The sequence below is a fragment of the Melanostigma gelatinosum genome, assembly GCF_949748355.1.
Source record: "Melanostigma gelatinosum genome assembly, chromosome: 8".
Classification (NCBI taxonomy): Eukaryota; Metazoa; Chordata; class Actinopteri; order Perciformes; family Zoarcidae; genus Melanostigma; species Melanostigma gelatinosum.
This window is the reverse complement of record NC_136641.1, coordinates 26,819,309-26,891,397: the sequence shown is the minus strand read 5'-3', so window position 1 is coordinate 26,891,397 and position 72,089 is coordinate 26,819,309. Positions and strand designations below refer to the sequence as shown.

The 72,089-nt window shown below is 45.1% G+C and overlaps 2 protein-coding genes across 3 annotated transcripts; one reads left to right on the top strand and one right to left on the bottom strand.

Annotated features, from left to right (window-relative positions):
* Positions 1-13,866: 13,866 nt before the first annotated feature.
* LOC306780507 (PDZ domain-containing protein 4-like) lies at positions 13,867-50,479 on the top strand (the record flags this gene model as incomplete). Its single annotated transcript, XM_079272908.1, has 17 exons — positions 13,867-13,926; positions 28,614-28,667; positions 29,186-29,288; positions 30,080-30,329; positions 30,409-30,493; positions 32,979-33,077; positions 33,447-33,509; positions 38,256-38,357; positions 41,094-41,569; positions 41,747-41,918; positions 43,228-43,603; positions 44,462-44,888; positions 44,997-45,067; positions 45,957-46,291; positions 46,548-46,688; positions 47,607-47,719; positions 50,251-50,479. The coding sequence occupies 17 exons, from the start codon at positions 13,867-13,869 to the stop codon at positions 50,477-50,479; spliced, it is 3,156 nt and encodes a 1,051-aa protein (XP_079129034.1).
* A 3,750-nt stretch (positions 50,480-54,229) lies between these two features.
* LOC306781602 (polymeric immunoglobulin receptor-like) lies at positions 54,230-61,214 on the bottom strand. 2 transcript variants are annotated; one of them, XM_079274530.1, is made up of 6 exons: positions 61,133-61,214; positions 58,955-59,302; positions 57,404-57,724; positions 56,415-56,450; positions 55,530-55,698; positions 54,230-54,841 (listed from the first exon to the last, which is right to left on the bottom strand). In XM_079274530.1, the coding sequence occupies exons 1-6, from the start codon at positions 61,170-61,172 to the stop codon at positions 54,829-54,831; spliced, it is 927 nt and encodes a 308-aa protein (XP_079130656.1). In that variant the 5' UTR covers positions 61,173-61,214; the 3' UTR covers positions 54,230-54,828. The 2 variants fall into 2 exon arrangements, with proteins under 2 accessions (XP_079130656.1, XP_079130657.1); XM_079274531.1 differs by having other exon boundaries at positions 55,565-55,698.
* Positions 61,215-72,089: the final 10,875 nt, after the last annotated feature.

Sequence of the window (72,089 nt, the reverse complement as noted above, 5' to 3'; positions counted from 1 at the left end):
AGACCAAGGCAGGGCGAGACCGGGACAAGACCAAAACCAAGACCAAGGCAGGGCGAGACCGGGACAAGACCAAGGCAGGGCGAGACCGGGACAAGACCAAAACCAAGACCAAGGCAGGGCGAGACCGGGACAAGACCAAGGCAGGGCGAGACCGGGACAAGACCAAAACCAAGACCAAGGCAGGGCGAGACCGGGACAAGACCAAGGCAGGCCAAGACCGAGTCAAGACCAAGGCAGGGCGAGACCGGGACAAGACCAAGTCCAAGACCAAGGCAGGGCGAGGCCGAGTCAAGACCAAGACCAAGGCAGGAGGAGACCGAGTCAAGTCCAAGACCAAGGCAGGGTGAAACCGGGACAAGACCAAGTCCAAGACCAAGGCAGGGCGAGACCGGGACAAGACCAAGGCAGGGCGAGACCAAGACCAAGGCAGGCCAAGACCGAGTCAAGACCAAGACCAAGGCAGGGCGAGACCGAGTCAAGACCAAGACAGTGAGAGACCAACTAAAGACCAATCACAGTAGTGATGTTGACAAATAAATAACACGGTTTGGGTAGCGGGGCTACACAGTGATTGACAGGTCTCTACAGGAGACGTATACTGTGTCTCTACGTCACTCCTCAGTCCAAATATGGTCACTTCCTGTTGACTTGTTGAAAAGAAAATATATATAAAAAGAAGTGGACGTCGTCATGGTGACATCACTCATTGGTTTGTGGACTGATGTTTTGAAGCACTAAGTTCGGCGATTTGGCTGTCGCCATCTTGGATTACGGCCGTCACCATGTTGTTTTTGCAACCAGTGAACAGGAAGTGACCATATCTGGAGGAGGAGCGACGTAGAGACGCCGTATAAGTCTCTGGTAGAGACCTGTCAATCACAGTAAGCCCGCCCTAAAGCATCCCCTGCTTTATGGTCTGTGTGACTCTAAATGGACCATAATGTACTAAATGAACATCATGCTGTATTGAAGAAGACTTGAAACTAGAGATTGAGACATAAACTCATGTTTACAATGTTTACTGAGGTAATAAATCAAGAGAGAAGTAGAGTCTTTTTCTATAGACTTCTATACAACCAGAGCATCTGTGATCTTTCTCATATGCTGATATGAGAAGACAGCGTTCACTAAAGCTTAATATTCAACAGGCTGACTCATTAATTAAAGCGCACAATTTAAATACATCATCCAGCGGGAATAACACGAGGCCTCCACACATCAAAGCTATACAGCAATATAGAAGATCGATACACCACCCAATGAGATCAACACATCATCCCGCTGCGCGTCATCATCGGTGACGCGTTCAAAGAGCGTCTGCAGGAACATCATACATGAGAGCATTCATGGCTTTCATTCCTGCTCTCATTCTGCTCGCGGTGTTCCGGCATTATGTGACGGGAAAACCAATGAACCGTCAGCGCTCGTTAACTAGGCGAGCGTGAGCACGAGCGCACGGGAATGAAGTCACTAGCGTGGAAAACGGGAAGAGTTTCAATCATGTTTGATTATCAATAAAAAAAATACATAAATAAAGAATATCACCAGGGCTGAAGTTGATCTTTTTTTGTTCTGCGGACATTCACCCGGAGCGGAACACACACGCATAAACACACACACCCTCACATGCACGTGGGCTCTGCCTTAACACACCGAGCTGTCGTCACGCGGGAAAAGAAGGTGAAAGCTTTGATAAAAATGAAATCACCTGTGTTGTGAATCCGTCCGCTGTCCTCCGCTGCAGAGTAACGATAATCCCCATCTCACACACGCACACACACACACACACACACACCAGTCTCTGTCATCAGGACGCTGCGCAGACGGCTTCAAAGATCCTCTAAACCAATCAGGAGCGATCACTCTGTCGGTGCTTCTCGTTTTTAACTGCTGCCAGGATTCTAGTCTGAGGATTATTAATAAAAAGATATCAATGAAAGATTTCAATCAACTCTTTTTTTACAGAATGAACCAGAACACTGGATGAGGATGGATATGAAAGAACATCATACCCTCCAAACTAAAAATACATCAGATCTGAATTTAAATAACACACTATTATTTGTAGCCAATCAGAACAGCTCGTATAACCTCCAGTAACAGTTTCTGAATGTGTTGAATATAATCGATCAGTTCATTCATTCATTCAATGAAACATAAAGAAGAGGCGCGCTGTGAGAGGCTGAACACAGCAGCAGAGTGAGCGCTCACTGCTTTCCTCTCCTCTCTGATGGTTCTGTTCATCAGCATCCTGCAGCCCACTGCTCCTCCTCCTCCTCCTCCTCCTCCTCCTCCTCCTCCTCCTCCTCCTCCTCATATTCTTCCTCCTTTCCCTTCTCTTCCTCTACCTCCTTCTCCCTGTAGCACCCCCTCCAGCTTCCTCTCCTCACTTTTTTTCCACTTGCTGTTCCTCCTCCCACCTCTACTTCCTCCCTTTCCTCCCTCCTAAGCTTCTCCTTCCCCTCCCTCTGATCCTCATCTTCCTCCATCTGCTGCTTCTCCTCCTCCCCTTAAGTGTCTCCTTTTGTTTCCACCTCCTCTCCTCCTTCTCGTCCCTGTGTTGAGTATCCTCCTCTTTCTTCCTTCAGGTGTTACTTCTCCTCCTTGACACTTTGTCATTTCTGCTTCCTTCCTTTCTCATGAATTCAGTTTACCCACAACTACAGGAAGAGCATATAAGGAGGAGCGGAAGATGAGGATGGAAAAAAGAGGACAGAAGAAGAGCAGAAAGGAGGCGAGAAGAGAGGAGAAGAAAGAGGATGAAAAGGAGGAGAGGAGAGGAGAAAAGGAGGAGAGGAGAGGAGAAAAGGAAGGGAGCATCAGAAGGCCACTTGCTGCTCCAGTTTCTTCTCTGACGTCGGCCTCGGGCTCGACGCATAAAGATGACATCACAAGCAGGAAACCAGAATCCCGCGGACCGCCATTTTGGTGCAGATTAGAGGAGGAGGCAGAAGAGGAGGAGGAGGAAGAGGAAGAGGAGGACTCGTTCGATCTTTTCACAATCCTCCTCTTTGTTCTGTTCTATTACTCACTCCTACTGTTTCTCTCTCTCTCTCTCTCTCTCTCTCTCTCTCTCTCTCTCTCTCTCTCTCTCTCTCTCTCTCTCTCTCTCTCTCTCTCTCTCTCTCTCTCTCTCTGTAGAAACTGATAAGAAAAATAATATTTAACAGAAACTGAGTAAAATGAACCTGAAGTATCGCAGTGGCCGCCTCGATAAGAGCTGTTTGAATTCTCTAAATGTTAAGGAAAGGTGCTTCAATGCTTCCTTTCCTAGCTCCTTCAGCATAAGGGTTAGGGTCCCCCTTGTGCCAGTGCCCCTCGTGGCCCTCTTAAGAGGGCCACGCTCTTAACTAACCCTAACCCATATTGCCGTCCCACAGTTCCTTGCGAGAGCATCATTTAAAATGCATCATTCGGCCATGAAAAGAGAAGTCAGACCGACTTGCAGAACCGAAAATACAAATATGAACCTGAAAATGAGCACGAGTGGTTTCTTCTGTTCACTCCATCAACACACACACACACACACACTTTACCGTGACAGTCGCCCACATGAACATGGATCTCACTGTAGAGACATCAATCTGCACACACACACACACACACACACACAGACACTCACACACACTCACACACACACACACACACACACACACACACTCACACTCACACACACACACACACTCACACACACACACTTTACCGTGACAGTCGCCCACATGAACATGGATCTCACTGTACAGAGACATCAATCTGCACACACACACACACACACACACACAGACACTCACATACACTCACACACACACACACACACACACACACACACAGACACTCACACACACTCACACACACACACACACACACACACACAGACACTCAAACACACACACACACACACACGCACACACAGACACTCACTCACACACACTCACTCACACTCACACACAGACACTCACACACACTCACACACACACACACAGACACAGACACTCACACACACTCACACACACACACACACACACACACACACACACACACACACAGACACTCAAACACACACACACACACACACGCACACACAGACACTCACTCACACACACTCACTCACACTCACACACAGACACTCACACACACTCACACACACACACACACACACACACAGACACTCACATGCACACATGCACACACACACACACACACACACACACAGACACACACACACACACAGACACTCACACACACTCACACACACAGACACACACACACACACAGACACTCACACACACTCACACACACACACACACACAGACACTCACATGCACACATGCACACACACACACAGACACTCACATGCACACATGCACACACACACACACACACACACACACATTAGTGGGAGGTTTAATAGCTGCTGCGATGCTACTTTTCTGCGTCTGAATGTCCCTGAAGACAAACACACACACACACTAAATGATACACACACCTACACATGCAACAATACATATGCATCACACACACACACACACACACACACACACATACACACACACACACACACACACACACACACACACACACACACACACACACACACACACACACACACACACACACCTCTAATCGCTCCGACTAATTATACTCTCCTGAACTCTGCTGTTATGAATAAGTGCAGAGGAGGACGGAGAGCAGCTCCGTGTCTCTGCAGCTGATATAATAATAACACTGAAGCTTCTGAGCGCTCAGTGATCTGAGCGAACATTCACAATCCGTCGGGAACAACTTCTAAAACCTCATTCACAGCATCACCAAACAGCCTGACTTTGTTTTTAAAGGTGCAATCAATGATGTTTTAATATCTTTTTACTCATCCTGTTACCTTTGAATTGTTGAAGAGGACTTTGTTTTTCTCTCATGCCTCCATGGTGAACTAGGACTCAATCTCTTAAAGCTGCATTCTCTCTAGTGTCCACCAGGGGGCGACTCCTCTGGTTGTATAGAAGTCTATAGAAAATGACTCTACTTCTCTCTTGATTTATTCCCTCAGTAAACATTGTAAACATGAGTTTATGTCTCAATCTCTAGTTTCAAGTCTTCTTCAATACAGCATGATGTTCATTTAGTACATTATGGTCCATTTAGAGTCACACAGACCATAAAGCAGGGGATGCTTTAGGGCGGGGCTACAGTGATTGACAGGTCGACACCAGAGACGTGTACGGCGTCTCTACGTCACTCCTCAGTCCAGATATGATCACTTCCTGTTCACTGGTTGCAACAAAACAAGATGGCGACGGGGAACTCAAGGCTTTGGTCACAAGTTTACTCGGCCGAACAGGAGGTTGCTGCCCGACTATGGTCCATAAAGTCTGAAGCATACAGTTTATTAAAGAGTGGAGGAGTGTGTGTGTGTGTGTGTGTGTGTGTGTGTGTGTGTGTGTGTGTGTGCCCTCCCGTTAGCAGATACTTCACAGCAGCGTTGGCTCTTCACTTCTGTGCTGTTTGCTGATGCAGATCCAGCTTCTGATCTGAGGTCAGTGTGGGCGGTGATCTAAACGTACAGGAGACGTGCCGAGCATTCACAGATGACTTCTTCACATTCTCTGATTTACCACAAAAAGGTCAGGTCAGAGTTCAACGAGTGTTTTTCGACTCTTTCTTAAAATCATATATTTTTGTGTCATATAGTTCTGTGTAATGAGGGATGAAGTGAAATGAACTGATTCTATTGTGAAAGCGTGGAAACGTTTCTGAAACATTTAAAAGATCAAAAGCTGCTTATTTGTGAAAAACAAAAAAGACAGTTCAGTACAGATTGTGTAGGAGAGGAGGTAAATAAACTAGGAACCAAGAGAGGAAATGAGGAAATGAGGAGGGTAGTCAGGAAAAGGAGACACAAGAAGGAGGCAGGAAGAGGAAAAGACAAAGAAATCAAAAGAGGATGAGATGAGGATGACAAAGAGAAGTAAGGACACAAGGAGGCAGGAAGAAGGAAAGAGAACTCAGATAAACGGTCTCAGTGAGGAGGAAAGTAATGAAATGTTCATCTGTAATGAAGTGAATTGGGTGCAGATTGATCATCTTACTCGGATTCATCAGATTAGCTCCCATCTCCCAACCAATCACCTCCGTCCTCTGCTTCACACGCCTCCGTGTGAGGAACGTAACCGTCAGTGGACGATGAACACAACATCCTGGTCCTTCAGTCAGCGTTGGTCCGCGCTGCTCTCTGCTGGAGATGCTGTTAAACTACACCTTACATGAAAGTTTGGTTTCACGTTACTGAGAAACAAACAAACGATTGATGACGTGAACACTGAACACCATACTTGACTTTCACACTTCACGTTAAAGTATTGGTTCTTTATATCTGAATCAGCATCACAACAGGAACAAAAGGCCGAACCTCGATATTGAATTTCACGTTTTCAGAAAGTACCATTAAATAAGAGCATTTCATTGGTTGCTTTTCACTTCTTGATGCTTTGATACACACCTGATCTACAATTAGACCGACAGGAGTTCTGTTTAAATATCTCTGTGAAGAAGAAGAATGACAAAAAGGAAAAGGTAAATCAACAGTCTGTTGGGATTAAAGCTGCTGGTCCCGTGAACTCAGCCGGTTTGCTAGTTGACCTGTTAAAGTATACGGTTGCTGCAGTAATCCCTCTCAGACACGAGGAGGCAGCATCACTGTTCAAACCCAGCCAGCAGAGACACCACAGTTCTCTACACGCTGCCTTCCCACAATGCATTGCACAGTAAGAGTAGAAGACCAACATTTAAAATGAAAAGTTGACGGAGTTCACAGCTCGCAAAACTCCCATGAACTCCTTATTTGATCTGCCACGTGTGAAGTTTTCAGATATGATGAGTAACAGTGATTCATGTTAATATGATGTCGCTGTAATATGTTACAGGTTTATGGGTGTTGTGTTTTATGTTGATACATCACTTTCTGCAGTCTATTCATGTTTTTGGTGATTTTCAGTACACATCGAGTCCGTTATAGGACCTTGATCCTTCACACGGTGTTCTGATCTTTACCTGCAGCACCGAAGGGAAACAAAGAGAGCAGCTGCTGAGACTGTTGAACGTTGTGGACGTTTATCTGGAGAGGAGCTGCATGAGGAACCGGTCCCGGCTCAGTGATGGACCGGCTCCAGAAGGTGGCAGCTCAGTGATGGACCGGCTCCAGAAGGTGGCAGCTCAGTGATGGACCGGCTCCAGAAGGTGGCAGCTCAGTGATGGACCGGCTCCAGAGGGTGGCAGCTCAGTGATGGACCGGCTCCAGAAGATGGCAGCTCAGTGATGGACCGGCTCCAGAAGGTGGCAGCTCAGTGATGGACCGGCTCCAGAAGATGGCAGCTCAGTGATGGACCGGCTCCAGAAGATGGCAGCTCAGTGATGGACCGGCTCCAGAAGGTGGCAGCGATGCAACATAAGAGATTCCGGCTGTCATGAGACAGAGAATAAGGAGGAAGAAGAAGAAGGTGCAATGTATGGAAGACAATAACCGTCACAACTCCTGCTTTGTTATCTGAGGCCGATCCCAGTCCCCGCTGAGACCGTAGACCCTGAACCCTCAGGGGCTCAGCTGATGTCGTTAGCGGTTGAGTGTGTACTTGTTTTGGTGTAACAAGACGAGCCTGTGCACACGAGCAACACAAGCAAGGGGAGACATTTACTCAAACAATGAAGTTTACAAAACTGCAAGAGTCTCCACTTCACCTCTCTGCATGTCAACACCCACAGCTTGTGTGTGTGTCTATATGTGTGTATGTATCTGTGTGTCTATGTATGTCTATATGTGTGTGTGTGGGTGTGTGGGTGTGTGTTTTAAAGACAGATGCTACAATCTGGTGCTGCTGAACTGTCACCCTGTCACATCCAACCCCCCCTTACGTGTCTCTGAGTGAGTGTGTGTGTGTGTGTGTGTGTGTGTGTGTGAGACCTCTAACCCGAGTGGTAGACTGTTGAAGCTCTCAGACTGTCAGCATGTGAAGATTACAGCCTGTTTGTTCTGCAGAACCATTAACGTGTCCCCTGATGCACACACACACACACACACACACACACACACACACACACACACACACACACACACACACACACACACACACACACACTGAAGTGGCAGAGAAAAATAGATGTTTGGGCTGCAGATTCGCTTCAACACACATCAACAGAGGTTCAGTCAACAGAGTGTGTGTGTGTGTGTGTGTGTTACACACCTAGCAGAAACACAACAGCCACGACAATGTGTGTGTGTGACAGAGTGTTGACATTGCAGAGGCATCTCACCCGAGCCTCTCTCTCTACGTCTGTCTCTCTAGCTATCCCTCCCTCTCTCTCTCTCTCTCTCTCTCTATCCCTCCCTCTCTCTCTCTCTCTCTCTCTCTCTCTATCCCTCCCTCTCTCTCTCTCTGTCTCTCTCTCTCTCTCTATCCCTCCCTCTCTCCCTCTCTCTCTCTCTCTCTCCCCCTCTCTCTATCTATCCCTCCCTCTCTCTCCCCCCCCCCCTCTCTCTCTCTCTCTCTATCCCTCCCTCTCTCTCTCTCTCTCTCTCTGTCGATGTAATTACTGAGTCGAGCTGATAAAGTGCTCTCTCAGGACTCAGCATCAGCAGGGAGGAGGAGGAGGAGCAGCAGAGGAAGATGGGAGGAGGAGGAGGAGGAGAGGTGGATGGATAGAGGACGGAGAAGATGAAGAGATAGAAGGAAAAAGGAGGAAATAAAAGAGCAAGGGAACACATGAGCAGAGGAGGACAAGGAGGAAAAGGAAAGGATGAAGAGGAGAAGAAAAGGGTGAGGGAGGAAGAGAAGGAGAAGGGTTTGAATAAGGAGGTAAATATAGAGAGGGAGGTGATGAGGAGAGGGGAGGTGTATTGATTCAGTATGACAGCAGGGATGTATTTCATTATGCTGCAGTCACACACACACACACACACACACACACACACACACACACACACACACACACACACACACACACACACACACACACACACACACACACACACACAGTTCACTGTTATTCGCCAGCAGCTTTGAGCTAAACGCTGTTTTCTGTTTCTATTTTAGTTCCCAGGCTCTGTTAGTATCACTTCTATTGGCGTATCATTTTATTGTTATTGTGTTCTATTTTGCAATGTTGTCAGTGTTATTATGTTGCACTTTCTATTGTCATTCTATTGTTGATCGGTCTGTCTTTGTGTTCTGTTCTTCTGTTGTAATCTTAATGCAGAGTTTCCTTCATGAATGAGTTCCGTCTCCTCTTTTATTCAGGCTTCATGAAGGACGCCTCTGAGCTCCTTCGCCTCGTTCAGCGCTCATCGTTGCTCTTCTCTCGTTCTCTGCCTCCAGCTGCTCGCTGACGGACAGCAGCTGTCTTTAGTTGCCTAGAAACAGCAGAGGGACACTGACAGTGATCAGCTGCAGCCGGTAATCGCTCCAATGAACAATCAATATGTGCTGCTGCTCACGGTCACACACACCACGTGCTCCATGTTTCACGTCTTCAACTGGATTGTTGGGCGTTCATGAACAGGCATTAAAACATGTATATTAATAATGTATGTTGATGTGAGGGTACTTCATGAATATGTGTGTGAGAGAGAGTTATACAGGGAGGATTCAATTCAATTAGATTCATATAAATGTCAGCAAAGGTCATTTACTAAGAGACAAATGTGGTTTTAGAACACGCACACACACTTTATTACCTTTTGTAAATGAACTGTAACATGGTCTCTACTTTAAAATGACTAGTTATTATCACATACTGTAATCCAATATACGATAATATACTGTTAAAATAATCACAGATGCACCGTAAATCAACATTAAAGTACTTACAGTAACTTTCCGTAAGATGTCACATGAGCCGTTAACACGACGTCGTCACGACGCCGCCCTGACCCGACCCGGCCCGACCCGACCCGACCCGAGGAGCAGCAGCTTCCACACATCACCACCGATGGAACGAAGGAGTAAACACACGCATGGTGTCTCCTCTCCAGCTCTGCAGGTGGAGTTCACGTTCACCAGAGAAACTCAAAGCTCTTAAAGTTGACATTTAGAAGATGAGAGGATTCCTCCTGACAGACGATAAGACACAAGAACACGTTTACACGAGTGAAAGCAGAGGAACACGTGAGCGTCACAGATGAATGAACAGGTAAGGAACAATAAGAAGAGAGAGAGAGAGAGAGAGGGAGAGGGAGAGAGAGGGAGAGAGAGAGGGAGGGAGGAGACGAGCAGGGATTCAGAGGAGGTGGGAGGGAGAAGCCGAGGAGGAGGAGGAGGAGGAGGAGGAAGAGGAGGGGGAGGTGTCGCGGGGAGGAAAATGAATTGCAGGTTATTGGCTGGCTGTTGGAGGCTGCTGTTGTTCCAGCGCTGGCAGGATGCTGCAGAAGAAGAAGAGAGAGCAGCGAGCAGAGAGCTGCAGCGCTGCAGCCTCATGATTCTGGATCCTTCCACCGGCCCGTCGTACATCTGTGAGGAGCGAGGAAGAGGAGACGCTGCATCTGTCTGTATTCTGAAGGAGGGAAGGAAAGCAGAGGAGGAAGGAGGAAGGAGGCCGATGAGGAAGCTTTGCCCAGACGAAGATCACCTTCTGTGGGCTGACTCCTCCGGGGACATCGAGCAGTGGATGGCTCTGAAAACATCTGGAAGGTGCAACTTGGATCTTTAAACGAGATTTAAAATCAAATCACTGCTTATTGTCACCAGCAGCAACAGGAAGGATGAAGTCCAGATGTGTACTTTTCTCATTTGTTTGTTGAAGTGTTTAAAATGTGGAGCTGCAGTGAGAACATAAGAATTTGTTCCTGAAATCAGTTTGTTTTCTAACACGTGATAGTTTTGCAGCATTCGATCATTTCTAGATCAACGTTGGGCTGCAATGAACTTTCTTCTCTCGTTATTAATTCATATAAAAGCTATTTTCTTTCGTCCAAAATCCACCAATGTTTCACATGTGGTTGGAGAGAAGAGACTTTCCGAAGCGTTCCTCTTCTCTCTGCATCGCCGGCCCACCTCGGCGTACACAGAGCTGCTGATGACAGACAGCAGCTGCAGAGAGACAGCGGTCGACTCGCAGAAGCAGATAGGTCACGCTCAGTGACAGCAGCAGGAACACAGGCTGAACCGCTTCACCGCGAGGAGGCAGCAGCAGCAGGAACACAGGCTGAACCGCTTCACCGCGAGGAGGCAGCAGCAGCTCCTGCTGCTACACGGTCACGTCTCTGAGGACGGACAGTGAACGCACCACAGCCGGCCAGAAAAGATGGAAATGTGGAATGAACGTTTTATCTTCAAAGCAACAGCAAAGTGAGTTCAAAGGTCAAAGTAGGACTTGAGGAATAAGCAGAGCGGCTGATCCTCCTTCACCTGAACCACCGGACTGATGATGCAACGAGCATCCAGCACACACCTGAGAGGCCTGAGCAGTGTTTGTGGAAGAAGGGAAAGTAGTGCCGACGAGTGCAAACCGTCAGAAACTAGATCACTCAACATAAAAGAGCAGCAACACGGTGACTGAGTTTCACTTGAACCTCGTTGAGAAACTTGAACTCGTTTTTAGGATTGTGAGGATTCAAAGACGTCATCGATGTTCGTATGAAGTCTGAACCTCAGCGACTGAAAGCACAAACAGACGACACACTTCTACTGCGTCCTCTTCTTACAGCAACACAAACAGGAATATTAATTTGACTTTACTTTTTCAACACTTCAGTCACAGGAGTTCACAGATGAGCAGGTCGACTCTAAAACGCCGTTTGAGCACAAATTAGGATAAATATTCACGAGCAGGAAGTAAAGTTCTGCTTTTGAGTTCAGATCAGTTTCACCTGAAGATTCAGCTGAAAGTCTCTTCATTTGATTGTTAAAGAGCTTTTTGTACGATGAACAGCACAAACATTCAGTGTTTACTCTTTGAGAAGAGATCTGAATCTTTGAGGAAGAATTCCCAAGAAGTCGACAAAACAAATGTTTTTCTTTGAGCTGGTTCTGATGCGTCAGCGCTCAGTTCTGATGAATTATTGTCAGCAATGCTTCAGTGTTTCTGCTCAGCCTGATCCAGAAACATGAATCTCACTGTTCTCCGTTAGCAATATTTAATGCCATCCTCTCCCGTCAGCTTGGGGAGAAAGGAAGTTGTTTTAATCGCGCGCTGATGTTCAGATGAATTATTGAAGTGAAGAAGAAGCTGCTGGAGTTCTTCTTCTTCTTCATGTCTTATTAATCGCCTCTGGCCTCGTTTCCACTGCGGCTTAAAACGAACCTCAGGGGACAGAAAACCAAACATTTGGCTGAAGATTTTGAACATTGAAGTGTTTTGTAAAGATGAGTGAGACATTACAGCCGTTCTTTATGAAGCAGCTTTATGAGAGTCTGGGAAATTAAAGAATACTTCGTTTGACATTTTATTTGCAGGAAGACGCTAACAACTCAAATGAAGAGAATACACACAGAATCCCTAAAAAGCAGCACTTGTGTTGGATCTGTGACGTTTGGTCATTTGAGCGGCACACAGCAGGAAGATATTCACCTTTTTGTCAAATGTGTTTAAAACCGGAGAAACAGAAATATCAAATATTTCATATTTTTGTACATTTTGAGCTGATAAAACATTTTCCATTTGACCTGCAAACCTCCAACAAACCAGCTGAAAACAACTCAACACGTTAAATATCTCAAACACTGAAAACACTTCAAGGCATCAAGATTTAGATCAAGAACATTTTGACACCAAACTATTTGACTTTTTGCTGGAAAGCTGCAGCTGAAAATGTGTTTATGAAACACGAACGACAAACTGAAACCAAACACTCTCGCAGGTGAAGAGTGTGTAGCATCTTCATCCTCATCACCATCAGGAGCAATTCTGCAGGAGTTTATTTCTACAATTCTACGTTTGAAGCACAAACTGAGGAGCTTTTGCCTCTTCCTCCTCCTCCCTCCCTCCATCTTCCTCCCTTCCTCTCTCCCTCCCTTCCTCTTCCTCCCCTGCGGTGGTGAAACAATCTGCCGCGCATGAATACAAATGAATTTGTTTCCACGGTGATGAAGACACAGCGCCTCGCCTGCAGCAGAGAGAAGCTGTTTCCTGAGAGGAGCCGACAGAACTTCATGGAAACAACAAGAGAAGAAAACAAAGCTGAACGACGTCGCGCTCCTTCTGTTTCATCAACGTCTGTAAGTGTGAGGGAGAAACATGAGAAGCACAGCGGCGGGCATCGAGCGTCTGTCTTCAGAGTGACGGAGACGAGAAGAAAAGACAGGAAGTGAACTTTGATGTCTTTGATGAAAGCTTTCAGTCAACTGAAAGAAGCACATGTTGAGATGAAGCGGCTTCATTTTTCTGTGGAAAGTTGAACGACAGTCTCTCACCTTTGAGCATATTTTCCATGAAACAGTGAAAACTAAGCAGCAATTCACTTTGGTGAGGCTGCTTCTGTTTGCAGAAGCACTGAAGCTCCACAGATCATCCTGAAGAGGAGACGGCGTTTGAGGAGCTTCTTTGTGAACCGGTTGAACTGATTCCTCTGAGGTTTCATGGCCGACGTTTAGAAAGGACCAGCGTGGCTCTTCCTGCATAAAGGACCTTTGTCAGCACGGATTACACGTTCAGCCACATTTCAAGTTGTCTGAACTCTGGAGAGTTTATCTCAGCTTCGAGAAGAAAGGAGCGAACAAAGAGGGAAGCAAAGAGAGTGAAGACACACCCGAGGGCCGCAGATTTGGAGGTGAAAGGTCATACTGAGCTGGATTATCGATACGCAGCAACAGGGACCTGCAGAGGACAGAGGACAGAGGACGTAAGACGAGGAGACGAGGAGACAGCCACACAGACGGCATCATGGGCTGCAACATGTGTGTGGTCAAACGGCCGGAGGAGCAGTACAGGATCATGTTCCAGGTAAGACGTCGGACCAATCACATCTCTGATATTAAAGGAATATAAAGATCCTCAAACCATTTCCTAAATCTCTCCTTTCAGCCAGCAAAGTTATCTTCAGACCGGAAACTAGAATATTTATCACGGTGAACATGGAGTTACCAACATGATGTCATATGTTGGGAGTTTCCAGAGAATACTTCAGAGCTCTGAGACGGTGTGTTCAAGGAAGCTCGGATATCGGAGAACTGGCAGATTTAAAGCTTCGCTATGATAAATGCCAGTATGTCAGTATTGATCTTTAATAATTATTAAATTGAAGTCAAATTTGATATAATTTCCCGCAGCAAAAGATGTTTTTGTTGTTTTGTTGCTGGCACATTGACGTAGTTTTTTATGTGAAGGTTCTTTGGGTTACAGGAAAAGCACTGAAAATGGAATTTATCATCATTATCATTATTACAACATAATCTGGATTAATAAAGGTCTTCAGAGTGGACATTAGCTCAGGCCACCATACAGAGCAGGCTGGAGATGAGGTAATAACGCAGGTGTTGCCTCGGGCCCGTCGTCCTCCAGAGGTGCTTCATGAAGTCTGAAATGCACTCTGGAGCCGGGGGCCCCGGGGCCTCGGGGCCTCGGGGCCTGAAGGCTCCGTCTGGCTGCAGCTAAAACAAGCTGCAGAAACAATCATGTGTTTGATCGTTTGAAAGACTTTTCACAACAACTTCTGCTTCCATCTGCACACAATAATAGTTATTGTAGTTTTAAGTTACAGCAAGGGAGTAAAATGTGTCACTGAGGTCGCGTCCTCGCTCACATTTCTGAGTTTATTGTGCAATTACTTATTGCAAAAGCTGTCGGTATTTCATAGCTGACATTTGTTTTTACACTAAATATTATGTTGGGTGGATGGGGGGGGGGGGGGTCTAAATGCTGGCTACAGCAAAAAGAAAGGATTTAAGATTCAGAAAACATGGTGGTGTGTTTAAGAGACGTTCACACGAGAGAAGAGGCAGTGAAACGTGAATTCACCGTCTTTTGTTTTCGAGAGAGGAATGAAGGTGTGTGTGTGTGTGTGTGTGTGTGTGTGTGTGTGTGTGTGTTATGTTAAAGAGGAAACAGAGCCATTCATCACTGCAGGTTGGTCTCGTTACTCTGTGTAAAGGTCAGCGTGTTACTCTGCTGAGACTTTTTCTTTTTTGGTCCAGTGGAGGATGAAAGTCACAGAGGACAGAAACCTCACAGTTCATCTGCACGCTGCACAAATACGTTTTATGATGATTCATTCTGAGCATATATATATATATATACATATATATATATATATATATATATATATATATATATATATATAGACATATATATATATATAGACATATATATATACATAAATACATATATATATGTACATATATGTATGTCTATATATATATATATATATATATATATATATATACACATACATAAATATATATATATATATATATATATACATAAATATATATATATACATATATATATATAGACATATATATATACATACATACATATATATACATATATATATGTACATATATGTATGTATATATGTACATATACATATATATATACACACATATATATATATATACACATATATATATATATACACATAATATACTATACATAATCTGCCAGCTCTGATCTGATCAGCACTGTTCAGTATGTTTTGTTGTACAGTAATTCAGAACTCATATCACACTTTCGAATATCAGCGTCCGTCTTAAATAAACTCACAAATGCAAAGTGATTGATCACATTATTACCAATAATATTAATTAAAACTGTTCATTAAATCCTTCCATGGATCCCTCAAACCCTCCAAACCGAGTCCCTATACCCCAAACCCACAACCAATGCTGCTGGTTGTCATGATAGGGAGCCCAGTGGAGCTGGCCATGGTGCTGAACTCTGGTTTGAGACTGTAGTCTGATTACACTGTTCTTTACTGTGATTACTGGTGCTGTCCATGGTGCTGAACTCTGGTTTCAGACCGTAGTCTGATTACACTGTTCTTTATTGTGATTACTGGTGCTGTCCATGGTGCTGAACTCTGGTTTGAGACTGTAGTCTGATTACACTGTTCTTTATTGTGATTACTGGTGCTGTCCATGGTGCTGAACCCTGGTTTGAGACTATAGTCTGATTACACTGTTCTTTATTGTGATTACTGGTGCTGTCCATGGTGCTGAACTCTGGTTTCAGACCGTAGTCTGATTACACTGTTCTTTATTGTGATTACTGGTGCTGTCCATGGTGCTGAACTCTGGTTTGAGACTGTAGTCTGATTACACTGTTCTTTATTGTGATTACTGGAGCTGTCCATGGTGCTGAACTCTGGTTTCAGACCGTATTCTGATTACACTGTTCTTTATTGTGATTACTGGAGCTGTCCATGGTGCTGAACCCTGGTTTGAGACTGTAGTCTGATTACACTGTTCTTTACTGTGATTACTGGAGCTGTCCATGGTGCTGAACTCTGGTTTCAGACCGTAGTCTGATTACACTGTTCTTTATTGTGATTACTGGTGCTGTCCATGGTGCTGAACTCTGGTTTGAGACTGTAGTCTGATTACACTGTTCTTTATTGTGATTACTGGTGCTGTCCATGGTGCTGAACCCTGGTTTCAGACTGTAGTCTCATTACACTGTTCTTTACTGTGATTACTGGAGCTGTCCATGGTGCTGAACTCTGGTTTCAGACCGTAGTCTGATTACACTGTTCTTTATTGTGATTACTGGTGCTGTCCATGGTGCTGAACCCTGGTTTCAGACTGTAGTCTCATTACACTGTTCTTTACTGTGATTACTGGAGCTGTCCATGGTGCTGAACAACTCTAAACTTTCTTCCTCACAAGAAAACATTTTACACAAACAACCACATTTAGGCAAATCAATCCTCCGAGTCCTCTCCTGCCGAGGAACACACGCCTCTTTGTGTTCTCCGGTGTGTGTTTCACCAGAGGCCGAGAGGCTGAGAGAACAGTGGGAGTTGTGCTCTTCACTCAAACACTCTCATGTATATTTATACAAGTCAGATTCACAGTTACACTTCAATACATCCTTCAAATCTCTTCCTCCCATACATAGACACTCCTTTCCCTCTTTTACAAATATATGAACCCAGCACAGTTTAATTAGCGTAGTTTCTTCAATCAAATTTCAAATGACCTAATTCACTCCCTCACAGTAATAGCATCATCACCTCCATCTCATTTGTGTCTCTGTTCCCGTGAGCTTTGCTGGAGTGGTTTTAAGACCCGGACCCATCGGGATTCTGTTGTTCCAGCATGTTGTGTCGCTACTCAGAACTGTGGCTGTGTTATACTGAACTGACCAAGGTGCAGAGCTGCTACACTCTCTCCTTCATTGTTAAACATCATTAGCATCTTCACTAGGTCACCGCATGCACGCACAAAGGATTCACATTCATTATAAAGCTGTTGTGTTCTGATAGATTGGCGCTCCAAAGGGAGTAACATTAACCCCCAACACACACACATTACATATCTCTCCTCTCTCTCACACACAAACATCATCCGTTTCATATTCTTCAGTTTGGAATCTGAACGTTCTCATTAAAATGTGAATATAAACCAAACTACGACTCAACTATCAGGTCATAATGAGACTGAAGTGAAGACCTGCAGACGCGAAGATGACAAAACATTTTTGACCAACAGATGCCTGCAGTTAACTATGGCTGGGACTTATGAGCTGGAAAACACAATGGTACCACAGCATGAAGTCATAGCACCGAGTACACATTCAAGTCTGACAATAATACCACAGAAAATTAATATTTTACACATGGTTTACTAAGAGTACGTCTGCGTAAAAGCGCTTTTGTAGACCCGTAGTAACCTCGGAAAAACGCCCAAGCTACGATAAACTACGTGTTCGTTGTTTGAATGGAAGCTTATTTATGTCGATATATTATTAACCATAACATATTTAACCATTGTCGACTTTCACAGATTCTTGAAAGTTCTCAGTAACCAGACTTTGGTGTTCAAGATCGGTAATAAGTACCTCACTGACGGTGCTAGATCTGAGTTCCCAAACCCTTTCCCAGCATGCTTTGCGTGAATCTGCATAGCATTCTCTTCTCATTTCATTGGCTGTACGAAGCGTGAGTCTCAGAAAGATCTTTTGCAATTGGCTCGAGCATTACCCAAAGCAAGAGAGGCGGGCATTGTCTTTCAAAGCGGACTCTCGTTGGCTGTTCCAGAATGTGACCGCGCTACAGAAGCTCCCATTGGGTCACATGAGGCTACAGAAGCTCCCATTGGGTCACATGAGGCTACAGAAGCTCCCATTGGGTCACATGAGGCTACAGAAGCTCCCATTGGATCAAATGAGGCTACAGAAGCTCCCATTGGGTCACATGAGGCTACAGAAGCTCCCATTGGGTCACATGAGGCTACAGAAGCTCCCATTGGGTCACATGAGGCTACAGAAGCTCCCATTGGGTCAAATGAGGCTACAGAAGCTCCCATTGGGTCACATGAGGCTACAGAAGCTTCCATTGGATCAAATGAGGCTACAGAAGCTCCCATTGGGTCACATGAGGCTACAGAAGCTCCCATTGGGTCACATGAGGCTACAGAAGCTCCCATTGGGTCACATGAGGCCACAGAAGCTCCCATTGGGTCACATGAGGCTACAGAAGCTCCCATTGGGTCACATGAGGCTACAGAATCTCCCATTGGGTCACATGAGGCTACAGAAGCTCCCATTGGGTCACATGAGGCTACAGAAGCTCCCATTGGGTCACATGAGGCTACAGAAGCTCCCATTGGGTCACATGAGGCTACAGAAGCTCCCATTGGGTCACATGAGGCTACAGAAGCTCCCATTGGGTCACATGATCGAAAATAGATCACTCGTTATCATATCTGCCGGATAATTTGAAATGATGCAACAGCCCCCCGTGGGTGTTTATGGACGTACTAATGTGTTTTGGACTAAATCTTTTACTGGACTGGATCGTGTGGACACTTAGCGATCCAACAAGACCGTTTTTGCCGGACTTTTATGGATGGGGGGGGGGAGCAGTCGTGTACATGACACAAATGTACACTAAACACTGACGGACCGTCAGAGTGGCAACAGGAACAGTGTCACATTTAGAGGCTGCGACTGCAGAAATGGAATATAATATTAAAGAGCCGCTGGATTATTTGCACAATATGAGCATGTGTGTGTTATCAACACGATATCTACATTTAATTCAAATATCACGGATCATCAACAATCTGTTGTTAACGATAGAATTACTTTCTTTCTCTTGTTCAGTCGCAGATACTCAGTTGTTTTCAATCATGGACAGAAAACATCAGACACTACGTGGACTTCATGGAGATAGAGAAGCCCTCATACGCAGCCACGGTGACAGGGGCAGTGTGTGTGTGTGTGTGTGTGTGTGTGTGTGTGTGTGTGATTAATGAGGTCTGTAATGGATTCTGATGACCTCATGAGATTTGAAGAGGAGATGATAAGCAATCACACACACACACACACACACACACAGGTTGATTCAGTCTCACCGATGAGCTCATTTTAGACGTGGTATTAAACAGCGCTCACAACATCAATGGGAAGATGTGATTGGATGCAAACGAGGGTAAAAAGAGAAATAAAGTTGACCGTTAGACTACGGAGCCTGCGTGCAGTTTCACACTGTAGTGCACATTTTGTTCCACACGATGCGTTTGGTTGGTGCTTTTGTTCAAGGTGCAAGGTTTTTGAGTTTCATTTTTGTGAATAGAATCTACGTCCTCACTAAACGATGAGATGTTGTTTTGTTTAATCCGGTGGCTCCGTCTGTCTGAGTGAAACGAAACGCTGGAGAGCAAAGAAGACCTGAAAACAGCTGAAGGAAGAAATCAAGTGTGTGTGTGTGTGTGTGTGTGTGTGTGTGTGTGTGTGTGTGTGTGTGTGTGTGTGTGTGTGTGTGTGTGTGTGTGTGTGTGTGAAGGTGTAGAGGCTTATTTCATTCCATTTACCTCACTGCCTGGACATCAACACCCCCCCCCACACACACACACTTCTTGTCCTTCATTTATTTCTCTCTCTCTTTCCTCCGTCTCTAGATTCTTGTTTTTTCTGTGCATCGATATCTTGTCTCCATTTCTGATTCTCTCATCTCTTCCTCTCACTCTCTTGTCCCTCCCTCTCCATCTCGTTTAGTTTTTGTCTTTCTTCCTCTTCCTCTTCCTCTCTGAGTCTTCTTATGAATGTCATCCTTCACTCCCTCATCTCTGTTTTCAATCTTCTATTGTTCCCCCCCCTCATCTCTCTCTCTCTCTCTCGTCATGTTATTTGTAATTTTGCATCGACAGATTTCATCACACTTGTCATTCTGCTGGTATAATAAAACTATTTATAATAACTATTTTGCTGCAGACAAAACTATTTACCGGATTCAATATTTTGAGCGCAATATTTTTTACTTATTTTGTGCAACTTCCTCATTTGTATTTGTGGTTATTTGCATCAATGTTTAGCAGGATGCATCTACAGTGTGCTCTCTGTATCCATCTCATTCATTTAATGAGATGTATACATATATATATATAATATAATATAATATTATATTCAGCTGTTTCCACAGGCTGCTCTTCACAGTAAAAGTGAAACGTCTTTTACTGACACGGACTTCAGACAGTTTGAGTTGACGGTCGTCCAACCAGGCGAACAACTTTCATACACAACAGTAAATATGATTCTACAAGACCAACACTGAACCTATTTTATGCACGCTTCATGATTGTGGTTATTTGTGGTTATTTGTGTTTCTCTCTCTCTCTCTCTCTCTCTCTCTCTCTCTCTCTCTCTCTCTCTCTCTCTCTCTCTCTCTCTCTCTCTCACCTCTTGTTTGCCCCTCCCCTCCCTCTCAGTCATCTCTTCTCTTCACTGTCAGATTTGTCTCAATGGGATGCTGTTGCCACGGTAACCAGGACCATTAGGGAAGCTGTATTTATGCTTTCTCATACTGGAGCTGGCAGATCTGCTGTAATGAGCTCTCACACACACACACACACACACACACACACACACACACACACACACACACACACACACACACACACACACACACACACACACACAAAGAGAGAGAAAAAAACCCACCCGCTGCTTTTCTAAACGACTTTAGAGACAGAGAGAGAGAGAGAGACTGAGACAGAGACAGACAGAGACATGATCACAGACTGTAGATAAGAAGTGGACGTAGTGACGTCTCATCGGTTTATGGGCTGATGTTTTGAAGCTGAACAGGAAGTGATCATATCTAGACTGAGGAGTGACGTAGAGACGCCGTATACGTCTCTGGTAGAGACCTGTCAATCAGCGTGTAGTCCCGCCCTAAAGCATCCCCTGCTTTATGGTCTGTGTGACTCTAAATGGACCATAATGTACTAAATGAACATCATGCTGTATTGAAGAAGACTTGAAACTAGAGATTGAGACATAAACTCATGTTTACAATGTTTACTGAGGTAATAAATCAAGAGAGAAGTAGAGTCATTTTCTCATAGACTTCTATACAACCAGAGGAGTCGCCCCCTGGTGGACACTAGAGAGAATGCAGCTTTAACACGTGAAGCTTTGACTTCACTTTTCAGAACCGGAGGTTGCCGCCTGGTAATGTTGCTCAGTCCTGTCAGTTTATTTTAACCTGTCTCCCAAAGCTCAGAGGCACGTGGAGTAAAAGCCTTTGAAGCAACAAGAGAAGAAGAAGGAACCCATCCCCTCACATCATTTGCATGTTTGTCTTTAAGGACTCCTGCTCTCTCAGAGCTGTCAAAAAGACATTAGTCTTAATGAGCTGTCGGCTCATTAGGCCATCAGCAGCAGAGAGAAGAAACACTCTGGAGACAGAATGGCATCGTTTGTATTCAGCTGCGGCTCTGAGCTGAAACACCAGGTGCTAACATGTTCATACAACTCCCATGATGCACTGCTGCTGCTTCTACGAGAGGACATACTGAAGTCATAGTGCAACGTAGGAAGGAAATATGTCACGGACATTTCAGCCAGTTTTGAGGATGAAAGATATGCTGAAGCTTTACTCGATCGATTAAAAGTCATTCATCAAACAGAAACATCATGTTTGTCCGATGTTCTGTGTCAAAGCGAGCTGAAGGCTTTGGGGTTTTGAGCAGTTTGTCAGAAATGATGACGAGCATTAAGAATAACTACAAACAGACCATCTCGTTGACTGATGGAGGTCATACATCAGTCAACTGGTTCACAGCCGACAGAAGTTCCTCACAGTCACTTTAATTCTATCTGAAATCCTTCACTGCACAACGGAACTGAGGAACATTTGCATTGACGTGTGTTTGGCAGCACACAACCGTTTATCCACTGATGACCATCAATTATTTGTTGAAAGATTTTACTTTAATTGTAATCAGGAACGCCAGCCCCAACATCACCCATTCACCCCCATACAGTCAGTGTGTTCACGCTCACACTTTAGTTCTGTTGTGTTCAACATGAGCCATGTTGTTAACAGCATTCAGCTTTAAGAAAGAAATGGTCTCATGTGTTTTAATCAACCTTTATCTTCTTTGTCTTTCCATCCACTAACGGATCACATGATGCAGTCACGTTCTTTATACTACAGGGATGAGGACTTGTGTCCACGACCTCCCGATAAACATTTGCATGAGAATGAGACGCTGTCAGGCTCCATCATCTGTAAGAAGAGCTCAGATCATCAGGAGGAGGAACGCCGGCACGGATCAGCGCCGTGTGTTTAAGATGCACGACTCCACAGGCAACACGAGAGGCAACACGAGAGGCAACACGAGAGGCAACACGAGAGGCAACACGAGAGGCAACAATGAGAGGCAACAACGAGAGGCAACAACTTGAGGCAACAACGAGAGGCAACAACGAGAGGCAACACGAGAGGCAACACGAGAGGCAACACGAGAGGCAACAACGAGAGGCAACAACGAGAGGCAACAACTTGAGGCAACAACGAGAGGCAACAACGAGAGGCAACACGAGAGGCAACACGAGAGGCAACACGAGAGGCAACACGAGAGGCAACAATGAGAGGCAACAACGAGAGGCAACACGAGAGGCAACAACGAGAGGCAACAACGAGAGGGAACACCGAGAGGGAACACCGAGAGGCAACACCGAGAGGCAACAACGAGAGGCAACAACGAGAGGCAACAACGAGAGGCAACAACGAGAGGGAACACCGAGAGGCAACACCGAGAGGCAACACGAGAGGCAACACGAGAGGCAACACGAGAGGCAACAACGAGAGGGAACACCGAGAGGCAACACCGAGAGGCAACACGAGAGGCAACACGAGAGGCAACAACGAGAGGGAACACCGAGAGGCAACACCGAGAGGCAACACGAGAGGCAACACGAGAGGCAACAACGAGAGGGAACACCGAGAGGCAACAACGAGAGGCAACAACGAGAGGGAACAACGAGAGGCAACAACGAGAGGCAACAACGAGAGGCAACAACGAGAGGCAACAACGAGAGGGAACACCGAGAGGCAACACCGAGAGGCAACACGAGAGGCAACACGAGAGGCAACAACGAGAGGGAACACCGAGAGGCAACACCGAGAGGCAACACGAGAGGCAACACGAGAGGCAACAACGAGAGGGAACACCGAGAGGCAACACCGAGAGGCAACACGAGAGGCAACACGAGAGGCAACAACGAGAGGGAACACCGAGAGGCAACACGAGGGGCAACACGAGAGGCAACAACGAGAGGCAACAACGAGAGGGAACACCGAGAGGCAACACCGAGAGGCAACACGAGAGGCAACACGAGAGGCAACAACGAGAGGGAACACCGAGAGGCAACACGAGGGGCAACACGAGAGGCAACAATGAGAGGCAACAGGAGGGGCAACACGAGAGGCAACAGGAGAGGCAACAGGAGGGGCAACACGAGAGGCAACAATGAGAGGCAACAGGAGGGGCAACAGGAGGGGCAACAGGAGAGGCAACAATGAGAGGCAACAGGAGGGGCAACAGGAGGGGCAACACGAGAGGCAACAATGAGAGGCAACAGGAGGGGCAACACGAGAGGCAACAATGAGAGGCAACAGGAGGGGCAACAGGAGGGGCAACACGAGAGGCAACAATGAGAGGCAACAGGAGGGGCAACACGAGAGGCAACAATGAGAGGCAACAGGAGGGGCAACAGGAGGGGCAACACGAGAGGCAACAATGAGAGGCAACAGGAGGGGCAACACGAGAGGCAACAGGAGAGGGAACACCGAGAGGCAACAACGAGAGGCAACAGGAGGGGCAACACGAGAGGCAACAATGAGAGGCAACAGGAGGGGCAACACGAGAGGCAACAGGAGAGGGAACACCGAGAGGCAACACGAGAGGCAACAGGAGGGGCAACACGAGAGGCAACAGGAGAGGCGTCGCGTGTCGCTCTGCCGTCTGTACGCGGAGACGCATCCGGCTCAGCTCACGGAGCACAGACGTGTTCATGGACGCTGCTGGGATCCATCACCGTGATGGGAACATTCTGACATTATTACTTTATCTTTACCCATGAGCAAGGCACTGAACTGCTCAGTGTGACTGTATGGAGTTAATAAAAGTAATATTTTTATGAAAAGAACAACCAATACGTCAGTGATTGACATTCATGCTCTGTGGATTTACATAATGGCCACATGACTAAAATAATGTCACACATGTCATGCAGCTGAAAGCTGATATCACGCTATTTAAATGATTTATGTTTTCATATTTACATGCTTTGTAGGCTTTTTGCAGAAATGAAAGGTAATCACTGATGTGATGGCCGTGAGGGCAGAAAATGTTTCCGAATGACGAGCTGCAGAGCGAAATCTGAATAATGTCAATGTTTGATGCACAGATTGTATGAATAATTTGCATCTATCTATCTATCCATGTCAGTATAAACATATATATACATATATATATACATATATATACATATTTATATATAGATATGTATATATATATATACACGTTTATATATAGATATGTATATATATATATACACGTATATATATATATATACATATATATATATACGTATATATATACATATATATATATACATATACATATATATATACATACATATATATATATATATATATATATATATATATGTATACACATATATATATATATATATGTATACACACGTATATATATATATATATACACACGTATATATATATATATATACGTGTGTATATATATATATATATACACACGTATATATATATATATATACGTGTGTATATATATATATATATACGTGTGTATATATATATATATACACACGTATATATATATATATATACACACGTATATATATATATATATATATATCGAGATATATATATATATATATATAAACACGATATATATGTGACAGTAGAGATGAGGCTGAAAGGAACACTACATCGAGAGATGCTCGCAAACATAATTCCATCCAAAGTCAGAATAAAACTGAAACTTAATAAGTCAATGAAGTGTCAATAAAAGGCATTTTTCTTTGTGCCTGTCAATGCACTTTGTTGTGGATTATTGTTGCTTTGACGGAAGCGTCGGTGAAATATGTGGAAGGTGAAATGTAAAAGTGTTTAGATTATGAATCATAAATCAGTGTTTTTAATAAGGAGGAGCTTTGTTCAGCTGTGTTTCTCCTCAGAGTGAATGTGTGTGAGGTGAGTGTTCTCCTGTGGAGGCTTCATGTAGTCAATGAAAACCTTTCATCTTCACAATGAAAGCCTGTTTATTGAGATGCTGTTATTATCCAGAGGATTTGATTATAGTTATCATAACTTCAGCGTAGTGACTGATTGGACCATGTTGGCAGAAATAACTGCGTGTTGTTTCATCTGCATCCTCTGTCTCCGTATGTTCTCTGCTGCTCTCTGACTCACACGGAACAGAAGTCACTGCTCCACAGATGCGTTCTGGTCTTTGTAGTCATCTTCTCTGCTGCTCTCTGACTCACACGGAACAGAAGTCACTGCTCCACAGATGCGGTCTGGTCTTTGTAGTCATCTTCTCTGCTGCTCTCTGACTCACACGGAACAGAAGTCACTGCTCCACAGAGGCGTTCTGGTCTTTGTAGTCATCTTCTCTGCTGCTCTCTGACTCACACGGAACAGAAGTCACTGCTCCACAGAGGCGTTCTGGTCTTTGTAGTCATCTTCTCTGCTGCTCTCTGACTCACACTGAACAGAAGTCACTGCTCCACAGAGGCGTTCTGGTCTTTGTAGTCATCTTCTCTGCTGCTCTCTGACTCACACGGAACAGAAGTCACTGCTCCACAGATGCGGTCTGGTCTTTGTAGTCATCTTCTCTGCTGCTCTCTGACTCACACTGAACAGAAGTCACTGCTCCACAGAGGCGTTCTGGTCTTTGTAGTCATCTTCTCTGCTGCTCTCTGACTCACACTGAACAGAAGTCACTGCTCCACAGAGGCGTTCTGGTCTTTGTAGTCATCTTCTCTGCTGCTCTCTGACTCGATCCGCCTCTTGACTTCCATTCGACTTAAAGTCCAGAGGATTGATGGAGGTGAGGGGTGACTGGAGAGAGAGACTGAAAGTAGAAATCTCTCTCCTCCTCTCTCCCACTTTCATCTTCCCTTTCTGGTGTTTTGCATTCCCTCCCCTCCTCCCCCCTTTATTTTCTCCCTTTTGTTCCATTTATTCACAGTTTCGTACAATTTCATCTGTCTGGATTCAACCTTCATCTCTTTCTCTCTGACCGCTCTCTTCCTTTAGCTCCCCCTCTCTCGGGTATGATTATAGTATCTCTGCTTTCCCCTCGGCATGCTGGGAATGAAAAATGGATCCTCCGTCCCATCTCTTTCTCCACAGTGTGTGTGTGTGTGTGTGTGTGTGTGTGTGTGATCATGCACTGTAGGGAGTGCGTGGGTGAAAGAGATAAATGCCACAGGAAAGTGTGTTGATGTGGAACTATTTCTGTGTGTGTGTGTGTGTTGATAGATGTGGAGGAAGTGTGTGTTGATGGAACCAGTAAATAGTTAATGAGCAGGGAGGAGGAGTGCGTTGAAGCCCCAGGAGGTGATATTGATGGAGACTTTGACGTGCATGGCGACAACAATGCAGGACAGTGAAAGTAATGACCATCAGCTCCATATGTTGCTGATGAGTTTACAGCTGCTGCTTGTGAGTCAGATTTACAAACCCAGCGGGACAGTAAGCCGAAGGCACGCCTTTCATTCGGTCGTCAATACTTTCATTTTAAATCGGTTCTGCTGTCTGTTTACACGCCAGGCCTCATTTTATCTTTTGTTGCAACTCGTTAGTCCAAAGATAAATGACACAACATCTTCTACAAGTGCCATGAAACACAATGCATTCATGTTCCCAAGAGGATGAACTGTAATGAGACAAATATAGATTTTCATTGAATAACCTCTGCGTTCGGTCAGCAGATTTACATTTGCACAAAATAAACACAGAGTACAGCTGAAGCTGATGGTCGACATTTGGTCATAAAACAATCAAAGTTCTGACCTCATGATGGCGCTGAAGGAACATTGAAGGATCACCAGAGTCAGTGAGATCCATTGAGTGACGGACGTCTGTAGGAAACAACACAGCGATCAGCCCCTAACCCCAACCCCCAACGCTAACCCGAAACCCCAACCCCAACGCTAACCCCAACCCCCAACGCTAACCCCAATGCTAACCCCAATGCTAACCCCAACCCCAATGCTAACCCCAACCCCCAACCCCAACGCTAACCCGAAACCCCAACCCCAACGCTAACCCCAACCCCCAACCCCAACGCTAACCCCAACACTAACCCCAACCCCAACGCTAACCCCAACACTAACCCCAACCCCAACGCTAACCCCAACCCCCACCGCTAACCCCAACCCCCAACCCCAATGCTAACCCCAACCCCCAACGCTAACCCCAACCCCCAACCCCAATGCTAACCCCAACGCCAACGCTAACCCCAACCCCCAACCCCAATGCTAACCCCAACGCTAACCCCAACGCTAACCCCAACCCCAACGCTAACCCCCAACCCCAACGCTAACCCCAACCCCAACGTTAACCCCAACCCCAACGCTAACCCCAACCCCCAACGCTAACCCCAACCCCCAACGTTAACCCCAACCCCCAACGCTAACCCCAACCCCCAACCCCAACGCTAACCCCAACCCCAACGTTAAACCCAACCCCCAACACTAACCCCAACCCCAACGTTAACCCCAACCCCAACGCTAACCCCAACCCCCAACGCTAACCCCAACCCCCAACGTTAACCCCAACCCCAACGCTAACCCCAACCCCCAACGTTAACCCCAACCCCAACGCTAACCCCAACCCCCAACCCCAACGCTAACCCCAACCCCAACGTTAAACCCAACCCCAACGCTAACCCCAACCCCCAACCCCAACGCTAATCCCAACCCCAACGTTAAACCCAACCCCAACGCTAACCCCAACCCCAACCCCAAACCCAACGCTAACCCCAACCCCAACGCTAACCCCAACCCCAACCCCAAACCCAACGCTAACCCCAACCCCAACCCCAATATTCCATTATTTTATGCTTTTCTCCTTGATGTCCCTCTCCTCCCTCTCCTCCCTAACATCTCTCTGTCTCCCTCTCTCTCATCAGCAGAAAGGCTGGAGTGACTCCCTGCGGCCGATGGACAGACACGGAAACGTAAAGGTAGAACACACTCGGATGTTGCATCCATCAGCTGCCATCGATCCTCCTCACCGACTCGTGTCCCACATCCCTCCATCCGCCTCCTATCAGTCATCTTTAATGAGGTTCCTCTCCCATAACGCTGAGGATAGCTGGAGAGCATTTCCTCCCACACTGTCACCTCTACAGCCTTTAAGCGCTGATTCATGTGAGGACGCTTTGATGAAGTGTGCAAAGTCTTTTCCAGCAACATCTTGCTTCTCTTTCATACATTCACGTCGACATTCGAAGCGTGTTGTGCTGCTTGCTGTCTGCTGTTCATTCAGCCATAAGTGTATCAGTTATTAACCAGCAACATACACACAATATTTACACAATTGAACGCATCTCACAAGTGTTACCTGTATTACACCATCAAAATGATTAAAATAGACCTTGTAGTTGGAGTTCTGGACTCTCTTGAGTATGGGTATGCAATTTTCGAGCAGAGGCCTAAAAATAGGGCCCAAGACCAACTGTGACTCTGATCCTCTCTCCAGGTCAGAGGTCGGAGGCCATCTCAGCTCCCACTGGACAAGCCACAAAACTCCCAGGAGCCTTTGCACCAACCCGGGTCGGTCCGTAAGAGTCACAGGAGGAAAGGTAAACGCGTCCCGCTCACAACATGAGCTCGTGTTTCGGTGGTTCTTTGTTTTCTGCTGTTTGAAGTGTTGAGCTGCTGTCAGACGGGAATCCTCTTTTTTATCTCATCTTTTAATGTCGTCTCTTCATTACTTCAAACCCAAACCTCTCGCTTTATCCTCTTCCTGGTCTTTCCCACGTTCTTGCCTCATTACATCCACTATTTTCATCCCATGTCCGTTGGTCAGCTGATGATCCTCTTCCTCGTTTTCTCATCTCTCGTCTTTTCCCCTCGTATCTCCTGACATTTCTCTCCTCGTTTTCCTCTCACCTTCTTAACTTCGTGTTATCATCTGACTTTCATCATCTTTTATGATGTAAATGCAGCGTTTTATCGTTTTATGCTCATCTGTTTCATATACATCAGTCAAAGGTCCTCTGTATCCTCTTTAGTTTCTTCTCCTTCACTAAGTCAAGCAAACAGCTGCCAAGACAACAAATAAATAAATAAACAAACATATGTACAAACAGCATGGCAGTAAATAACGTCATATAATACATTTTACACAATCAACTGATCTCATCTGGCTGTCGATGTCCTCACAATGAATCAACTACATTTCAAAGTGGGGAATGTTCTCCTGAAGTGAAGACTGAAGCTCAGCAGCAGCTCCTCCTCTAGTGTTCACCAACTCAGAGGATTAAGATTTAAAGAAGAAGTTAAATCTAATCCCTCAGATTCTATTGGATCACTGCAAATTAAGTGTGATTTAACAAAACAGAGAGTTTTGTTAACCCCCCCCCCCCCCCAGGTACGTTGGTGTGCGGCGGTAACGGGGCCGGCAGCGGCTCCATCTACTCCGTTGCCATGGTGGCGATCCCCGACTGCGTCGACAACGGCACGCAGACGGACATCAGCTTCCAGAACATCGTGCCGCTGGGGAGGAGCAGACATCACCACCAGCAACACCACCACCACCACCGCGGCTCTTCCTCCCCTCCACCACCCCCGCCCTCCCCCCCACTCCCTCACCTCGTGGAACCATATGGGATCAATGAGTAGTGAGTCTCCACAAGTCTCCACGTATAACAAATCAATGGTTAGATGTGATGGGGATTGATGTGTCACTCCTCCCTCCAGCTGTGTGTTTGAGTACAACGACCCTGAGGACTACTTTGACGTCTCCAACCATGAGGTGGACCGACAGGATGACCTGGAGTATGAGGTGAGAACTGATAGACTCAATAACGCGCTGGTGATTCACCTTCTCACAGCTCTTTGTAATCAACTCAAATCAGGCGGCGACCTCCAGGTCTGAAAGGTGAAGTCAGAGCTTCATGTGTTAAAGCTGCATTCTCTCTAGTGTCCACCAGGGGGCGACTCCTCTGGTTGTATAGAAGTCTATAGAAAATGACTCTACTTCTCTCTTGATTTATTCCCTCAGTAAACATTGTAAACATGAGTTTATGGTTCAATCTCTAGTTTCAAGTCTTCTTCAATACAGCATGATGTTCATTTAGTACATTATGGTCCATTTAGAGTCACACAGACCATAAAGCAGGGGATGCTTTAGGGCGGGGCTACACGCTGATTGACAGGTCTCTACGACGGCGTTGTCCGGTCTTGGAAGTCACCTAAACGTGTCGTATTCAGTGTTCCGTGGTACCGAGCTCCGCCCTCTATGTGTCACTTCTGGTTGCAAAAGAAACCCAGTTTGCAATGAACTTCATGAGGTAAACTATGGTCCATTTAGAGTAAACCGGGTGTAATTCACATTTATGGTCTGATTAACAGTATCGCTGTTTTCCATATTTGTCAACGCTTTCTTCGTACAGAAGTGTACGTAGAGCATCCGTCAACACCTCGCCCACTTTCTTTTGCATTTTTCAAAATCATGCTCTGGGTGACTCAGACCTGGAGGTGATGTTACTCTTTACTGATGTTGAATTCATGGCCACACCTCACTAAGTGACATCACAGTGAAAACAGCCATTTCATTTAATTTCAGTGTGTTTTTAAAGTTCTATTGAGGTTTTTTCTGGAAGGAAATCAGATTTTGTTTTCCTCTTCAACTGCACAGAAATGTTTCAGAAATGTTTCATGATGCATGAAGCTTTTCATTCATGGTTCAGGGCCTTACTTAAGGTCAGATTATCGCTATTACAAGACAAGATTTAGAGTCAGGAAAGAAGGAAGAGAGGAGGAAGTGTTGGAAGAGGGGAGGAGAGTGAAGAAGAAAGTAAAATACGAAGGTTAGAGGTAAGATGTTGGAGGAGGAAGGAAAGCAAAGGAGGAAGAAAAGTACGAGGAGATAAATAAGTGTGAACATGAATCAAGAGGTATAAAAGAAAACGAGAACAAAGGGAAAGAGAGTTTTGGCCGAAAGAGATGAAGGGAGGAAAGAAAGAAAGGAGGAAAAGAAAAAACACAAATAACTGAGCGGAGAATCGATGAAATGAAACCTGGAGGACGGAAAACGGAAATACAGATGTTTCTGCTTGTACAGCAAAAACAATCCACAGCCTTCACAGATGTCACTGGAACAAATTGACTTCTACTCGCCGTCGTGTTTGGTGGATGAAATCGAGATGAGTGATGGTGGGACTGGTCTTAGCCTTCAGAAAGAGGCTGTAGTTCAGTTCCCTCGGGCCTGATGGACCGCCGTGTTCGGCTGAATGGCACGTTTCTCTGTTTCTGCTCCACTGGTTCAGTGCTGTTTGAGCCCAACGCCAGTTTGGTCATTAAAGAGGTCAGCAAAGTGGAAACATCCTTGTTCGTTCTGGCCCGTATACCAAAGAGATGTCCTGTTCTCCTCCTCCACTGACCTTTCCGAATTCATGCTTATTCTTTCCTTTGGTCTCTCTCATTCGTTCACCACTATCACCATCTTTATAGCCCCTGAATTACCTCCTAATGTCCTGCTCTCTTTCACTCCTTGGATTACATCCTTCATTTGCTTCCTTAATCACCTACTTTCCTCCGTCGACGCCCTGCAGCTGAATCCAGATAGGCTTGTTGCTACGGTGATGGTTGGACATGTCTGTCCTTGTCCCAGCTGAGCACTGATGGTGGAAGGTGTCTTCGATGGTCTCTGATTTCTTAAGACTGACTTTGTTCTTAAGTTTGTGACTAACCTGATGATTGAACCACAGGGTGAAGCCACGCCCTCATGTCTTAAAGCTGCGTTCTCTCTACTGCATACGCCGTCTGTACATCACTCCTCAGTCCAAATATGGTCACTTCCTGTTCACTGGTTACGGGAAAATGAGATGGCGACGGCAAAAATGCGAACTCAACGCTTCAGAAGTGTAGTGGACAGTGAGTGATGTCACGACGACTGAAAGGTCGCTACGGCGGCATTATCCGGTCTTTCACGGTTTGTTTTCACTTCATGGAAGCTAATTGTAACATTTTGGCCTAAAAACATCTTATTCAGCGTTTGGTTGTAAGCTCCACCCTCCTGTCAACAAAAAAACAAGATGGCGACTTGCGACTTCAAAACGTGAGTCCATAAACCAATGGGCGACGTCTTGGTGACCAAGTCCACTTCTTACATACAGTCTATGAGAGAAACCTCCAAAGACAAACCACACATCCACATTGTTTTCACCAACTCACCATCACGTGAGCGGTCACTACGTCACCGGGAACTTCGGTCTGTCACTTCTTGAGTTTTCTGTATCTCAGTCCTTCTCCTCCTCTTCCTGCAGGAGGTGGAGCTGTACAAATCCAGTCAGCAGGAGAAGCTGGGTCTGACCGTCTGCTACCGGACCGACGACGAGGAGGACCTCGGGATTTATGTCGGAGAGGTGAACCCTCATCTGCTCTTCATCCTCCCCGGAGTTTCTCTCATTTATCTTTTCACACATTTATATGGAAATAAATGGTTTTAAAAGATCAGCACGACGCAGATAAACAGCTCACAGAAGGTTTTACTCATTGATTCATCACTCATCCTCTTCATTCAGCCTCATTTATTATTTACATCCATCCATTAATCACTTCCTTCATCATCTTATCATTTGAATCATTCATCCGACCATCTCTCTCTCTTTCCATTCATTCAGCCAGTTTAAACCGCCTTCATCCTTTCATCAATCATTGATCTGTTTCCTAACTCGTGAGGTCATTCATTCATTCATCTATTCCTGAAGTGCTTTGTGTGTCTTTATCTTCAGGTCAATCCAAACAGCATCGCAGCCAAGAACGGCCGCATCAGAGAGGGCGACCGCATCCTACAGGTACGATGAACAAGAGGCCGTTGACTCATTCAGCCTGTTTTCATGACATACACCGACAGAAACTCTCTCCATGTACACCACTTCACCAATCTGCATCTACGTTATCTCGAACAAGGAGGTCTGCAGGTAAACGTCACGTGGGGAGGAGGCTCAGGGTGGACAAGACCACCGTTCATGCCACAGCGTCGATTTAACCAAACCAAGCGCTTCAAATGTAGTTGTCTTCAAAGGAGCAACATCAAACAACAGAACAATAGTAGAGCAGCAAACAACTCATCTTTATTTTAGTTCATTTTGAGAACACAGTGCGTGTGTCGCCAGCAGAAATTGAAACTTGCTTTTGGACAAACGTAGGAAAACGCACGAAAAATGAGGAATAACTTAACCAAAAGCAACGATCTGCTGCAGCGGCTGGCGTTGGCTCAGTTCTGCTCACATGACTTTACTAATGGAGCTCAGGTCACATGATCTTTCTGCTGAGGAAGACGTGAGACGCAACAGAGAAATCCCCCGAACGCAGCTTGTACGTTCACGTTAAAAAACAAACAGTTGTTTTTTATAGTGTGGCCATTAAAGTGACAGGAATGACTTCACCTGTAGCTTCACCCTCAGGACAAACTGCTGACTGTTTATAAATGACTGCAATTCATTCAAGCCACGAGTGATGCAATTACAGTATGAAAAACCTCCGTTCATAAATATTGAATGTTGATCTTCAGGCCAGAACGTGTCCTCTGCTCAATGACCTGGCTCAATGACCTGGCCCAATGACCTGGACCAATGACCTGGCCCAATGACCTGGCCCAATGACCTGGCTCAATGACCTGGCCCAATGACCTGGCCCAATGACCTGGCCCAATGACCTGGCCCAATGACCTGGCCCAATGACCTGGCTCAATGACCTGGCCCAATGACCTGGCCCAATGACCTGGCTCAATGACCTGGCCCAATGACCTGGCTCAATGACCTGGCCCAATGACCTGGCCCAATGACCTGGCCCAATGACCTGGCCCAATGACCTGGCTCAATGACCTGGCCCAATGACCTGGCTCAATGACCTGGCCCAATGACCTGGCTCAATGACCTGGCCCAATGACCTGGCTCAATGACCTGGCCCAATGACCTGGCTCAATGACCTGGCCCAATGACCTGGCTCAATGACCTGGCCCAATGACCTGGCCCAATGACCTGGCTCAATGACCTGGCCCAATGACCTGGCTCAATGACCTGGCCCAATGACCTGGCCCAATGACCTGGCCCAATGACCTGGCTCAATGACCTGGCCCAATGACCTGGCCCAATGACCTGGCCCAATGACCTGGCTCAATGACCTGGCTCAATGACCTGGCCCAATGACCTGGCTCAATGACCTGGCCCAATGACCTGGCCCAATGACCTGGCCCAATGACCTGGCCCAATGACCTGGCTCAATGACCTGGCCCAATGACCTGGCCCAATGACCTGGCTCAATGACCTGGCTCAATGACCTGGCTCAATGACCTGGCTCAATGACCTGGCTCAATGACCTGGCCCAATGACCTGGCTCAATGACCTGGCCCAATGACCTGGACCAATGACCTGGCCCAATGACCTGGCCCAATGACCTGGCTCAATGACCTGGCTCAATGACCTGGCCCAATGACCTGGCTCAATGACCTGGCCCAATGACCTGGCTCAATGACCTGGCTCAATGACCTGGCCCAATGACCTGGCTCAATGACCTGGCCCAATGACCTGGCTCAATGACCTGGCCCAATGACCTGGCTCAATGACCTGGCCCAATGACCTGGCCCAATGACCTGGCCCAATGACCTGGCCCAATGACCTGGCTCAATGACCTGGCCCAATGACCTGGCCCAATGACCTGGCTCAATGACCTGGCTCAATGACCTGGCCCAATGACCTGGCTCAATGACCTGGCCCAATGACCTGGACCAATGACCTGGCCCAATGACCTGGCCCAATGACCTGGCTCAATGACCTGGCCCAATGACCTGGCTCAATGACCTGGCTCAATGACCTGGCCCAATGACCTGGCTCAATGACCTGGCTCAATGACCTGGCTCAATGACCTGGCTCAATGACCTGGCCCAATGACCTGGCTCAATGACCTGGCCCAATGACCTGGCTCAATGACCTGGCCCAATGACCTGGCCCAATGACCTGGCTCAATGACCTGGCTCAATGACCTGGCCCAATGACCTGGCTCAATGACCTGGCCCAATGACCTAGCTCAATGACCTGGCCCAATGACCTGGCCCAATGACCTGGACCAATGACCTGGACCAATGACCTGGCCCAATGACCTGGACCAATGACCTGGCCCAATGACCTGGCTCAATGACCTGGCCCAATGACCTGGCCCAATGACCTGGACCAATGACCTGGCCCAATGACCTGGCCCAATGACCTGGCTCAATGACCTGGCCCAATGACCTGGCCCAATGACCTGGCCCAATGACCTGGCTCAATGACCTGGCCCAATGACCTGGCCCAATGACCTGGCTCAATGACCTGGCCCAATGACCTGGCTCAATGACCTGGCCCAATGACCTGGCTCAATGACCTGGCCCAATGACCTGGCTCAATGACCTGGCCCAATGACCTGGCCCAATGACCTGGCCCAATGACCTGGCTCAATGACCTGGCCCAATGACCTGGCTCAATGACCTGGCCCAATGACCTGGCTCAATGACCTGGCCCAATGACCTGGCTCAATGACCTGGCCCAATGACCTGGCTCAATGACCTGGCCCAATGACCTGGCTCAATGACCTGGCTCAATGACCTGGCCCAATGACCTGGCTCAATGACCTGGCCCAATGACCTGGCCCAATGACCTGGCCCAATGACCTGGCTCAATGACCTGGCTCAATGACCTGGCCCAATGACCTGGCTCAATGACCTGGCTCAATGACCTGGCCCAATGACCTGGCTCAATGACCTGGCTCAATGACCTGGCCCAATGACCTGGCTCAATGACCTGGCCCAATGACCTGGCCCAATGACCTGGCCCAATGACCTGGCTCAATGACCTGGCTCAATGACCTGGCCCAATGACCTGGCTCAATGACCTGGCTCAATGACCTGGCCCAATGACCTGGCTCAATGACCTGGCTCAATGACCTGGCTCAATGACCTGGCTCAATGACCTGGCCCAATGACCTGGCTCAATGACCTGGCCCAATGACCTGGACCAATGACCTGGCCCAATGACCTGGCTCAATGACCTGGCCCAATGACCTGGCTCAATGACCTGGCTCAATGACCTGGCTCAATGACCTGGCTCAATGACCTGGCCCAATGACCTGGCTCAATGACCTGGCCCAATGACCTGGACCAATGACCTGGCCCAATGACCTGGCCCAATGACCTGGCTCAATGACCTGGCTCAATGACCTGGCCCAATGACCTGGCTCAATGACCTGGCCCAATGACCTGGCTCAATGACCTGGCTCAATGACCTGGCCCAATGACCTGGCTCAATGACCTGGCCCAATGACCTGGCTCAATGACCTGGCCCAATGACCTGGCCCCGGGGACAGCCGGTCCAATCAGAGAGCGCCGGCAGCAGCCCGGTTACTGCCGTCCTATAAATAGACTGAGGGGGAGACGGCGGGGTCACCCTGTGTGACCAGAACACCGCTCAGCTGGTCAGAAAACAGGAAACCACGAGCAGATCGTTCAGCTTGTTATCAGAATGAGCTCCTCTCATGCAGCAGAGATCCAGCGCACACCAACAGCCAACACTGCGCAGGAATATCGCCTCGTTGGACCTGATGCAGGTAACCAATCACAGGACAGCAGAGAGAGGACAATGCTGCACAGAGACGCATCTCCCAGCTTCCAAAGAGGACTTGGGACGATGAAATGAAAACAGCAAATACAACTAGAAACAGAAATCAGGAAAGCAGCACCGAAACAAAAACAAGGAGAAGTGAACATATTGTCAGTTTTAGACGGGTCGGTTTCTGCTTGTTATGCATCGTGTCTTTTCAAAATAAACCTTTTTGTTTACGGCATTATTAAAGTACGCAGGTAACGTAACACAGCTAGAGTAAAATAAGTCAACGTCTTCACGTCTTTGTGGAGATACTGACTCACCTTCAGACTTCACTCAGAGTTACACAATGGAATTCCCAAAGCAAACGTTAATAATTCATTTTATAATGAGCCATGTAGAACTGGCATTTTACAACAATGTGAGAACACGAGTCTGTACAAACATTTATGTTCACACATTTATTCATTCAACCGATCTACGTGCTGGTGATCTTAAGTGTTCTATTCCAACACATGAATCAGAGCTGAAGATGAATTAACTGTTAAACTTCATTGTTTGATGGATGACAGCGCTTGAATAAGATTGAACTCTTCAGTACAAAGTCCTCTGTAAGAGGAGCCGTCGTGGGAGTTTAATGAGGAGTTTGACCTTTTCTCCGGTGAAATCGATGTTTTTGTTCTGCTGCTCGTTGACGAGGATGAAAAACGAGTGAATAAATTGATCTGCGTTGACTTTTCCACGCTTGTCCGTCTGGAAACGTCCCGGTCGTTACCGGAATAACATATCTACCTGTGACGTGTTCCACGTGTGCTTTAGAACTACGAGGCCGGTGAATGACAGGAAGGTAATAACAGGGAGAAACAGAAGGAGATAGAAACAGCCTCTCACATTTCACGCATGTACGATCAGACTTTCACTGAACACAAAGTGACCGGTCTCCTGACCGGTCTCGGTCTCTTCTAGATCAACGGAGTGGATATCCAGAACAGAGAGGAGGCGGTGGCCATCTTGACCCGAGAGGACAGCATCAACTTCTCGCTGCTGCTGGCCAGGCCCGATCTCGAGGTGAGGTCACACGACACCGTTAACACAATGAATCAACGCTCAGGGTAGACGGACTGCAGGTAACCATAGCAACAACACATTCTCCCTCACAGCTGGCCCTTCGCTTCACAACTATTCCGCTCGAGCGTCTCGTTTGGACACACGTGCCCGTTTCTGGTCGTTGACATGCATGAAGTGTTATTTCAAAATAAACTCATGTGTTCACGCCTGCTGCTGTTGCTTCTCGCTCTACGGTTTTCTAATAGTTTATAGATGCGCTTAAATATATTCGTCAATGTCACAGTTGACCCAGGCAGCCAATCAAATCGAGCAAAGGGCGGGCTTTACTACTTAATCGAAGGCAGACATGAACAGCTGTCTCCTGGGTGAAAGTTTGAAGAAGTGGACTTTTTGCTCTTTGTACCACGTCAGTTGCTCGGAGCGTCGAATACTGACGTGGATGCGTTTGCATCGGAGGGAGTTGAAAGCCCAGAGTCCCTTTAGAACGCCTCTCATGTTCCTGCAGCAGGCCGGCAGTCTGCCGTCTCCTCCTCCGACTGCAGGGAAGCCGGCTGTGGGTCTTAAGAAGAACGATAGAAACAGACCATCTTCTCTCTGACGGTCTCGTTTACAGATGGAGGTCATGTAGAGGACCAGGACTACACTGAGACTGGTTCAGAGCCAGATACAAGTTCCTCACAGTCACTTTAATGAGACAAGCTTCATCAAACGGTCACTTCAGCATCGGATCCTTTGTTGTGAGAATGGATTTCTTCATTTTTAGCTCCAGAAATAGTCTCCACATCCATAAGGTCGGGATTAACAGCGTCTCTCCGCTTCCATCACTCGGCTGGCCTGCAGCCGGCTTCACTGGTCTACTTCCTACTTCCTGCTCGCGTCACGCTGCTGCAGGTCGACGGGAGAGAAACGACTCAGTTTGGTTCAACAGCTGCTTTGGCAGGAAGTGTGTTTCGCTGCTTCTAACACCGAGTGATTTTGGAACCAGGTGACCTTTAATGCCATCAGATGTATTGCTAATCGGCCCTCCAGCCGGTATAATGTTGATTGTGAACTGGGGAGAATATGCAGAAGTGTCAGACTGGTCTCATCCAGCATTCGGAGAGATTCCTACAAAAAACAAGCGCCGGTGCAACAAACGGCGATCAGGAGAACGCGGTTCGTTCTCCGTGTCAAACGAGAAGTCAACGTTGATTCATTAGTCACGTAACTTCTGGACTCATTTTAAACCAAAGTACAATCTCTTTCTAAAGCCAAGTATTTCACGATGCAACCGAGTTTCCTGTGAAGACGGAGCTTTATTTTGAAAGACGGATGTCGCCAGCAGAAATGAAGACGTTGTGCAGGCTTTGGCGGGTAAACCGTCAGGAGGACGTGATACTAACCGTCGTGAGGATACGTTAGAAAGGTAGAAGTGGTGCAGATGCATCGCCTCTGAACAGTTTGTCATTTTGGCCACTTTTGTGATCTGAGGTGCAACGTAAAGTTTACAATTATGAACATGTGTCTGAAAAAGATCACAGACACTCAGTCAGCCTTTTTTCTTCACAACGTTAATTGGTTGTGTGTGAACTCTGTGTTATCACACACACACACACACACACACACACACACACACACACACACACACACACACACACACACACACACCATGATTAATGTTTCCAGTATGACAGCAGGTCCCCGTGTGTGTGTGTGTGTGTGTGTCCACATCTGCTGACAGAGGAGGAACAGCAAGACGGCATTTTCATACACGTCAGTTAAAAAGCACACGCGTGTGCACATTCACTGATGAATGTGTACACGCAGTCACATGACAACCAGATAGATGAACGGTTCAGTGTTCAGACAGCTGACACTTCAGCCAGGCAGGTCATGTGATGGATGTTTTATCGACTCAGCAAATATCAAAGTGGACAGTGAGTGAGTGAGTGAGTCTCGTGGGCTTTAGATGTCTTCTCTTCATCGGTGCGTGTCTTAGTAAACTATGGTGACGTATGTCCACACATCTGTCTAACTCCAGATTGTCACGAATATGAAAAATATGAATTTTTCATATCTTTGTTCCCGGTTTGTGGTGCTCTCCCTCAAAGGATTTGTGCTTAAACTGAACGCTTGCACTCAGAATTATTGTTGCTTGCACAGATCTCTGCGTTCCAGCTTCCAGATATTTCTCCCGTTCTTTAGATTTGCTTTTGTGCAACAAATTCCCCAACCAGGCAAACAGTTTGAGCACAAATCCAAGAGCAAGCCGGGCTCCGAGTGAGAGGACATAGTTCTGAGAGCGCGTCACAACCTTTGAGCTGAAAGCGGCTTCCATCGCTTATTATACCAAATAACTTTCATAACGGCCGCTTTCTCTGGTCCAATGCACGAATGTTGACATTCAACTCATCTGTGGTTTGTGGAAACGTACAATGCAAAACAACTTTCCTGGCAAATACGCTGGAAATATACTGAACTTTGAAGCCGATATGAAGCGGTGAGAAGTCTTCAGGCGTAGGTCTTGTGGTTCCGGTCGTGCTACTGGTGCTGCTTGGTATTTGAAAGTGCAATCACATGACTGGCATACAAACTGCAGCTGGATGACAATGAACAAACAAACTAACCTCCCACCAGCCTCTATGAGGGAAATACAAACGCTCATTGACATCATCCATTTACACACAACTCAGTTGGAAAGTGGGCTGTAAAATGTCACTTTATTTAAATGTTCACATTTTCTGTGCGTCCTTCCAGAATGACGACCCTGCTGGTCCAGAGGAGGACTTGCAGCTGACTCTGGCAGGAGGAGGCTTCCTCACAAACCCTCGAGTCTCCTCCTGCTCCCTCACTCCCGCTCACCCCACCGGCGTCTATCGCCTCTGTCGGGGAGGAGGAGGAGGAGGAGGAGGAGGAGGCCTGGCCTACCCGGAGGAAGCAGGAGGTAGAGACGGCGCAGGGGGTGATGTGGATGTGGAGGAGGATGATGACGGGGAGGAAGGAGAGAAGGAGGACAGACCCCCACCGGTGCCCCTCCCTCCTCTGCTCGGCCTGGCTCCTCCGCTGTCCAACAGCCAGGAGCTGGACAGCGGAGTGGGCCGGACCGACGACAGCACCCGCTACGAGGAGTCGTCAGAGCACGACCTGCTGGGCGATCAGACCAGCGCCCCCAACACCAACACCACCAACACACCGGGCAGCACCAGGAAGTTCAGACCAGGACCCAGCCCCAGGTAGGACCGGGGTCTAGTGTCGGTACTAAAGACAGTGTTTGGAGAGCAGTTTGCCATTTATTCATCATGAAACCAGCGAGATATCCATCTTTTCACGGAGTTCAGCCATTAGAACAGCACCGAGTACAAATAATGGGAAGAACTTTCAGAATGATATCTAATAATACTCTGTTTCAGTATTCCACAAACCCCTCTGTGTCCTGTACCCAGGCTGAGTCCTAGACCCAGCCCCGGCCGAGGAGACACCACCCCTCCTTTCCTCCACCTGCGAGAGCTTCAGCTCAGCTCCGACTCCCTCCCCGGCCTGGACTGGGCAGCCGGCCCCCCCCACCACCACCACCACCACAAGGTACAATAAAATAGGTTTATTTTGACTCAACTCCACATTCAAAACACTCACTGGAGCACTAAATGTGGATTCATCCGCCGCTGAAAATAGTCCCTCAACAAACGCTCTGTTTCCTCCTGTTTGTTTGAATAAAAGAAGATTATGGAGCCTGTTAATGAAAGCCATATGTTTGAAGAGTAGATCCCATTTTAACACATTGTTGGTTCGGCTTTTTGTCACAGGGTTTGTTGACAAAAATAAAATAACGCTTGACTTACTCTTCGTACTGATGTGACCCTTAATGACTCAGGGGGATGTGCTGTGTGCACTCATGTGCTGCAGCACTGAGAAAACCATTTGCACCATTATCTCGAGTGGTGCACTTCAGCCGGGCTGTCAGTCGTCTCATAGCAACAAGAGCTGTGCTTCCACTGTGACACCCGCTTCTCATGACACCAGCTGATAGCAGCGGCCCGCTTCAGCTACCCGTCCAGGAGACCGGCATCTATCCCCACGGCTGATCACCAACACGATCACAAGAAGACGCCGCTGTGCTCTCGTGGTAGAGCGACGTACTGTGTTGGGCGATACAAATAAATTGAACAAATTGAATGAAATAGTTATGACAAGAGCCGGGTGAACTATGAAGAGCGACGCATTCCGAGAGCATTAGTGTGTCATGAGACTATGTGACGATATCTCTTCCACAGCGTTGTATACACGAGAATGTGCAACGCGTCAAACCACAGACTGTAAGGAGTGGACGTAGTCGTCGTGACTTCTTTCATTGGTTTGTGCACTGATGTTATGAAGCCTCGAGTTTGGTATTTTGTCCGTCGCATCTTGTTTTTTTTTTGCAACCGATGAACAGGAAGTGATCATATCTGGACTGAGGAGTGACGTAGAGACGCCGTGTACGTCTCTGGTAGAGACCTGTCAATCAGCGTGTAGCCCCGCCCTAAAGCATCCCCTGCTTTATGGTCTGTGTGACTCTAAATGGACCACAATGTACTAAATGAACCTGAAATGGAAAAAATATTGTTTTAACGTATATTGCGGCATGGAACAACATATTAGTAGTTTGGTTAATGTGATACAGCCGAGTGTTTAAATATTACAGAGTGATGCACAGACCTTATTCGATTGTTTCAGCTGATTAGCAACGATCCATTCTTATTCTGTTTTCACTGAAATATCCTCTGAAAACACAAATAATAAAAATAAAAAAAGAATAAACTCTGGATTTTAAACATTGAGATTACTGGAGGCTCTGAAGGACTTCCGTGGCCAGATGTTGATTTCTTGCTAACACATGACCTCTGACCTTCAGCACCACAACCATCACTACCAGCCCCCTCTGACGATGATGATGCCGGGCCTGACGGAGGAGGAGTGCCAGCGATACCAGCAGCTGCTGGAGATCAAGTGCCAGTTCGAGAAACGCAACGAAAAACGACAGCGAGAAGCAGAGGTGAGGGACCAGGAGGAGAGAACGGAGGGGGGAGAGGATTCTTCTTCGTTGGTGGACGTGAACGGCAACGCGACCCTGAGCGAGCACGAGATGGCGCTGATCGAGGAGGAGTTACGCCACCTGGAGTTCAAGTGCCGCAACATCCTGCGAGCGCAGAAGATGCAGCAGCTCAGAGAGAGATGTCTGAATGCCTGGATGATGGAGGAGGAGACGGCGGCGGCCCCCCCTGAAGCAGGTAACCGTGGTAACAACCGACAACAAGAAGGTGTGAAAGCAACGATTGCTTCTTTTTCTCCAATGGAGAAAGGCTGAGACGTCAAACAAGCGCTCTTACTGTTGCCATGACTCCAAAAGCTTGTCCTCCTTTTTCCAAAGGCTCCAGAGACAAATGTTCTAGCGCCGAGTCGGCATTATGTCGGGTTCCGTTTCTGTGGTACTGAGAAGTTGCCAGGCAACCAGTGGAGGCTCCAGGAAGTCACGGCGGCAGGTAGAACACAAGACTGGCAGGTTGAAATGAACAAAAACAAGCTTTAATAAAGAAAGCTGATGCTGAAATAACAGAGGGAGCAGGCGGAAAGAAGTCAAGAGTACAAAACTCTGAACTAGAAACAGAACAAGGAACACAAAGAAACAATCCAACGAGGAACACACGTAGGAACGTCGACAGCAGCGGCACAGGTGTTGAAGAAGAACAGGCGGGAAAAAGACAAAGACAGGAAATCAAACCAGACACAAGAATTGTAACCAATTAGATGTAGAGATACACTGGAGACTGGCTCCGCCCACTTACTGTCAAAAGCGAGCCGGAAAAAGAGTCGCGAGCGGGTTAAAGTTTCGCGAGTGACTTTTGCTCACGCGAGAGTGAATTCTGCTCGCGGAGTGACGTAAAAGCGCTCGTTAAAGTAAAATACGCGTGGATCTCATTTGCGCTCTCGGATTTTGACAGTGATTTGCCGTCATCGATTTTGCTGTAATCCAAATATAAAAATTATTTTTTAATCTCTGAATTACCTCCAAATGTTAAGTAAATAAAATGTGGGGATATCAGTTCAATTTCTTTGAACTGTGGAAATGAACATTTCTTTCCTTGTAGGTTTGGACGACGACATCGACGACGTCGACGATAACGACCCTCATCGTTACGAGTTGTCGGCCATCAACGAGCTGCCGGAGCGAGAGCGATCGGACGACAAGGACAGCACCAGCGCCTACAACACCGGCGGGGAGAGCTGCCGGAGCACGCCGCTGGTCAGCACCGAGCAGATCCCGCCTCTCCAGGAAGAGGAGGACGAAGGTGGGCGGCGACTGATGTCTCCGCCTCCTCTTCTCCCCCTCAGTCGCCTCCCCCCTCTGAACTCCCCCCTCATCCCGCGGCGTCGCGGGACGGACCGAGACAGAGAGAGGCGCCACTCGAACCTCAGCTGCTCTTTCTCCCCCGGCACTTACAGGAAGTACGAAACAGCCAATGGAAACATGGCGCAAGGCTCAAGCTCCACCCCCTGCACGCCCTCCAAGTTCAGGTCCGCTTCATGGTTTTGCTTTAAACACATCTCGTTCGTTTAAACTTTGTGAAAACTGCATGTTTTAGACAATATTGGATGATATGTTGGGTTTGCTTCCATCTTCAGGTCTCTGACCAGAGAGGCGGGGTCATCTTCAAGAAGAGGTGTGGCTGATGGGGGGCGGGGCTCCAGAGCAGGTACACAACGCAACACCTCTTGGTTCATTGCGTTTTGCCGGTGACACAGTCGATGGGCGTATCTGTGTGACACTCGTCGTCTGTTTGATTCTTCACAGTTCAGTTCGTTTGGACGCCCTCTGGTGCTCGTAGCTCGCGCACCAGCTGCGTATTCTCACACTATCGTGTCACGTGCGTGTCTAAACAAAGCGTTCTGCATCGTCACTCCGGTTCAGTGATCAGTACCTTCACTTCGAGTGTCTCAAATACAGAGCTGGCAGTCTGAGACCAGAGACAGGGCTGCTGTAAAACTAGAACACCAAGCAGCGATAGAGTTGCTCTCAGTCAAACAGCAAAAGTTAAAGCAACAATGTGTTGGACAACTATGTAGCAGTGATACGAAGCAACGTTTTGACCAGCGGGTCAGATTCCTGTTGACAGCACAAAGAGATGATAAAAACAAAAGCATGCAAGTTATAAAACGTGGAAAAGTATTAAACATGTTCCCTTGGAATCTGACGCTCATGTGATGAAACTGTAATTAACCTGAAAAAAAGTACTTTATTTGTCCTGAAAGGAGCTTTTATCACGTCCCTTTCCACGAATCAACAGCTGGTGGCGTTAACGAGCCAAGAAACATGCAACACGCCATCGAAAGCAGGATAAAAAAACCCACTGCTGTCCGATGTAAACATGGATGTTATTTTGAATATACTGTATGCATGTATGTAATGGACGGAAAGTGACACGTGTTGCTGGACTGTCGTTGGAAAACGCACCAAAAATCACCTGAACCGATGAGGATACGATGGACCATAAAGATGAATGCGTTTGATTTCAACTAATAAATGTGATTTTTATGGTATTTTTTGAGTTCTGATTTCTCCATTAACTACCGTCATCATTGCAGGTGGCGCCACCGACAGGCCCGGAGGTGGAAGTGCAGAGTCCAGTCCCTATTTCAGCAGAAGACGCCAGAGCCACAACAAACCACTAGAGCGCTACCAGAGCTGCATGACCCTGCCCTCCGAGGGCCCGGTGGACCCGCTGGACCGAGTCAGAGCGCGGGGCGAGGAGAGGGGGATGGGCACGGGCAGCAGCGGCCCCGCCAGCCCCAGGAGTGTGAACAGCGCCCCCTGTGGTCTGGAGAGCCACTACGCAGGCGCCTCGCGGTTAGGACTGGCTTTACCGCTCGGGCTGACACACTCGTCACCGACTGCCTCACCGCAACGCATGGAGTGGAAGGTAAAAGCTCTCCCATTAGCCCTCTGAACCCAAAGACCCGCCGGCGGGATGGAAAAGTGTGTTTTCTTCCAACAATGTAGTTAATGGGCTTTGAGTTGTCAAATAAAAAACATTTCCTGATTCCAGCGCCAAGACTTGAGGGAGCTAGAAAACCGAAGGCTAGAAGACACTCAAATACAACTTTTTAACTTTTGAGAGTTTAAAGGACACATAGTGCTGTGCCGCTAAGTCATCACTTTCATGTGTCCTCTCTAAGGTAAAGGTCCGGAGCGACGGCACTCGCTACGTGGCCAAGCGGCCGGTCAGGGATCGTCTCCTGAAGGCCAGAGCCATGAAGATCAGAGAGGAACGCAGCGGCATGACGACCGACGACGACGCGGCCAGTGAGATGAAACAGGTAGAGAGTACGCAGTGACCGCAGCAGAACAAGGGCTGGAACTGCCCACACTCACGTGCTAATCAGGCTGTACAGTAATGTACAGTACAGACTAGAGGGAGGACTTCAGACGAGAATGATGAGCTTTAGGTTCTTTACTCACGAAGGTTCACCTGACTAAAGTGGCATGATTATTAAAGAGCCAGTGTGTAGCATTTCTGAGGATCTAGTCACAGAAATGGAAGATAATATTCAAACGTATCCTCAAACAACAGTTCGTATTTATTTTTATTGTACTATATTCATCCCAGAAGGGGAAATGTGTCTGCATTTGACCCATCCCTGTATATAGGGAGTGTGCTGCCCATGACAGGCGCCCGGGGAGCGGTTAGGGGTTCAGAGTCTCGCTCAGGGACACGGTGCAGCCGAGGATCGAACAGCCGACCTCGCGGTTACCGGCGACCCTCTCTAACCAGGGATCTTTCAGCCAGAAGATCGATGTTCCTTCCCTGCGTGAAACAAGAAGTCAACGTTGATGTTTTTCTCACGTAACTTGCGTACTTCAACGACACTTAGGTGGTTACTCGAAACAACGATATGTCCTAAACCTAGCAGTGTCCTAAAACAAAACCAAAAAGTTGATGTGAAAAAGACCACATTCATGAAACCAGCGGAAATGAACACGTGCTCCTCGATTTAGTGAGGAAATGCACAAACAATGTGTAACTTTATAGAAGATATCATAGAACCAGGCATCAATGCACGAATAAAAGATTGTAATTTACAGAATGTTTTCCCAAAATGTTTAAAATTATGCCCAAAAACAAAATGCCACATATATACATATTTATTTTTTACAGATATTTAAAATACACTCCTTTAAAAGACGTAACAATAACCCATGTATTTTGTCTTATTTACATCTGAATAACTCAACAGGGCCGATACTGGAGCAAAGAGGAGCGGAAGCAGCAGCTGCTGAGAGCCAGAGAATACCGACGAAGAAGAGAGTTCATGGTGCAGAGCCGCCTGCACCACCTCAGAGGAGACAGGTAGAGAGCAGGACCAGTGCCCCCCAGAGGACCGAAGGAAACATTCAGATACGACCTGATTACAGAGCTACAGCACAGTGAGAACATAAAACAAATACATTAGTTGGGCTCTTATCGAACTTTCAGAGCAACTTTTAATATTACTTTTGACTGAATATTTAAATGTATTTCCAGGTAATCTTCATTTACACAAAGGGGTTATTAGGACATGTAGTTTGCTTTTAAATGGTTTAATTACAAATTAATTCAATACAAAAAACATCCCAAATCATAACTTTCCCAAAGCTGCGTGAAAGCCATCACATGCTCAACAGAGAACACATCAACAGCTTCACGTCTGCATCAGGTAACCAAAGACAGAAAAGAGCAGTCCGACAACAAAACACACGAATTCTCATGTCAATGTCAATGATGACGTCACGGTGACACGATGGAATACATCTCACGTCAATCAAGTATTTCTCAAATCAAACGAGTCTATAATCAGCGTTTCTGACCACGGCAGCTCGTTTCATTTTCACAATGTTTTCAAAAGCATCGAACAGCCAAACTTCATCAAACTTCATCAAACTTCACCAAACTTCACCAAACTTCACCAAACGTCACCAAACGTCACCAAACGTCACCAAACGTCACCAAACGTCACCAAACTTCATCAAACGTCACCAAACTTCACCAAACTTCATCAAACTTCACCAAACTTCACCAAACTTCACCAAACGTCACCAAACTTCACCAAACTTCATCAAACTTCACCAAACTTCACCAAACGTCACCAAACTTCACCAAACTTCATCAAACTTCACCAAACTTCACCAAACTTCACCAAACTTCACCAAACTTCATCAAACTTCACCAAACTTCACCAAACTTCATCAAACTTCATCAAACTTCATCAAACTTCACCAAACTTCACCAAACTTCATCAAACTTCATCAAACTGGGGGAAACCAGTCCGATCTGGCAACACTGCACTCAAGAGCTCAGAACTCACCGCCACATCATGAGATCAAATCCTCTTCCCTTCCTGCGCTGATAAGAGGCCGTTCAGCGTGAACATGCATGAAACATGCCGACGACAAACTCCTCGTTGGTCCAAACCAATGATCGCCAGTCAGCGTTGATTTATGGAAATCAGATGGTGAACCAGTGGATCCTCTTTAGTCTGTTGGTGGTTGACAAACAAATATTCACCCTGAACACAGACTTCAATCAGCACCATTAATATCTTCTTCTTCTTTAAATTTGATTGGCGGGTCGCAACCAACTTGTATAGGTGCATAGCGCCCCCTACTGTACCGGAGTGTGCAGTTTCAGAGTAACCTTTTCTTCACTGTTTCCACCGAAATCCTGCGGTCTGATCCCGTTTCTTTAAGAAATCGCAACAGTGCTCTGCAGCACTCTCGCCATTCTCCACTTCCGTCCCAACTGACATATTTTTTTGCTTCAAGATGTTCCTGTCTGTTGTATCTTTGACATTTCAGGACAACATGCTCCACGTCTTCAGTAACATTACAAATAGTGCACTTACCATGTGAGTCCATTTGTGCCATTAAATACAGCGTTGAGTTAAGTCCTGTGTGTCCGAACCTTAACCTTGATATTATGACCTCCTCTCTTCTGTACTTCCCTTTGTATGTCTTCACATTTATGGATTTCTGAATGTTATAATAATGTCTTCCTTTGTTGTCGTTGTCCCACTTCTTCTGCCATAACTCCCGTCCTGCCTCTCTTATTAATGCTTCAGCTTCCCCCTTTCCAAAAGGAATATTCAATATCTCCTCTTCTTTTAGTGTTGGTGCTCTCTTTGCAGTCATATCTGCTCTCTCATTGCCCTCCACCCCGACATGAGCAGGAACCAGCTAAATGGAACATTCATTCCCAGTCTTTGAAGTCTCAACATGATCAGAGATATTTCCATCACTAAATCCTCTCCAATTGTTTGTTTTGTCTTCAGGCTGTTTAAAGCTGCAGCAGAATCTGAACAGATGACCTCAGCCTGACCTCTTCTACCCATTGCACTCCCAAGATTATTGCAATCATTTCAGCTGTAAAGACAGACAATCTGTCATTCATTCGTTTGCATATTCTCACACTAAATTCTGGTGTGCACCATTAATATCAGCTGTGCGTGCTGGTCTTAAAGGGCCGGCGCTCCAAATGAGGCCTAACGCAGCGCTTTAATAGAGACATGCTTCATATTCTCCTTTTATCTGAGGCTGCAAGATACAAACCTGAAGCATGCATAGAACAGTTCACTGAGTCCTGAAAGATGTTTTACTGTCAGAAAATCCCAAAACGTTGAGGCTTTTGCACAGAAAGGTTGCAGGTCACTGGTTGTCAAACTTGGGCTGCGGTCCAACAGTCTTCTCTGCTGAGGGACGGGTCTCGATAAGAGCTGGTGAAAAAGGAATAATGTTATTATCTTGACTTTAGATGTGTGCACAAGATCAAAAACACAAACTAAATGTGTAAACTACCAGAGTAAAACACAGACATTGGTCTAAATCACTTTTTGGTTTTGTATGCAGGGACACTTCATCAGCAGGAGGCGCTGAAGACCCCCGCTCGGCCCAGACCGCCCAGCTTCCCCCCCGACAGGACAACATCCTGCTCCTGAGCCAGAAGAAGATCATGAAGAAGAGGAACCGTCGCATCCTCGACAACTGGATCACCATCCAGGAGCTGCTGGCCCACGGCTTCAGGTCGCCGGACGGAAAGAAGATATACAACCCTCTGCTCTCTGTGACCACGGTGTGACCCGAGGAAAAGAGGGGAGGAAGAGGAGGACGAGGAGGACGAGACAAATAAAAGATCTCAGTTTGAGCTGGGTGTAAAACAGAAACGTGTAGAAAAGAGAGAGAAGACTTAAGACTGGACAGCGATGGATGCAAAGAGGAGATGTGACAAAGATCTGCTTCAAACTGTCTTTGATCGATGACGGAGGAGAAAGAGGAAGATACAAGTAAAGCAGACGAGAGGATGAAGGCTGAGGATGAGGCTGCAATGTCACCGAATCGGCCTGAAAATATGTAGAGATGACTCTGAAAGGTTGGACTTATGATCGGACCGATAGTCTAAGTTCTGAAGGCTGATTCTGGAAACAAAAGTCTCTTTTAGAGATTGTATGTTGAGTATTCTTTCTTAACTCTACATTCAGCACTAGACTGCATCCTGATCAGAACCAGGTGATGCTGTCCACTCACACCGAGTGAAGTCAGGGTGTGGACGCGGCGATGCTCAGCAGAATATGTAGATCGGATGAAGACTTTAAGAGAAGAACTTTCACAGATGAAGAAACATTTCACAGGATTCAGAGACACTCCGTTGATCTTTCTTTTGCAGATGTTTCGCTTCCCGTCTCAGAATCTCAGCATCTTTATTCTCAGAGGACAATGGATGTACAGACATGTATTCCTGCTTTTGCAGGAATATATTAACAAAATAGTGATAAAGTATTATCCATTTTACTATCGACCAGGGCTGCGCGACATATCGTTCGTTTGTCTTCGGCATCGACATCCGCTCATGCAAACGCAAACGGTTCAACGTTCTTTGCTGCTTGAAACTAAAGAGAAGCGAATCCAGAGATTCCCACGAGCTGCAGTCGAGGTAGACCCACAGAATGTCAGACACTTCTCTCGGCTTCTGGAGCTTTGACCTCCTCCCAGGACTGTGATCTCAGCGCTTCGTGGTCGTGCACCTCGGAATTTTGGTAACTTGGCGCGATCACGTCACTGTCACAAATAGCTCAGTGATAAAAACACTGTTCATTTGTCTCGGGATTAATACAAAGAACAGGAGGTCTTAAAAATCTACATTTGAGTAAATATGTATCAGCCAAATCAAAGAGTTTATCAACCTCTGTTTCTTTACAATACATTTAATACTTGTTAAAGAACCAACAGACGATGTTCATATCTACGAGTTACACTCGTCGTCTTTTTGATTCTTCACGCTTCATTTTGTTCCTTGGTCCTTGGTGTTTTGCCGATAATGCAACACACAGTGTGTTGACGATGAAGGCCTCCGTTCGTTCTCGGAGCTCGCGTGACGTCTGCTGACGCTGCGGCGACTCCCTGGACGATGAACAAAGCCGACCCTTTCTCGCTGGGCGGGTGAGACTTTATTGCCGTCACCGCCTCATATCTTTACAACCAATGTTTCGATATCGTGCCGCCCTACCGTCGACCAACATTCAGTGCTCAACACCATGTGAAGGAAAATATCTCCACTTTTATATCTGATCTGTCAGATCTCATTGATCGGTGACGTTTAATTTACAGGTGCATCTTTTGTAAATCACTTTCCCAGAATGCCTTTTGAGACTCCTCAGGGGGAAACAACTTACATTTTTTACTGTTTCCTGCTCCTGTGAGAGGAGACATTGTCCGTCTCTTCTCTGAGGATTTATGGCAGCATTTTTTTAAAGATTGTTTTTTTTATATACCGGTAATATAATTGTTGATGTTAATTGCCATATCATCATTAACATATCATTGTCTATTAAACTGTGTTGCTCGTGGGGGTTTAGGCAGCAGGATGTTCAGTGTGGTTGGGGCTTGAGAGAAGCCTGTTGTGTCCATCATTGTGTCTGACCTGTAAAATGAGATATTAATACTGAGTAACCACATGCATGAAATAAGTATTACACGTTATGGATTATTGGACGTCATTCTTGAATCTAAAGTGATGTAGTGTACAAAGCCGTGTGCAGACATTTTTAGTAGTGAAAGTGAAAACATGCAGAGCAAATAAAAACGAATTAAGAAGCGTGACTTGTTGCCTGGTCTTTCTTTGATTACACATGAATCAGCACATCTGCTTGTCTGGGAGCGGGTTCAGAGCAGCAGAATATACTAAACGTAATCATCAAATACAGTCATTAATGATATGCAGATGATGGTACATTGCCTGTAGAAAAAGACTAAAATATTACCACTTCCAGCAAACAAACCTTTTCTCGTGAGACTTTCAAGTTGAGCAAGTACTGGATCTGTATGCGTCTGTCAGGCTTCCAGGAAATAGCCACAGCCTCACACTCGGACTGACAAAAGCTGTGACCTTCCCCTGCTGCTTGTCTTGCAGGTTATTCCCAAACTAACTGCTGCTGAGTTCAGCTGTCAGTAGTGCTGGTGGTGTTTGACATGTTTGCCCCTCGGGGCTTGCCGTAGCTCGCTACAGAGACCGTCTACTTCTACGAACTTGCAGTTCGACTGACTGTTCGACTACATATTGTGCCTGTTGGTGTTAAAGGGGACATGTTAAAAAACTGGATACATTTGGGTGTCTGGAGCTCCTACCAACTCACAAACTGTGGAATCAGCCAACCCAGGTAGTGTTAGTGTTTCTGGGCTTTCCAGAGCAGAAAACATGTGTTTCAACGAGCCAATCAGGGCTCTTTAAAAGATGAAGTCTTAAAGAGACAGGCGCTAAAACGGAGCGTTTCAGACAGAGGGTGAATACAGCAGGTATGTTTAAACAGACAATGTGAAAATAATGACGTATTTTCAACATAAAAAAATGTAAACATGTTCTAATTCAAATCCAAATATAAACCTGGAAATTTGCATGAAATGTCCCCTTTAATCATGTTAATATTAATATGAATGCTTTAATCATCTTCAATTCACCTCTTATTGCTGCTGTTGTCATGATCCATCGTACTTTCTGGCTCAACATATCCTCATTGAACGGTTCGTATATCTTCTCTCTTCTTCTTGATATCACTTCTCATTTTTTGTTAGTTTTCCTACGAAGGTTCAGCAACGCGTGTCAATTTCAACTGGTTACATGTATACAGTCTTTTCAAAATAAACCTTTGTCTACGAAGAAACCACCTTAGTCGGGTTTAGGTTTGGGATCAAATAACTGCTGACATGGCATTACTGAAGGGCGCAAGTTACGTGACAAATAAATCAAACGCACACTACCTGACACTGACACAAGGGAACACACTGAACACACAAGAGGCTAATCAGCTAATCATTTACAGGGGAGGAAGAAAAGGGCGGGAAAAAGAAAGAAGACAGGAAGTAAAGCCAAACACAGGACAAAAGAAGCATGGATCTTCAAAATAAAATAAACAAAACCCAGAACATGACACTGCGGCTCCCGAATATTTTTTCTTCTCAAAAGTAAAATATGCATAAAATAAATATGTCTTCAGACTGAAGTGGACTAAAGCAGGTGTCTCATCTTAAATCAGCGACTGTCGTCTAACATCACAAGTGTCCATCTAAAAGGAGAGCAGCATCCCTCGCAGCCTCTCATGAGCACCAATGACAGTTCTTTGCGTTCAGGGCTGACCGGTCTGTGCTGCCCTCTGCTGCACAGCACTGAGCTGCACACACCGCTTCACTTTGTCTTCTGTGTCGTGATAGGATCTTGATGTGGCGTGGAAAATTCAATGCACAATGAAAAACAATTAATTTGGTTATTTAACACGTTTATTATTTAATTATGACAGTAAAGGAAAATAAAAATAGGAAATGAATAAAATGAGGTGTCTTGTATTTCACTTAATTTATTGGTTAGATTTGTGTAATTTAGATATTTTAAATCATTTAATGCTGACTTTTTAATGTTTGTCTGTTATGAAAATAAGAACAGACAAAGAGCTTCAACTGTACGTGTGATGCTACATACATAATGATCATTCTTTTGCTGATTTTGGCTTTTATTACAAAATGCAACTTCTGACTTATTGAGCAACTAATGGGTGCAGGACTCAATTATTTATCTGTTGCTTAAAGTTTAGAGGAAGAACAACACAGATCAGACAGATCGCACACGTCAGAATAATGAAGTGAGAAGATGCCGAACACCCTCAGAGGAATGATCAACTCTGTATCATTAGCAGAAAGATGATGAAAATGCAATGTTCATGGATGATATCTGCCAATAATAAAAGAACAAAGTGGAACCTTGCATGACATGATGAGCTGCACAAAACACAGATTCAAATTCAAACGTTAACATTTGTTTACTGCCTTAAAGTACAGTAGGTCTGGTCCTGGTCCTGGTCCTGGTCCTGGTCCTGGTCCTTGCTGGCTGGATGGAGGCTCTGGTAGACGGAGTCTTCACATGTGGAGACTGGAGCTATGTTCTCATGACAGATTCCTGAAACAGGAAGAACGTCAAACAAAATGAAATACAGCAGCAGCCAAAGTAACACGTTTGTTATTTGTAGGCAATTGTTTGCTACTGGGTCAGCGACAACAATTCAAATGGTCAGAGATAATTATAGTTTTTGTTAAAATGCCACTTTTAGGGCAAGACGCACAAAGTTTAACAAGATAAATCATCCCACAGGGAAAGAGCACCATGCAATAAGTCAAATCAATTATTTTGGTGCAAAGAAATTAAGCAACGATTCATAGAAAAAAACATAGAACAGCCACATCTGAACCTACACAGATAACAAAACGAGACAAATGGCATTCACAACGCTAAAAGAGTACTTCAAGGCACTTAATGGGGTGGCAGGGAGGCTAGCCAGTCCTGCTTTGAGCTAAATGCTAACAGCACATGCTGCTGTTAGCATTTAGTTCAATAGCTCAATACATTTTGGTGAAATCAATGGTGGCGTCAGATGAAAAAGTCAGAGGATCACTAAAGCTCAGAGGATTCTTATAAAGATTATTTGGCACCATGAGCATCTGTACTAAGTTCCACAGCAATCCGTCAAATCGTTACTCTCATTTTTGTGTAAAATAGAGAAGTTGCTGCAGAACTGAGATTAATTCCTGCAAATATCAGAATTGCAAAAATAAAATGTGACTTAAACACAATTCAGTAACCCACGTACATAGACTGAGACAAAACCTCATGAAAGAAAGTCACCTCCATGAACACGTCGTCTGCATTTCCTCTGGTGTTCAAACCCAAGTTCCTCTGCTTCTTCAATTTGTAGAGCAGCAGGAAAACATCCAACAGCACAAAGAAGGGCACACCGACAACCAGGAGCACGAAGGAACCTGAGCAGGGACAGAGGAGCAGCGTCATTCCAGCAAACAAGCAACTGAAACAAGCAGTGAAAAAGATCGTCCTGGCACTGAAACTCAATAGAACTAAAGTAAGACTGAACTTAGACGATATGTGGTTCAAAGAATAATGAAAATGAAATAAAAAGGAACACATATTCATTTAAATTTTTAGTTTTTTAACTCTAATAAAGCACGACTAAAAAATAGTAGACGTTGAACCACCGAAACTGAACTTGAGATTCCTGGAGATTGCGCAATGCCGTAATGGCTTCACAATTAATCCTCGTTGTTTTACACATGCAGTCTAGTCTCGTCGAATGAAATCAAAAGAACATGATTTGAATATTTCAGTCGATCAAACGCCATTGAACCACCAGGCTCAGGTCTAATGTTAACCAGGTGAGTGTGGAAGAGAAAGAGGACTCAAGCTGTTACCAAATTGTAAACATTGTTTACAAGAAAACTCAACATGTCACCTTTAATAAAAAATGACAAAAATCTTCCTATTTTGATATAATATCAGACTTTGGTGTAGATGTTTCCTGAAACTGTGCTTGTGTGCTGAAACAGAAACTGGACATTTTATTATGATTATTATTATTGGACCGTTTTGATGCTTAATTTTTTAAGTTGTTCACAAGTGTTTTGTAGAAGATGAAGTTGAGACACTGATTGGCAGGAGGACAAACAGGCTCTGTGAACTGTACCTGTAAACGGGCCGCTTGGTTGGAAAGTAGTCGGTGCTGTGAACAACAAAAACACAACGGAAAGAGACCATCTTGAAATGGGATCACAACAACTGCGACGCCAAGTCAGGCAAGTGTGGTGTGCCAATGGCCCCGTCCCTACTTCCTACCCCTCTGCTTCCTACCCCTCTGCTTCCTACCCCTCTGCTTCATACCCCTCTGCTTCCTACCCCTCTGCTTCCTACCCCTCTGCTTCATACCCCTCTGCTTCCTACCCCTCTGCTTCCTACCCCTCTGCTTCATACCCCTCTGCTTCCTACCCCTCTGCTTCCTACCCCTCTGCTTCCTACCCCTCTGCTTCCTACCCCTCTGTTTCCTACTCCTCTGCTTCCTACCCCTCTGCTTCCTACCCCTCTGCTTCCTACCCCTCTGCTTCCTACCCCTCTGCTTCCTACCCCTCTGCTTCCTACCCCTCTGCTTCATACCCCTCTGCTTCCTACCCCTCTGCTTCCTACCCCTCTGCTTCCTACCCCTCTGCTTCCTACCCCTCTGCTTCATACCCCTCTGCTGCGTTCACACCCATCTTTGAGCTCAGCCTTTATTTTGATCTCAACTACACACCTGTAAAGTTTCGTGACTGCATCTTCAACAGTTCTGACGCTATTGGCTTGTCCTGACCGATAGCGCCAGTTCCCCCTCGGATAAACACTGTTAGCTTTGTCAGCACTATTTGCTCCATCAGCACCGTTGCCATTGTTAGCACCTTTAGCTTCCAGCCACAGGCTCAGCCGTCTCCATGTTGAGAGCCATGTGGAGGCAAAAGAAATGTTCTTAATTTTGTTTTCAGCGGCTTTATTACAAATATAGACAAGCCTATTGTTTCAGGTATCAACTCCAGGACTTTAATTCACCTGTATACACTTGCAATATGTGGGGAAATGAAATGTAAAATAACCCACATTATGGTTGCTTTTGTCATTTTCATGACATTCAATGAAGCAAAAACTCACCATCTATGACAACAATGGATGTGGTGTAGGATGAATCTGGAGACAGCGCTCTGCCGTAACCACACATGTACCGTCCTGTGTCAGACTTGGTCACCTGGGTGATGGTCACATCCATCTCCCCTGCCCAATTATACTCAATGCTGTATCTGCCTCTGCGAGTTCTGTTGCCATCTGTTTCAATGAGAATGTCTTCTTCCTTTTTACATTCGTCCTTACACAAGAACTTGTGCCTTCCGTAGACAGTATCATCGCATCCAAATGTGATATTTTCTCCTTCAGTTGTTGTATAGCTAAAACCAGAGATTCCATCCTGCAGAGGGGCTAAAAAGATGAACAATCATTAGTTCAGTGTGGCTTTGTAGCACAAAGGCAGTAAAACTGCCTGTGCCAGAGCACACTGTATATAATCCATCGGGCTTAATCATAACTTTCGACAGTGAATTCGACAGGACATTTTGACAGTGTGGCTTCTACTGCCTGAAGACGTCGCAATGTACAGCTACACACGCCGATGTTACCGGTAGTATCGTTGAGATTCGATTGATATATCGCTTGTGTGTAACTGGTTGCCATGGTGAGGACGCGCCTGGTGTTAGAGGCAGACTGATTAAGAAACGTTACAGTAATCAGTGATTTTGAACAAAACCTCCTTTTAACAAAAGGCAGGAGTTTGAGTGCCAAAATATGGATACCGTGAGAAAGATAAGACTCTGCCAAATGCGCTGATGTGTTTTTTATGTTGGTTGTGTTAATAATGTGAGCTCAAGACAAAGACTCACAGACAAAACTGGTACCGTCTGCGTTCTTTGAGAAATGAGTGGTGAGATTTAACATGGAGTCTAATGGAGCAGTTGGTTGGAGTTCATGTCGCTCTGTGGCTCTTTGAGCCAAATGTGTAAGTCTGTTGGATTCCACAGACACTTTACTGCGACCAGCACAACATTTCCAAGATTTTGGGGCAAAAATGGTGTATAAAGAGTAAAAATTGTGGGAGCTGGAGCAATTTGTTTCCAAAGGCTTCTCAAACAAAGGTTTATATCTCAAATACCGAAATGATGGGAGCGTTAGCGTTAGCGTTAGCTCCCATCATTTCCAAAGGCTTCTCAAACAAAGATGTACATGTCCAGAAATGACGGGAGCCATTTGTGGACTGTCCATCACGAATACAAGATTCAATCCAAGAGTATGAATCTAAAATGCAGAAAATAGAGAAGCGCTATCTCAATTGAACCTGAACGACACTACAGGTAACATCGGCGTGTGTATATATTGCGACGTCTTCGGGCAGTAGAAGCCACACTGTCAAAATTTCCTGCGAACTTTTCTAGTTACTGTTTGTACTTCCTGTAAGATGCTTCAGTTTGATCACAATATTTACAGCTTCACATTAACAAAGATCAGTGGGAGCTGCCTAGTTCAACCAATCCTTATATCAAACATAAAGAAAGAAATAACTCACATTCTTCCCACAATTTAAATTGATTTCTTCCTCGTTAAATATGGTGAAAACACAAAATATATCAGGTTCAATGACTTTAAGTAGAAACTCACCATCTGAAACTCTGACCTCAAAGTCACAGTATGAATCTGGATACAAAGTTTCGCCCAAACCACACCTGTACCGTCCTGAGTCAGACCTGGTCAGATTTGTGAAGGTCACAGTCAGCTCTCCTCCAGAAGAACCGCTTCTGTATTCAATGCTGTATCTGCCATTGAGAGCTGTGTTGCCATCTGTGTTAATGAGAATATCTTCTGCTTCACATTTGTTCTTACAGAAGAACTTCCTGCTTTCAGACGAAGAAAGTTGGTAGCAAGTAAGTGAAGCAGTTTCCCCTTCAGCTTGCGTAAAAACGGGGACTTGTGCACCGACGAGCCGAGTGTTTCCACCACAAAGTGCTGCTGAAGAGACAAGCAGAGTTAATGAAGGCTCATCGATCACCTCACAGAGATGATACAGAGGCAGACATTAGTAAAGATCAACTTTGCTCTGATACTAGTTGTTGTACTTGTAGCTGCAGTTGAGTCTCTGAGCAACATCTGCTTTTTTTTTTGATGTTCCTACTTTGTCACATCAACCGCATAAAGCAGCAAAAACAAATAATTGATGATAGTTCGTTGCAATTATATTGGGTTACATTGTCATGAGGACTTTGTAGTTGGTTGGTTCTTTTAGCCGCCCTGTCTTTATCAAGCACCCAGGAAGAGAGCCGGGCTTTGAAGCAAGTTTTACATTGTGGTCAAACGGTGGAATTACAACTTCCGGGACCGTGACGTGATGTTATGGAGCCCAAATCGACTTTTTCCCAAAGACTTAGGAAAGAGACGTAATTCAGCAGATAATGGGTTTTTTTAAAGTAAATCTCCCAGTACAAACTATGGAAGCCCATTTCCACCAACCAAAAAAAAAAAAAAGGTAACTGAAAAAAAGAAAAATTATTATTTTTTTACGTTTTTTCTGCCAGCAACTTGAACTAAAAAGTTCAAGTTGCTGTTTAAGGTCGCCACCTCAGCCACATTGGTTTCATTCTTTATATTCCAGCGCTGCTTCTTGCTTAAAATTCTATTGAAGGGTGCGTTTGCTCAGTACAATCCATGTGAAACATCAAGCTATTGAAGTATTTCATGTGTTGTAAAGCCACGATTAGAGAAGTCTTCAATGTACTCACAATCCATTTATACGTCACATGTAGGGTAACCTATGAAGAGCGGCTTCTATGACTCATCATTTAGACTTTCTATAGCAGCTGGAAACATCTGGTCAGTGTTATGGTTACAGATGGATGCACCAAAAGTGTTGGGTTATGAATGTAGGAAAAGGTGTAGTTATGGATTCAGACCTCAACCTGAACAGCCATATCAAGACAATTACAAAATCAGCCTACTAGCAGCGTATGCGACTGTTTGCGGCCGCCTCGAGAGAAAAGGCGCTGTACCCAGCATCTTTCTCTTTTTCTGAGCGCTCCTTCTTTCCGGTGACGTCACTGTAGAACACGGAGGAGGAGCTTGTCTGTGTATCCTTAAGTTTATATTTCGGACACACACTAGTGGGGCAGATCAGCCGGGTGGAAACAGATTGTTGCTGGAGAGAGTTGTGCTTTTATTACCGTGGGCCATGTTTCTCAGACTGAGCGCTGACAAGCTCATCTGTACGAAGTATGAAGCAAGCGTCCTGGTTGGTGCTCATGGTGAAAAAATGTGGAAAGTGGAAGAAATAGATGGTAGCCCAAATATATAAGAAAAGCACAGGAGTACAAACAACCATACAAGGCGGTTAGAGTGGTGATATGTTGTCAAGATATTGTTGTCATATGAACATTTTAAAAATCACTCAGAGCTCTTATTCGTTGAAACGCTGGGATGACGCGCTACCCAGCGCCCTGCGGACGCCTTTCTGCCAGAAAAAGGTACGATGTGGAGACGGGCCCTAATCGGTGCAACATCACGCCTCCCCCTCCCCCACAGCTGCTCATCGACCTTCAAAGTCTACGTTTGCCTGTTTTTAATAGACAAACACGCAGAATATCTATGAGCTGCAGCTGAGCCTGCCTGGCTACTCTAACCTGATGATGATCGTGTGAGAAAGCAGCAGCAGAAACTAGAAATCTGAATACATCAGAGGACAACACGACATCTGTATAAGAATACAGCAACTAGAAAACCTTTAACATCTGGACGAATACACACGGTGAATATCTAACAGCTAGAACCAGTCAGGTAGTGAGTCCTCACCTGAGAAGCAGCAGAAGAACAAAAGATGGTGGATATTCATTCTGAATCTCTAGACTTACTCACAAATCGAGTTGAGACTGAGTCTGTTCCCTTTGAGTGAGAAACTCTGCTCTTTACCCACAATTCATGTGCCAACAAACTTCCGTTTTCTCTGGAATACATCAGACGAAACCACATCCTCCTGCAGCATTACAGCAACCTGATTGTGGTCAACCCATCCTGTCCAACACAAGAAACAACAACAATTTACTTTTCAAAGTCTCTCATTGAAGTTGCATTCAAGATGTACAAAGGATTATATTAAGAATCTGTCCAAACATTTCTTACTTCATCACAACAACAACTTAAGGTTTGCACTTAAAGGAACAGTGAGTCAAATGTACAGGGATTAATCAGCAGAAGTTGAATAACATGTTTTTATTAGTGCATAATCACCTGAAAGAATTATCGTGGTTTCTGAGAGACGTTTCACCTTAACTGAAGGTACATTTCATAAAATGTGAATCAATTCTAATCCTGTTCTGAATTAAATTGTTTTTTGAAATTCTATACGCTTTTAAAAGCAATTATTTCGTCACGTAGAAAAGCAGAGTATTGATAAGAGTATCGCTCCTATTGTACTAAAATCATAAATATGATGTTTGTAATGTATTGGTATTGTTATCATGTTTCACATATTTTAAAAACATCTTGTCAATGATATTTTACGTCGTCATATCTTTTGCATATCCATTTATGTTCTCTGTAATATTGTGACATTTTAATATTTTATAGGTGGAGGCTTCAAATTGGGTTTTTGCCTCTTTCTGCACTCTGATATTATTTATCTCTGTTACCTTTGTTTATTTTTAGTTCATTGTTTAAATTGTGCAAATAAATAAACTAAACTAAACTAAACTAAACTAAACTAAACTAAACTAAAGTAAACTAAATCACTAACTGAAGGCCAGCGTAGCGTTTCCCGCTGTGACAGGGAGGGCCGAGCAGAGGGAGGGCTGTGAGAGGGAGGGCTGTGAGAGGGAGGGCTGTGAGAGGGAGGGCTGTGAGAGGGAGGGCTGTGAGAGGGAGGGCCGAGAGAGGGAGGGCTGTGAGAGGGAGGGCTGTGAGAGGGAGGGCCGAGAGAGGGAGGGCTGTGAGAGGGAGGGCTGTGAGAGGGAGGGCCGAGAGAGGGAGGGCTGTGAGAGGGAGGGCTGTGAGAGGGAGGGCCGAGAGAGGGAGGGCTGTGAGAGGGAGGGCTGTGAGAGGGAGGGCTGTGAGAGGGAGGGCACTAAATATTCACACACTGTTCATTTAACATATATTCATATATGTTATAAAGAATATATATACATATAAAGAAGTGTGAACTTCATGATTCAGCTTTCAGCAGCGAGCATCACTCCATCTGACAGACAGCAGAGCAAAATAAACATGCTCACTGCCAGAGCTCCACATGATCTGCTGCTGAGTCTGAACTGTCTGTCTGTGGTTATTCTGTTTTTGGTCTGTTTTTGTATCTCTTTGTGGTCATTCTCTGTATATTTATGGTCATTTTGTTTGTCTTTGTAGTAATTCTGTCTCTTTGTAGTTGTTTTGCATCTCTTTGCATCTCTATGTGGTCATTTTGTACATATATATATATATATACATATATATATATATATATATATATGTATATATATATATATATATATATATATATATATATATATATATATATATATATACATATATATATATATGTATACATATATATATATATATATATATGTACATATATATATACATATATATATATATATATATATGTATATATGACAATGAGCTCGCAGTGAGAGTGGAGCACAGTGTGAAGTCAGACATGAATATGTGGTGACCTCAGACCTGCAGTAGAAACACTCACTGATGGGGAGGAGAGGAGAGGTGTGTCTGGAGGAGGGACTCCATCATTTAAAGAAGAAAGCACTTCCTGTTAGTCAGAGAAGAAGGAAGAGAGGCGAAGGTAAACCATCAGAGTCTCATCATGAAAGTCCGTCTCACTCTGATCTGCTTCTTCTTCCTCTGTGAGTACATTCACTTTGTATTTCTGTCTCTCTCTCTTCTTCATGTTGATCTGAAGTTCATACGAGGCTTCACTTGATTCATCTCAGTCAGACTGCTGAAGCCTCACATCAGTTACAATACATGTTCAGGCTCTTTGTGGCCAGAATGGACAGAAGAAGAACAACTATTTACTGTACATATGAAGGTGTGAGTATTGTTGTCGGGCAGTACTTTAGTACTGAGTACTGTATAAATAAACTGTACATCAGGAAGGAGATGAAGGAGACAAACTTGTTACTTTCTAAGTGAAAGCAATTCACAGCGGACCAAAACTTCAGAGACACAATTAGTTCAGTGCCAGCAGTCTCACTTCCTGTTATTTAAAGTTGCAGCAACATTTTCAGTTCAGTATCAAATATTAACAACAAAGAAAAGTGTTGAATCCTGACATTGAAGAAGCTGGAAGCAGCAGATGTCTGACGGATCACTGGAACGTGTCCTTGAATATTACAATAGTTTGCTCTCTGAATGGTTGCAGCTCTACTTGTTGTCAAAGGTAACACAATGCCTCCTCGTCTCCTTGTGTTGTGTTCTTACAGTAACACAAGTCGTGTGTTCTGTTGCTTCACTCTGACTGTTGGTGGAGTTTGTTCTAACTTCCCAAATGTCACAACACCCGCTGTGTGAGGTGGAAGGTAGATCTGCCTCCAACAGTGGCGGGCCGTCAGGGCCTGCAAGGCCTTCTCTGCTGGCCTAAACAGAATCACAACGTTATAACTGTTTTATCATTTTATAATTTTTCTTAAATACACTATTACACTATGTAATTTATAAAAACATTTTCCCCATTATCTTATTTTCTCATTGCACAGCGACTGTGTCTCTAGGTAAGAAGAGAATGGGGACGATATTGTTGATTGTCATAGTGTTCAACCAATCAGATCTTTAGCATGTTGGGCGTATTATTTGACGTGTCAGCACCTGCTAGCCGGCCTATAGCTACGTCAGCATTACGTGCAGCTCAGTTTTCAGGTGCAGCTCTGCAGTGAGGTGAAGCGTGTGCTGTGATTGGTCAGTGGGCGAGCACCTGACTATAGGCTTAGTCAGAGTCGTGAGAGTTCAAATTGAAAGATATGGAAGAAATTATGTTTGATGTTTTGCATTTTGCGTGGTGTAGATTAGCTTTGTTTTTTAACACTCAATGGCTGAAGGAGGAGAAACGCATTTGTGAGTTGGGATTTAACCGGATTAAACTCTTCATCAACAAAGAAAGGAGGATGGAGTTTGTCTCTAAGTGAACAGTATTCTGCAAGTTAACTGCGTTTGTTATTTTACATCTAATATCTGAATGGCGCTCCAGTGTGTAGCAGAATGCGTGTTGCTGCTTGTTTTCCCGTTAAGCTAGTTAGCGTAGCCTCCCAGAACACTAGCCCCAGCTGTTTTTTGTTGTGTTTTTTTTGTTTCCGGTTCAGACAACAACTAGCAAAGTGAAGCAACCCGTTAGAAACAGTGGTGTGGAAACAACACGTTCATGTTGAAAGTCCAGCAGCCGTTGGTGTTCGTGGTCTGAACTCTAACAGCGACATGTTAAACTCTTAAAAAGCGACCTGAAGCTGCACAATCTCTTCTCATGTTGCGTCTGCTTCACCTGTTTTAATGCTGATTGAAGTGTTTCGCAGCGCTCTGCTGTGTTGGTGCTCCGTTACTGTTTGTTGAGCTTTGATGAATGTTTGTGTCTCTGAGAGTGAAGAGCGATCTCTGTTCTAAATGAACGTCATGATGATATCTGGACCTCAGGAGGGTTACTGCTGCTTCATGGTTTTGATGCAAACTCCTCCTCTTTTTATGGCTCACTGTTGGATGAGAAGAGAGAAACAAAGAGTAAAAAACAAAGAGCTGAAATGATCTGGAGGAGTCAGTTACTTTTAACAAGTTACATTTGATTGATTGAAACTCTGCAGAGAGAATAAAAGACGATCAGAATATTATTATCGCTAAATAGGTTTTCACATAACTGGAATTTATCTCATCACAATAAAGAAAGTTAGAGAAAAGAAAAGTAAACAATGAAGAATCTTGAATATAAAATAGGTATTCACAATGAAGACATGTTCAACATGTAGTTCTAAACATGAAGGCAGCTGGAGAGCAGGACTGAACATTCAGTTTGTTATGAACCTTCAGCAAGTGGCTGAGGTGATTTATTTCCCTGACAGTCAAACATGTCTGAAATGGAAAGTATAGAACTTTTAATAAATCAGTGAAATCAACACTAAACAACTGAATCTATTCAAGTTTCACATCAAAACTTCATTTTACAAGATTGCATTCAAACACATGATTTACCTTTTGCCCAATTGTTATTTTTACAGTTTTGGAGCTTGAACGCACCATAATGTAACTGAATGGAACCTCATTAGCTGTTAGCTAAACTAGACTAGAACACATTGTTTGACTGAAAGTAGACCCGAATAAAGATCATATTCATGTTTCACTCACCCAAACACAGAGTTCACTCCCCCGTGCAGGTGTTGATGTCGAGCCCTGTGTGCAGTGTTTAAAATGATGATGATGGATTGTTCCAGACATGGACTGAAGAGTTTGCAAATGTTCACAGAATGAGGAAGATAAGAGTATTTCATAAGGATTTGTATGAATGTAACAAGATGTCAAAGCCTCTGATTGTCAGTCACAGACTGAACTGGTTGAACTGAGCAGCTCTCAGTGTGACTCTGTGGATCTTTGTTAACGTGAAGCAGAACATATCGTGATCAGACTGCATCATCCTACAGGAAGAACACACAGCAACTAATGATTGTTCATCTTTTCATCAGCTCTGCAGGATGGAAACAACGGTTTCCTCCTATATACAAGAACTGAAGGAGGAGATGTCACAGTTGAATGCTCTTCTTCTTCTTCTTCTGGGAGCAGGAAGAGCCTCTGTAAGGACCCATGTAAACAAGAAGACATTATCATTGAAACAACCAATGATAGCGCTAAGAAAGGCAGATTCAGCATTAAAAGGAGCAAAAGAGTTGTTTCTGTGACCATCACACAGCTGACCAAGTCTGACTCAGGACTGTACGGGTGTGGCTCTGCATCTTCATACCCGGCGTTTGAAATCCTCGTTGTAGACGGTGAGTTTCTACTAAAAGTCATAAAAACATTCTTTCTTCTATCTTGACCATGAACACAGATTGATAGTCACCTTGTGACAGGTCTGCTGTCACTGATAACTGATGAAAGTGATCCATAATGTAACGTATAGCTCTGACTTTACATCAGAGGCAGATATGAGCGTGTGGCTCAGAAGGTAGAGCGCTTGTGTTGAAACGCTTTGAAGCTGATGCATCAAACGCATTGTTGTGGATGAGTTCAACGTTTTCTTCCACACTTTTCCTTTTAGACGTCAGTGAGAAAGAAGAGTTTGTGCTTCTGAAGAGAATGTTTTCATTAATAGGTAGACAATTTAAAAACATGTTTTTATTTCATATGCAAAGAGGCTATTAACATGTTATAATGTCATCCTGAAGCAATACATCATATATAAATACAAACATCATACATATGGAGTCGATATTGAGTCTTTTCATAATCTACACTTGGAAGATGAACTGTCACTATGATGCACCACATGCACAATGATACGTTAACATGCACTACATGCTCAGTGCTACGTTAACATGCACTACATGCTCAGTGCTACGTTAACATGCACCACATGCACAGTGCTACGTTAACGTGCACTACATGCTCAGTGCTACGTTAACATGCACTACATGCTCAATGATACGTTAACGTGCACTACATGCTCAATGATACGTTAACATGCACCACATGCACAGTGCTACGTTAACATGCACTACATGCTCAGTGGCACATTAACATGCACTACATGCACAGTGCTACGTTAACATGCACTACATGCTCAATGATACGTTAACATGCACTACATGCACAATGATACATTAACATGCACCACATGCACAGTGCTACGTTAACATGCACCACATGCACAGTGCTACGTTAACATGCACTACATGCACAGTGCTACGTTAACATGCACCACATGCACAATGATACATTAACATGCACCACATGCACAGTGCTACGTTAACATGCACTACATGCACAGTGCTACGTTAACATGCACTACATGCACAGTGCTACGTTAACATGCACTACATGCACAATGATACATTAACATGCACCACATGCACAGTGCTACGTTAACATGCACTACATGCACAGTGCTACGTTAACATGCACTACATGCACAGTGCTACGTTAACATGCACTACATGCACAATGATACATTAACATGCACCACATGCACAGTGCTACGTTAACATGCACCACATGCACAGTGCTACGTTAACATGCACTACATGCACAGTGCTACGTTAACATGCACCACATGCACAATGATACATTAACATGCACCACATGCACAGTGCTACGTTAACATGCACTACATGCTCAATGATACGTTAACATGCACTACATGCACAATGATACATTAACATGCACCACATGCACAGTGCTACGTTAACATGCACCACATGCACAGTGCTACGTTAACATGCACTACATGCACAGTGCTACGTTAACATGCACCACATGCACAATGATACATTAACATGCACCACATGCACAGTGCTACGTTAACATGCACTACATGCACAGTGCTACGTTAACATGCACTACATGCACAGTGCTACGTTAACATGCACTACATGCACAATGATACATTAACATGCACCACATGCACAGTGCTACGTTAACATGCACTACATGCACAGTGCTACGTTAACATGCACTACATGCACAGTGCTACGTTAACATGCACTACATGCACAATGATACATTAACATGCACCACATGCACAGTGCTACGTTAACATGCACTACATGCACAGTGCTACGTTAACATGCACTACATGCTCAGTGCTACGTTAACATGCACCACATGCACAGTGCTACGTTAACATGCACCACATGCTCAATGATACGTTAACATGCACTACATGCTCAGTGCTACGTTAACATGCACCACATGCTCAGTGCTACGTTAACATGCACCACATGCACAGTGCTACGTTAACATGCACCACATGCACAGTGCTACGTTAACATGCACTACATGCACAGTGCTACGTTAACATGCACTACATGCTCAGTGCTACGTTAACATGCACTACATGCACAATGATACGTTAACATGCACTACATGCTCAATGATACGTTAACATGCACTACATGCTCAATTATACGTTAACATGCACTACATGCTCAGTGCTACGTTAACATGCACTACATGCACAATGATACGTTAACATGCACTACATGCTCAGTGCTACGTTAACATGCACTACATGCTCAATGATACGTTAACATGCACTACATGCTCAGTGATACGTTAACATGCACTACATGCACAATGATACGTTAACATGCACTACATGCTCAGTGATACGTTAACATGCACTACATGCACAATGATACGTTAACATGCACTACATGCTCAGTGATACGTTAACATGCACTACATGCACAATGATACGTTAACATGCACTACATGCTCAGTGATACGTTAACATGCACTACATGCACAATGATACGTTAACATGCACTACATGCTCAATGATACGTTAACGTGCACTACATGCTCAATGATACGTTAACGTGCACTACATGCACAATGATACGTTAACGTGCACTACATGCACAATGATACGTTAACGTGCACTACATGCACAATGATACGTTAACGTGCACTACATGCACAATGATACGTTAACGTGCACTACATGCACAATGATACGTTAACGTGCACTACATGCACAATGATACGTTAACATGCACTACATGCACAATAATACGTTAACGTGCACTACATGCACAATGATACGTTAACATGCACTACATGCACAATGATACGTTAACATGCACTACATGCTCAATGATACGTTAACGTGCACTACATGCACAATGATACGTTAACGTGCACTACATGCACAATGATACGTTAACATGCACTACATGCACAATGATACGTTAACGTGCACTACATGCACAATGATACGTTAACGTGCACTACATGCACAATGATACGTTAACATGCACTACATGCTCAATGATACGTTAACGTGCACTACATGCTCAATGATACGTTAACGTGCACTACATGCACAATGATACGTTAACGTGCACTACATGCACAATGATACGTTAACATGCACTACATGCACAATGATACGTTAACATGCACTACATGCTCAATGATACGTTAACATGCACTACATGCTCAATGATACGTTAACGTGCACTACATGCACAATGATACGTTAACGTGCACTACATGCACAATGATACGTTAACATGCACTACATGCACAATGATACGTTAACGTGCACTACATGCACAATGATACGTTAACGTGCACTACATGCACAATGATACGTTAACATGCACTACATGCACAATGAATGATACGTTAACATGCACTACATGCACAATGATACGTTAACATGCACTACATGCTCAGTGATACGTTAACATGCACTACATGCACAATGATACGTTAACATGCACTACATGCACAATGATACGTTAACATGCACTACATGCTCAGTGATACGTTAACATGCACTACATGCACAATGATACGTTAACATGCACTACATGCTCAGTGATACGTTAACATGCACTACATGCACAATGATACGTTAACATGCACTACATGCACAATGATACGTTAACATGCACTACATGCTCAGTGATACGTTAACATGCACTACATGCACAATGATACGTTAACATGCACTACATGCTCAGTGATACGTTAACATGCACTACATGCACAATGATACGTTAACATGCACTACATGCACAATGATACGTTAACATGCACTACATGCTCAGTGATACGTTAACGTGCACTACATGCTCAGTGATACGTTAACGTGCACTACATGCACAATGATACGTTAACGTGCACTACATGCACAATGATACGTTAACGTGCACTACATGCACAATGATACGTTAACATGCACTACATGCACAATGATACGTTAACGTGCACTACATGCACAATGATACGTTAACATGCACTACATGCACAATGAATGATACGTTAACATGCACTACATGCACAATGATACGTTAACATGCACTACATGCTCAGTGATACGTTAACATGCACTACATGCACAATGATACGTTAACATGCACTACATGCACAATGATACGTTAACATGCACTACATGCTCAGTGATACGTTAACATGCACTACATGCTCAGTGATACGTTAACATGCACTACATGCTCAGTGATACGTTAACATGCACTACATGCACAATGATACGTTAACATGCACTACATGCTCAGTGATACGTTAACATGCACTACATGCTCAATGATACGTTAACATGCACTACATGCTCAGTGATACGTTAACATGCACTACATGCACAATGATACGTTAACATGCACTACATGCTCAGTGATACGTTAACATGCACTACATGCACAATGATACGTTAACATGCACTACATGCTCAATGATACGTTAACATGCACTACATGCTCAATGATACGTTAACATGCACTACATGCACAATGATACGTTAACGTGCACTACATGCACAATGATACGTTAACATGCACTACATGCACAGTGATACGTTAACATGCACTACATGCTCAGTGATACATTAACATGCACTACATGCTCAATGATACGTTAACATGCACTACATGCTCAGTGATACGTTAACATGCACTACATGCTCAGTGATACGTTAACATGCACTACATGCTCAGTGATACATTAACATGCACTACATGCTCAATGATACGTTAACATGCACTACATGCACAGTGCTACGTTAACATGCACTACATGCACAGTGATACGTTAACATGCACTACATGCTCAGTGATACGTTAACATGCACTACATGCACAATGATACGTTAACATGCACTACATGCACAATGATACGTTAACGTGCACTACATGCACAATGATACGTTAACATGCACTACATGCACAATGATACGTTAACATGCACTACATGCACAGTGATACGTTAACATGCACTACATGCTCAATGATACGTTAACGTGCACTACATGCACAGTGATACGTTAACGTGCACTACATGCACAGTGATACGTTAACGTGCACTACATGCACAGTGTTTGGTCCTTATTTCTGTGGATCATCATCTTAACTGCAGACAGTAACGAGTGATTGTTCATCTTGTCAACAGCTCAGCTGGACGGAGGTTCTTCTGAAAAAACAACCTTCTCTTCAAGATCTGGAGGAAACATCTTGGTTGCATGTTCCTTTACTACCACTGGAACCAGGAAGTACTTCTGTAAGGGAGGATGTGAAGAGAAAGACATTCTTGTTGAAACAATTGCTTACAAAGCTCAGAGCGACAGATACAGCATCAGATATGTAGAAGGATATTCATCAGGAGGATCTGTGTATGTGGGCATCACACAGCTGACCAAGTCTGACTCAGGACGGTACCGCTGTGCTCTGGACAAACCTTACTCATCAGATCCCTACCATGGCTTTGAGATCGTTGTCACAGATGGTGAGTTTCTACTTGAAAACGTTTGTTTGTGTCTCTGGAGGTCTGAAGAAGGTTTTCACTGACAGCAGCTGATGTTTTAAAGTCCGTGTGAACGCTGATGAGAGCTCATTGAAAAGAGTTCAGCTGACACACAGGAGAATCTCATCTCTCATCAGCACTTCTTTGTATCGGCATGTGTCTGTTGTTCACAGCTCCGACCGCTTCTGAACCAACCCAAGCTATGACATCATCAGTCCCATCAGCCTCCACAGCAACAACCACTCAGAGCTTGAGCTCCTCTTCAGGAAGCTCCGGAGCTTCATCAGCTTCCCCTGAAACCTTCGTG

Excerpts from the sequence above, each read along its gene's own strand:
- LOC306781602 (XM_079274530.1), bottom strand. The coding sequence starts at position 61,172 with ATGAATATCCACCATCTTTTGTTCTTCTGCTGCTTCTCAG. Across the intron at positions 57,725-58,954 it reads TGAGGTCAGAGTTTCAGATG|CCCCTCTGCAGGATGGAATC; the intron begins GTGAGTTTCTAC and ends TCATCTTTTTAG. Across the intron at positions 55,699-56,414 it reads ACCAAGCGGCCCGTTTACAG|GTTCCTTCGTGCTCCTGGTT; the intron begins GTACAGTTCACA and ends GTCCCTGCTCAG.